This window comes from Pituophis catenifer, unplaced genomic scaffold (genome assembly GCF_029215685.1).
Source record: "Pituophis catenifer annectens isolate HBS135680 unplaced genomic scaffold, rPitCat1.0.hap2 SCAF_8, whole genome shotgun sequence".
Classification (NCBI taxonomy): Eukaryota; Metazoa; Chordata; class Lepidosauria; order Squamata; family Colubridae; genus Pituophis; species Pituophis catenifer.
Genome location: NW_027256888.1, coordinates 81,878,272 through 81,949,583, shown reverse-complemented (window position 1 = coordinate 81,949,583; position 71,312 = coordinate 81,878,272). Strand labels below are relative to the sequence as shown.

The window sequence follows — 71,312 nt, the reverse complement described above, 5'->3', positions numbered from 1 at the left end:
CAACGAGCGGTCCTCGACTTACAACCGTTCGTTTGGAGTTAACGACGGCACTTTTAACTAAAGTGACTTGCGACCGTTTTTCCCGACGACCGTTGCAGCCTTCCTCGTTATCCAAATTCAGACGCTCGCAGGCTGACTCATACTTACGACGGTTGCAGCGTCCCCGGGGTGACGTGTGATCCCTTTTTTTTTTTGCGACCTTCAGACGAGCAGTGGGGAAGCCAGATTCACTTAACAACCATGTTACTAGCTGAATAACTACCGTGATTCACTTAACAACCATGGCCAGAAAAGGCTGTAAGATGGGGACAGACGTCACCTAACAGGTGCCTTGGCGATGGAAAATGGGGGTGGGGGGGGCTCCATTGCGGTCGTAAGTCGAGGACTCTCTGTAAATGTTAGACCTTGGGGGATTCTGGGAGTTGAAGTCTTGGTTTCTGAGATTTCCTGACATGCTAAATCCCGCCAGCTAATTCCGACCCGACTCATCATCATCATCTTCCATTCTTAGTTGGCAGTGCCCAGTCCGGGCTGGCGCGAAGCCACATCGCTGCAAAGGGAAGCACGAGAGTGGCAGTAATGCCAGGCTTTAAAGAAAGCAACAAACTTGGTTTGCAATCCTGGGTTGAAGGGAGGGCGCTTTTAAACCACTCTTAAGAACCGGTCTCTGTTTGGATGGGCGTTGGGGCTTCGAAGATTCAGAGCGAATGTCGCCAAGGGAACAGCCACCCGCTTAAAAATCCTCTTTTTATCTGCCAGATTCCTTCCTTCTCTCCCTCCCTCTTTTTTTTCCCTTCCACCCACTTCTCTGGGGTGCTTTTAACACCTATCGCCCACTTCCTCTCCCACCTGCCTCCGTGCACACCTGGGCCCCCAATCCCTCTCCCAAAAGCTGCTCCTTCCTCCCAAGGTGACATGGAGTTCAGCCTCAAGACACAAACCGGCACAGGCACGGCCACCTCCAGAACTCGCAAGCTCCTAAACTACCAAGCAACCACCGCCCAGCGCCAGATGTTTGCCGAGGAACTGCGGTTTGGCAACCTGTGTCTTTGGCAACCCAGGCAGGTAAACAGTTGATCCAACAAAGGATTTAGGAGACTGGAGGCTAAAACAAGAATAGCTACAGGAGTTGGGTGTGTCCAACTTAACGAGGACGATTAGGGGGGAAAGTGATAGCAAGTACCAAGCAACTACCAAGAGCCTTGGTAGTACAGTGGTCTAAGGCACCCGGTTATTAAGCTGGTTATTAAGACCAGATGTCTGCAATTTCTGCTGGTTCGAATCTCTCCAAGGCTCAAGGTTGACTCAGCCTTCCATCCTTTCTAAGGTGGGTGAAATGAGGACCCAGTTTGTGGGGGCAATAAGCTGACTTTGTATAAATATACAAAAGGATGAAGGCTATTGCTTAACGCACTGTAAGCCGCCCTGAGTCTCCAGAGAAGGGCGGCATATAAATCAAATTTAAAAAATAAAAGATAGATAGATAGATAGATAGATAGATAGATAGATAGATAGATAGATAGATAGATGAGCGAAGATAGGCTCACCAGGCTCAAGGTTGACTCAGCCTTCCATCCTTTCTAAGGTAGGTAAATTGAGGACCCAGATTGTGGGTTTATTATTGCCCAATAAGCTGACTTTGTATATAAATATACAAAAGGATGAAGGCTATTGCTTAACGCATTGTAAGCCGCCCTGAGTCTCCGGAGAAGGGCGGCATATAAATCAAAAAAGAAAAAGTCTTCCAGTATTTGAGGGGCTGCCCCAAAGAAGATGGGGGGGGGGGTGTTCCACCTATTCTCCAAAGCACCTGAAGGCAGGAGAAGAAGCAACGGATGGAAACTGAGCAAGGAGAGAAGCAACCTGGGACTAAGGAAGAATTTCATGACAGTGAGCGGCACAATTGGCCAGCGGAACAACTTGCCACCAGAAGTTGTAGATGCTTCATCACTGGAGGTTTTTAAGAAGAGACTGGACAGCCTTTTGTCTGAAATGGTAGAGGGTTGGACTAGAAGGCCTCCAAGGTGCCTTCTGTTGGAAACATTCTTCTAAGGCAGGAGTGTCCAACCTTGGCCACTTTTAAAGATGTGTGGACTTCAACTCCCAGAATCCAGTGTGGCTGGCTGGAGAATTCTGGGAGTTGAAGTCCACAAGTCTTTAAAAGTGGTCCAGATTGGACATCTCTGATCCAAAGACCTTAAGTCTTTGGGGACTAAGGTCAACTTGAAGGGGATCATTTACACACACACACAAACACACAATCACATCCCTTCCAAAGAAGCCAACAAAGCCACACCTTGTTTGAAGAATTCTTTATTCAACACTGAATCATAAAATAGCTCTTATTCGTCGGTTGTGTTGTGTTGTGTTTTGTGTTTTTTTTTTTCTTCACTTCCTTTTGTGTCTTAAATTTTTTAAATACGCATGGTTTACATTCGGCAAAGTTCAAAGAGCAACAACATCAAAGTGCATTTTACAGACAAAAATTCTGCCCCCCACCACCCCGGCGTGTTTTTTTGTTGTTTTTTGTTTTAAAAAAAAAACCATGGTCTCCCAACGAATCCCCCTCCCCTTCTCCCTCCCGAGAGGGTCGCCAGGAAATGGGATGAAATGGAGGCGTTGGTTGCTTCCCTTCAACAGGTGGGGGGGGAATCGGAGACCTCCCCCACGTCTGCCTCTTCACCTCGTCCTTTGCCAATAATGCACCTCTGGAAACCAGCTGCTTCCCAACCGGGCACTATCCAGATGTTGGGGGATTCTGGGAGCGAGCCCAGCACATCTGGAAGGGGCCAGGTTGGATTAGACCAACCTTAGAGGGGTGGAAAAAAAGCCCACCTACTCAAATCTACAAGCGCGAAGATCTTCCTTCTGATCTTCGCAGGTTCATTTCCTTCCTTTCTCCCCTTCCCCAAAAATGGTTCTCACAACCCAGATCTTCCCTCCGAGCAAAAGCTGCACCCAGGTGTGAGTTTGGCACACAAAACGATTTGTCAACATTTTCTTTGGAGTCTTAAAACCGTCCCGAGTCGCTTCACGACGAGCCGGGCAAGAGATATTGAGAGCGATTATAATACAGGTAAAGTCCTTGACTTAACGACCGCCGTTGAGGCCAACATTTCTGTGCCTACGTGAGACGCTTGTTTCGGGGAGTTTCGCCTCCCCCCCTTCTGCAACCTTCCTTGCCGCCCTCCTTAAAATGAGTCGCCGCTGTTAAAAAGTTAAATCACACGGGCGTTAAGCGAATCTGGCCTTCCCCCTTTTGAGTTTGCTCGTCGGGAGGTCGCAAACAGGGATGGCGTGATTTCCCCTACTGCCCCACCTGGGACGCTGAGACCGTCATAAGTACGAGTCGGTTGTCGAGCATCTGGAATTTTGGTTACGTGCCCACGGGGGAGGCTGCGACAGTCGTGAGTGTGAAAAATGGTCCTAAGTCCCATTTTTCGGTGTAACTTGGAGCGGTCACTAAGTGAAGCGGTCGTAAGTCAAGGACTCCCTGTAAATGAAATGAATAAGAAATGAAATAAATAATGCAGGCGCCTGCTCTACGTGGAGGGATCTGAAATGGCAGTTTTTCCCTCTGACCACCTAAAATTCCTCCCCTGAATAACGGCAGCAGCAAAAGCAAATCTCCCTTCATCAAGGAGTAGCAGGCATGATATTTAGGGGTGCAAACCTGTTTGCTTTTGGGGGTTCAGTCAGGGCAAGGAGCTTTCCAAGGAGAGGGGGCTTGTGGGAGAAGAGAGAGGCACCAAAAATATCCAACTGCAGGGAAGGGCAGGCATTTCCTGATCATTATGGATGGCTGGCAAATCAATTTAATACATAAATATACCAAATCTATAAATTAAATAAACGTAGCAAAGAAATAAAGGTAATACATAGAAAAAAATAAATGAATTTAATAGGTAAGCAAGCACAGCAAAGAAGGAAAACTTAACGCATAGGGAAAATAAAAACATCAATTTAATAAATGTTAACAAACAAATATGGCAAATGAAGAAACGTAATAATTTATAAATGCAGCAAATACGAAAACGGAATCAATAGGTAAAATAAATAAATGTAATAAATAGAACAAATGCATTAAATATGGCCAACAAATGTAATCAATATGAAAAATAAATGTAATAAATATGAAAAATAAACAAATGAAATAAATGAAAAATAAATAAAATATAATCAATATGAAAAATAAACAAATGTAATCAATATGAAAAATAAATGTAATCAATATGAAAAATAAAATGAAATAAATGAAAAATAAATAAAATATAATCAATATGAAAAATAAACAAATGTAATCAATATGAAAAATAAATGTAATCAATATGAAAAATAAAGAAATGTAATATGAAAAATGTAATCAATATGAAAAATAAATGTAATCAATATGAAAAATAAAGAAATGTAATAAATGAAAAATAAATAAATGTAATCAATATGAAAAATAAATAAACAAATGTAATATGAAAAATAAATAGAATGAGGAAATAAATTTAATAAATACAGCAAATAAATAAATTTAATAAATATAACAAATCAATTTAATAAATATAGCAATAAGTAAATTTAATAAATGAATAAATAAAACAAATATATAAAGGAAAAGAAGGAAAAGTGCATTCCAAGCACTTTCTTGTAACACAGCTCAGTATTTCTCGGCAACTTTTAAGAGTTCTCGCTGGGGAATTCTGGGACTTGAAGTCCAGACCTCTTAAGAGTTGCTTGAGAAACACTGAAGAGTTAGTAAAAGCAGAACTGGATCCTGCATCACAGGTGTTTGGGCATCGTAGGCCTTACCTGCCTTTTCTCTTAACAGGGATTTCAAATTGGCTCATCACGACGGAGGAGGAAAAAAATATTTATTTATTTAGCTTATTCAACTTGCCACCGGTTGCGCTGCCAAATATAATTTTTAAAGTGTCTAGGGCAATGTGTTAAGCCGGCTCTGTAAACACCGTCTCTTTTGCAATCCTTTGTGGGTGATCAGAGGCTTCTTTTGCATGATATGAAAAATGACAAGTCTTATTAAAAGACCTGTAGCAGGGGGTTAGACTAGATGACCTCCAAGGTCCCTTCCATGCTCTTATTCTATTATTCTGTTATCCCTATGGTGAAAGGCTGTAACTAAATCTCAGTCTGCATGGGTGTCCACTCACTCAGGGGTGTTGTGATGCACACAAAAGGAATTACATAACTTCCTCAACTTATGACCAGTCCTCACACTTATGACCATCACAGCATTTCCCCCATGGTCACATGATCAAAAGTTGGGTGCTTGGCAATGATCATGTATTTACGACGGTTTCCTGGGGCCATGTGATTCCCCTTTTGCAACCTTCCCAGCTGGGTTCTGTTATGCTTGGATTCGCTTAATGACCGCATTCATTTAGCAACCATAGTGATTTGCTTAACAACCATGGCAAAAAAAGGCTCACCAAATTGGGCACGACTGACATAAAACAACCGTCTTGCTTAGCAACGGAAATTCTGGTCCCAAGGGTAGTCGTAAATCGAGGATTACCTTTACACCGGATGAATAGAGACAGTGCAGGCAGCCCTCAATTTATGACCACTGGAACTTGGCACTGGAACTTCCATCACTAAGGAAAGTGCTCATTGAGTCGTGCCCAATTGGAATCACATTGTAGGAGAGATGAAACGGCATAGAAATATAATAAATACATTTATTAAACGAATAAATAAATTTTACAAGCTTTTTTTTTTTTTTTTTGGCATCCCAGTTGCCTAGCGTCCAAATTTCTGATCGCGTGACAAATGGGAACACTGCAACAGTCAGAAGTGCGAGGATTGGTCGTCAGTAACTTTTTTCAGTGCCATTGTAACTTCCACTGGTCACTGAACAAGTCAAGGACTTCCTGTGGCAGGAAAAGCATCTTCAGTGCACGTAGACTAAATTCACCACTAGAGGGCAACCAAGAGACGCAAATATTCTCTCTTGCCCTATTCTGCTCTCTAGTGGCTGTATAGATTTCTGCAGCTGAAAAGTGGTACCCGATTACCTAACTTGCGGATGCTGCTTGAATGCCAGTGCTGCCATCCATCATCCCCAGGAGTGGCATCTGTTTGCCAGGTATCAAACTGGCTTGTAGCCCCTTTCTCTGACTAAGGTGAGGACTGGGGTCTCGCCAGCTTTATCTCTGGGCTTAGAAAGCGCCATTTGCAAGCCAGGAAAAGATGATTGATCTAAAAGATGGCTTCCCTGTTGTCATGGTGACAGCTGGGCCCCTGCTTCAGATATTCGTTTGAACCTTAGAATCAAATCCGAGAATTACCACACGTTCCTTTAATGTGTGTCACGTTGCTTGAATTTTTATTTTTTTTCGCACCAGTTTTCCCAGCGTGACAAATATAACATGGGGTACTGGAATAGAAGAATCTCCTGATCTTGAAATCTGGCATTCGGGGATCTCTAAGTTTGTGGCTGGGAAAAACACACACAAAAAAGAGAGAGATCTGCAACTGACATTTCCCACCTGGTTGCAAAAGAGGCATTTTGCGAGAATGAACCTTTCGCTGCGATGGAACGGCAGCGGTTAAATTAATCGGGAAAACTGATTTAAATTCAGCAGTGCCCCAGTGTTTTCCAGAGGGGCATTCACTTAGAGAAAGATCACCATTCCCTGAACTTCCCCTTCCTAGTTTCTGTCTTTGCTTTCTCTGGGTTTTACTTAAGATCCATTTCTGCGCCCAAAAAAGACACTTTTAAAAAACCACTGGCACATTTCCACTGAAGCCTAATAAAATATACTGATATTTATATAATTAAAAAAATAGCTTAAAAGCCAAACATCCATCCTTTTCTTTCTTTCTTTCTTTTCTCATTCATTCATTCTTCTTTCTTTTTTCTTCCTCCCTCCCTCCCTCCCTCTGACCCACCCACCCTCCCTTTCTTTCTTTCCTTCCTTTCTTTCTTTATCTCTCTCTCTTTTTCTTTCTTTCCTTCCTTTCTTTATCTCTCTCTCTACTTTTTCTTTCTTTCTCCTTCCCTTCTTTTTTTCTTTTTTTCTCTTTCTTTCTCTTTCTTTCTTCTTTCCCTTCCTTTGTTCATTCTTTCTTTATTTCTGGCACCCTTCAAACATTTTCAGTCATTTATGACGATTGATCTAGAAAGACTATAAGTGCTTTTCAGAAACCTTTTTTTTTGTTTTTCTATCTCCCAGGAGCCAAATCTGAAATGATTATCTAGCTGCAGGTTCTGGCTGCATCACTTCATCCTCACTTTGAGGCTGGCAATTAATTTTAGCCTGGCTCCCTTCCAATTTTGATGATCTCCTCCTGATCTTGGCCGGGAGCCCTCAGCAAAATTGCAGCTCAGAAATTCTGGGCGCATCACAATTGTATATGCTCAGCAAGATCTTTTCCAAGCACACGGAGGAACACATCCAGACAACCATCCTGAATAACAGGTAGTCCTCGACTTACAACCATTCGTTTAGTGACCAAACGTACGTCACTGAAAACAGTGACTTATGTCCCTCAACTTACAATTGCTCCAGCATCCTTACAGTCCCATGATCAAAATTCAAAGGCAGGGCAACTGGCATGTACTTGTGACGGTTGCAGCATCTCAGGATCATTTGATCACCATTTCTGATCTTCCTGGCCAGCATCCAACAAGCAAAACCAATAAGGGAAGCTGGACTTGTTTAACGACAGCATGATTCACTTAACAACCATGGCAAAAAAAAAAGGTCGTAACATCGGGCCAAACAACCTGCCTAGCGACAGAAATCCTGGCCTCAACTGTGATTGTAAATCAAGGACTACCTGTATATTATCTGTATATTAGACACCTTTGCAAAGGATTTTGGGGATTGTAGTTTTGTCAACCAAAATTCGGGGTCTCAAATATGGTCGTAAGTCGAGGACTAATTGTATTCGCACCAGCTTTCTCCTGGGAATTTGGCAAAGCTTTCCAGAAGCCCAACAATACACGAAACATGGACAAATCCCAAAATCAAATTTTCATTTTTTCCCCCCCGACCTCGAGCACAAAATCCAGAAATAGTTTCCAAGCAGAAACAAAACTTGTTGTGTTTTTGTCTTCAATCAAAGCAGTCTGTTTCCCGATTAGATAAGTTTGTTGTTATAGAAATGGCTAGTTTATACTATTATGTATAAAACAAAAAGTTGAGGTTTGATGTTACTATTTTACTGCACCAAAGAGAGTCGGAAGTCAATGCCTTTTCTTTCTTTTTTCCCCTTCCCTTTTCCCTCCCCTATCTTTCCTATTTTCTTTCTTTTTTTTTTTTTTTTTAATTTGATTTATATGCCGCCCTTCTCCGGAGACTCAGGGCGGCTTACAGTGCATTAAGCATTTTGTATTTTTGTACCTTAAAATATTAATAACTAAACTAAAAAAAAAAAGAAACATGGACAATTTTTTTGAGGTGTGCAAAAGTGAGCTGATCTCGAACTCAGAGCTACAGAGGCCAGAATATATGGAGCCTGGCATCTTATAGACCATTATAGCAATTTTAGACCATTATAGCAATTTTATGACTTCTGGACTTCACCTCCCTGAATTCAACTCAGGAATTCTGGGAGTTGTAACCCACAGGTTGTAAAGTCACCTGTCGCACACCTGTTATACAGGCAAATTCCGTATAAAATCTACCTTGTACTCCGCATCTCAATTTTAATCCCATCCCTCGGGGGATCTGAAGTTGGATTGATACAATAAAGTTGCTTTTTCTGGTTTAATCTGCTGGAACCTGGGAATTATTTGATGGCTTCGACTAGAGTTTAATCTCTTTAATAATAAAGAGATTATTCTCAACTCAGGTGTGCCTGTGAACAGTGGAAACAGTCAGTGGAAACAGTGGAAAAGTCAGAGGATGGAAAAAATGGAAGATTGGAAAGGAAATTCGTGGTCTTGCACCGTGAAAACGACTGTGCAGCTATGGAAATTCCCCGTCCCCCAAGTCACGGTTATAACAAAGGTGCTTTTCCAAAAGGCGACTGGGATTTTACAGGCGGTCCTCGAGTTACGACCACAACTGAGCCACACCTTGGTTGCTAAGCGAGACATTTGTAAAGTGCCCCATTTTCCTTGCCAGATTTATTAAGCAAATCACTCGCAGTTGTCGGTTGCTAAGTGAATTTGCCTTCCCCATGGATTTTGCTTGTCAGGAGGTCGCAAAAGGCGATCCTGTCACCCCCGGGGACATTCCAACTGTCATAAGTACATGCCAGTTGCCAAGCCTTTGAATTTTGATCATGTGATCATGGGGATGCTGGGGCAAATCCACCACCTTCCCCCTCTTTAGACACTGTTCCGAGATCCATCCTGAAGCCAAAAGCTTCGCATTGGAGGAGCTGAAAACCCCCAGCCTCTCTCTGGGTGTGGTCAATAACATCTCACACCGAGTGGTGCCCTTTCCTTTCCAGTTGAAAGCAATTAATCCTTCAGTCCCTTCTCCTCCATCCTTTGCAAAGCCTCTCACTCTGTGACATACGATACCGCTTAGATTAATAAAGAGTGAAGATGCTAAACTACCCTAATTTCCAGCTAACAACTACGTGTTGACGTATGTGTGTGTGTGTGTGTGTGTGTAAGGGGAGTATCAGGTTAGTAAACCAGGCCTAGAAGTAAACTGTGAGTAAAAACACAGGAAAAGAAAAACAATTACCAAATCCTGCTTTACAGTATCTTTCCCCAAGTCAGCAACATAGTTAGGTTTCCGTTTTTTTTTTCCTTGGCATCGCTGAAAACCAGTTTTTCTTAACCGTGGCAGCTTGAACTTCAACTCCCAGCATTCCCCATCCGGTATTCTTGATTGGGGAATTCTGGGAGTTTAATTCCTACGTGTTTGGCTGGAGAATTCTGGGTGTTGTAGTCCACACGTAGCTGCCAAGGTTGTGAAGCATTGAGTATACAGTAAGGGTGTCTAAACATGGCCACTTTAAGACCTGTGAACTTCAACTCCCAGAATTCCCCAGCTGGCTGGCTGGGGAATTCTGGGAGTTGAAGTCCAGAAGTCTTAAAGTGGCCAAGCAAGATTGGATACCGCTGGTGTAGAGACTTTTTTTTAAAAAAAAATGTTGAGATTTGGCATAAATATATGTTAAAGGACACAATTCTTCAACAGTTGAAAGTTGACTTCAGAGCAATGGATTCCTTAGTGACGATGCAGAAGAATGCAGAGGTAACCCCTTTTAAGCCAGATTGTTTTTTTGGGGGGGGGAGCAGTTATTCTCCTCAAACTTGCATTGACATTAATGAGTTTTGGGGAGGGGGCTCTAACTTTCCCTTCCTCCACCCCAAAAACCTTGGCACGGAAGGGAGATGCACCCCCTACCCCCAAATGGAAAGGATGGATCAAGTTTCCTTTCTAGCCCTTTTTTTTCTTGCACCCCCAAACAGCAAAGACGGGGTGCCCTAAGGCCAGAAACCAACAAATAGATGCCAACAGTAAAACAAACATTCACAACTGCATCTGACCACAAGCAGTTAAATGCCAGTGTTTTCAACTTTGGGAACGTGAGGATGGGTGGACTTCAACTCCCAGAATTCCCCAGACGGCATGCTTTCAGATGCTTGCTTGGCTTTCAATTCCCAGAATCCCACAGCCAGGATGTTTTACAATGCTTGAACTTCAACTCCCAGAATCCCCCAGCCGGCATGCTTTCAGATGCTTGGACTTCAACTCCCAGAATTCCCCAGCCAGCTTGGCTGGCTGGGGAATTCTGGGAGTTGAAGTCCAAACATCTGAAAGCATGCCGGCTGGGGGATTCTGGGAGTCGAAATCCACCCATTTTCATGTTACCGGGTTTGAAAAAACACTGCTCGTAAAGAGTGCCACAATTACGATTATATTTTAGAAAGAAAAAGAAAAAAAAAAACGGCAAGGACAGCTCATCCACCCACCCATCCAGAAATCCACTTGCTTTCTTCGATCCTCCAAACTTTGGAGCGGAGGATTTTATATCTTCAAAAATCCCTTTGGCCTCTCGATCAGCCCTACCCTGTTTCTCTTCAAGCTGGCCTCCCTTCTCCACATCTGGACGCCAGTGCAAAAACTTTCCCCCCCAACCCCCCCAATTTAATTAATAAATAAAATAAAAATAAACCCATTTTTCGTCTTCTCCCAAGGGCTTCTGTTTGGGAGCGAATGTCCCGTCTCGCCTGGGAGCCTTCCTCGTCCTCCCACCCGCTTCCCAATTTTTCCTGGGCTGAATCCCACCTCCTCCTGGCTGGGAGAAGAGGGGGTACACCATCCTGCTCGATTCACAGTTACATGGGGACACCCCTGGATTAATCAGGGGGTCCCCCACTCCCATTCTTTCCAATTTTTCAGAACCCTGGCGAGGTTCTCGGAAGAACCCTGGCAATAAAGGAACTCCTCAATCCCCTTCCCCAAATAAATAAATAGATAAATAAATAAATGAAGGTGCGATGCTCAAATCCTTATCCTTATTATTCTAAATTTTTTTTTCTTCCTTTCTTCCTAGTCTTCTGTGCATCCGACGGCCACCGGTCTTTTCTTTTCGGCTGAAAGACTCAAAGGAGAGCCAGGATGAATGACGGATGCTATTTGGTACCCGTGGCCTTTGATATCAACCTCTTCCAGCTCTGGAAAAGATGAATGAGGAAATGAACAGAATCTACCACCCGCCCCCCCCAAAAAAAACCCCCTCCCAAACGATCTTCTTCCCCTTTTAAAAGGAAACGCCTCACTCACTAAGGACAGAGCTTTTAGACACATGCTTGAATAAATAAGTTTTCGGAAAACCTCTCCTGGGTTTGGTCTGCTGCTTCGAAACGCCTTCGGGGGAAAAGGATGAAAACTCGCTTTCTCACGCGGAAAGTTTTGGTTTTGGAGTTTTCAGTCCTCCGGCTCCCAAAGTTCAGCTCGCGGTGATGGGCTTCGTTGGCAAATATCAAAAATGTGAAACTTCAGGAGGATGGCTTTCCCGTCTCCCTGCTCCTTGTTAATATCTATATATATCTATATATATATATCTTTTTGCACTCTGAATTTAACCCTTTTTTTTTTTTTTGCTGGTTTTGAGGCATCCTTGACTCTTCAGCCGTTGCAGCCTGCAGGATCGTTGGCTCAAGGTCACCAAAACTTTCTGTAGTCCGACAAAGTGGCTACCTCTTGTGCAAACCGGAAGGTGGCTTGTATTTTGAGTTCTCATTCCAGCACCGTTTTGCATCTCGGTCCACGGTGAATTCTGCAGCTGGCGTGTGGCCTCCTTTTTAATCCGTCTCCCACCCCAGAAGCTTCGGAGAACGTCGGCCGTTGTGCTCCCCACCCCCCACAACAGAAGAAAGTCGAAGCGTGTGCAAGTTTGCAAAAAGAAGGTACAAAAATATTTCTTTCCCGCAACTAATTTTAAAGAGTTTTGACGCCGATGAGGGCTGCGAAAAAAAAATAAAAATAAAAAATGAAAAAGGATTTTGGGCAGCTGTGCAACCAAAGTTTCACTTCGCCTCTGGAGCCGATTCTGCGAGTTTTCTGCTGATTTTCTGGTTCTGCAAAGAAAGCTGGCTTACACCCCCTCCGACCCCCATCTGGACTTCAACTCCCAGAATCCTCCAGGCAGCACGGTGAAAGGAGAGCTTGGGGATGATGGGAGGTGAAGCCCAAAAGGTTTGGGAGGCAGCCGATCGAGGACGGCTGAATAAATGCACTGAAAAAAAATCCAAGGGGAAATATTATTCATATTATTTGGCCACCAAAGTTGGTTTGCCATCAAGTACAGGTAGTTCTCGACTTACGACCGCAATTCAGTCCAAATGTTCTGTTGCTAAGTGAGACCGTTGTTCAGCGAATTTTGCCCCATTTTACGACCTTTGGACGGTCACTAAATGAACTGTCGTAAATCGAGGACTACCTGTATGGGCTCAACAGAGCAGTTTCAGCCAGATAAGTATCTCAAAAACCTCTGCTAGCACAATTCAGTGACTCCAAAATTGTGCCTCGAGTATGGAAATATGTATCCTGGCTTAGCTTTAGCGGACAAGCTATGGATACTTAACTTTATTCAAACCTGACATTCCAGAGATAAAAAAACCCTAGTCTCTTTTAAAAGCTTGCAATTAGAATTATGAAAGCAACTCAGAAAGGATTTAGAATAGTGTTTTTCAATTGTGGTCACTTTAAGATGGGTGGACTTCAACTCCCAGAATTCCCTAGCCAGCCAGCCTGGCTAGGGAATTCTGGGAGTTGAAGTCCACTCATTTTAAATGCTAATTATTACTCTATAAATCTGCAAAGTGCCGAATTCATTTGTGGAATCCTGGCTGGAAAACTTCAAACTTAGCAAATCAACACATTTTGATACAGGACAGGTTTTGGGGTTGGGTCCAGGGTTTCTCCCTAAAAACCTCAAATCCCCTCCATTGAGCCAGGCCTAAAATTAAAACAAACATCCAAAGCTTGCAATCCTTATTTCCAAAAGAAAAACCTGCCACAGGTTGAATAAATTATGCAATTGGGAATAGAAAGCCCAGCAACTTTTAAGATGCATGGACTTCAACTCCCAGAATTCCCCAGCCAACATGGCTGGCTGGGGAATTCTGGGAGTTGAAGTCCACTGATCTGAAGTCCGACTCTGGGAGTTGAAGTCCAACTGATCTTAAAATTGCCAAGCTTGGGAAATTATGAGCTAACCTATTCTTAATTTTTCTTTTGGGCAAAAATAAAAATAAAATAAAAAATCCCTCTAAAACAGGAGATCTTGATAACTTCCTCAGGCTGGTTTGACGGAGAGACTGATCTGGGTGCAAATCCTCCCGGGTTTTTTTCCCCCTCCTCTTCCAGATATACGAATTTTGCAATTGCCCCCTTTTTTTTTAAAAAAAAATAACAATCGAAAGGACTTCCTCCTGCAATCTGACATGGCCAGTTCCTCCTTGGCTATTTCTCCAACCTAAATTCTTTCCATCCCATTTCCAGGCGTGTAGTCAAGACTATGCCTATCCTAGGAGGCTGTACTCACTTTCAAAACCATACCGAACCCACCCAGTCCAGCTGTGGCCTATTGCAGGGCTGACCCACACCCCTCCTTGCAAGAGAAACCTCAGCAGCTATTACGCTGATGATCCAGGCTGTGAGATGTGTCAGCCTCCATGCGTACTGATGCGACTTACCACTAGAGGGCAGCAAAAACAAAACGGTGCAGAATAATTGCATTCTCTGCTGCCCTCCTTGTGGGCAGCTCAAGATTTGCAGCTCAAATCTGGACCTTTAATTCCACGCGGTATCATCTGACACAAACACTTGGAAGATTACTCAAGACATCTTGAGATGCCCTTCCTTCCCCTGGTTTTCTGAGTGTGTCTCGTGCATGCAAGAGCTGGGCATCTGGATTGGTCTGCTCCCTAGCACTTTAACTGATGACCAATTGGGCAGCCCGACCTGTCTTGGAGTCCAGAAAAGATGACCTGCATCTGGACTTAAAAACTCCCAACTCTTGATTTGCAGCCGGTGGTGGTGGTGATGGGGGGTGTCTCTCTTTCCTGTCTGAAGTTCCTCTTAAACCCTCAAAAATAGTGGGCCTGGGCCCTCACCGTTTCCCTTCCAGACGGACCTGAAGTTTTAGGCCAGTCATCGCTTCCTTGCAAAGACACCTGAGAAAATTTTTGTTTGGCCAGGATGCTGAGCTTCTGGTCCAAACCGACCCTGTATCCCACGGTCCTTTGAGAAGAGGGAATGACATTTCAACAACTTGAGGCCTGCGGTCCAAAGATGCCTGGACTTGAAGCTCTGTTGGCGTCAAACGTGTCTCCTACGACGTTTTTATCGTTTTGGATGCTAACTGGTCTCACCTGTTTAATGGAACAAGCAAAAAAAACCCACCATTTTTTTTCCCTTGAACGGGGAGATTATTTACAGGGCAACCAGTGAAAAGGAGATTTCTATACCAATTTAGAGCTGGCTCTTGAAAGTAGACCTTAGGAGGGGTATAAGAAAAGTCAAGATGGCAGCTGTACCAGCAAAGCCCTGCCTTTTTTGGGTGGGTGTGGTGCCCATGGAGAAGGCTTTGATGGGGCAATGACAATCATCATCTTTATTTTTTTTAAGGACCCTTTGTGGATGCCCTTGGCACAGGGCATCTCACCTTCAATTCTCTAATCTTGGTCTTGGGTAACTATCCAGATTCAAAGGGTCCAATGTGGCTCAGAGCATTTGTGGGCACAGCTGTGTCTTTTTTGTGTGTGTGTGTGTGTGTCACTCCCGAAAGACAAGATGCCACGAAGCTCTCCTATCAGCTCCCGGCCTTGAGAATCCAATTTTCTTGGCATCATTTATTCTGGTTGCAGAAAGTTTAGACGACACCAGCTCTGGCTTTGAAAAAGAGTTGGCACCAGTTGTTTCTTGGAAGTTGTGAGTTGTGCTCGAAGAGGGCAGCCCAACTCTCTTTTTGACAAGGCTCCGGGTGTAATGAGAAGATGTCCCACAGATCAGATGTTTTCCTTGGTCTTCAAAAGTCCTGAGATGTCTTGGCACAGCTGGACTTTTGGACCCAATTCTGGAGTTTGGTTGGGAAAGAGTTCTTCGAAGACCAGATTTTGATGCCTTTAAGCCTTCCCCCAAAAATGGCTCTTCATAAAAGGATAAATTTAGAGCCAAAGCTTCCGTACGAAACTTCTAAACCAAGCTCCACCAGGCAAGTTCTGCTACTCCCGAGTAGAAGCTACCACCTTCCAGAAGTCAGCTTCCCCATCCTTGACAGCTGATGGTTGGCTTTTGGCAAGCTTTTTCTTGTGAGATAAAACCAGCCTGTTGAGTTTCAAACTTGCTTTTCTTCAAGAAATCAAAGCGATGTTGTAAAAAATGAAACGGGAGGGAAGCGATTCCACCCTCCTTGAACGCCGATATCTCCCAAAGGTTGGACTAGAAGACCTCCAAGGTCCCTTCCAACTCCGTTACTCGGTTGGCAGAAACCAGCAGATCCAAGCTAAGGTTTGTCCAGGAGAAATTTACAGAGCTCTAAAAATAAAAATGGAAAGTTGGTGGATCTGGTGTCCCTTTTACAAAGCCAGCCTAACTCGAGAAAGATGCCTACATCCGAGCAGGCCATTTTTTTTTCTCACCCCCCTCCAGCCCCCATCTTAAATTTCAGGGGTTCCTTGCTGGAGCTGCCATCCAGGAGAGGAACCAATTTATTACAGTCTATCAGAAAAGATGAAGAGATTGATAGAAAAAACAAGGCCACCCAAACGCTGGCAAAATGCTTTTTTTACACCCCGGGCAAGATGAGGGGGTTAAGCATCCTGGCTCAGAAAAGAGTGGATGTGCATTTGCGAATGTTCACTTTGGAGACTGACAAAAATGTGGATTCTGTTAAGCTGTATTCCGTAACATTTCCACGCTGCGGAGAGCGATATTCGACCTGTCCAGGTGTTTTGAGCGGAGAAATTCTTGCTGAATGCTGCTTTATCCTTTCAAAATAAAACAATGACAAAGATCCGTGTTCCTTTACACCGTAGAAGCTCATCCATCCTTAAAAAATAGAAAAAAAAAAATCCAAAATAAATGCCGGTTGGTAAAAAAGAAAATAGAATAGCAAGCAAGAGGACAGAGGCCTGCCGTGTGGCTGAGTTTTGAATTTGGGGGCAGCAGGAAACTTACGGTTACCCGTCAGTGCAGGAGGGCCCAGCAAGGAACTGTAAAACCTCTTTTTCTGCACAATCCCGGCCTGGTGAGTGAGTTCTCGGCCTTCCTGCAGAAAATCACCCCAAATTTAGGCGAGAGAGGACAACGAAAACGATGCGGCGGTTGGAGGCAGATGGTTGCGCAGCTGCCTCTGCCAGAGGAGCGAGCGAGCGAGCGAGAAAAACGGGGGAGACGACGGCGGGAGGACGGATCTTCTTCGCAGTCTCGGGTGAGTTTTGGTAGCACCGTCACCTCTGATGTTCCTCGGGTCCTCCCGCCACGAGAAGGAGCCCGTCTCTTCCGGAACTCAAGACCTGCTCCAAAATGAGGAGGCATCAGCTGGGCTTGATGGCCTTCCAAGATTGCCAGTTCAGGAGCAACTGAAGCCGGCATGGCTGCTGGTGGGTATCCCAGACAGTCTTTCAAAACGGGCGGTCAGGAGATGCAAGCGACGGTCGGTCGGGCTTGTCCCTCGCCAAGGTTAGCAACCGGATTCCACCTTAATGTGTAAAATCTTTGAGAAGCCCGGCCTCTTCTTCAAAGCCTGGAGGGAGAGGAGGAAGAGGAGAGGGGAAGTAACCTGCAACCAGCATCGACTTCCCATCGCCCGGTGCGTTCCCACAGAGAGGGCCTACTCAGGGTGCCGTCGGCTAGACAATGTCGGCTGGCGACCCCCAGGAGTAGAGCCGTCTCTGTGGCCGCGCCCACCCTTTGGAATCAACTTCCCGTGGGTCTTCGGCTGGCCCCTGACCTTTGTACCTTCCGCCGTGAGCTTAAGACCTGGCTGTTTAAACGCCCTAGCTGGGACTGATGGGGTCTACTGTTTTAAACTGGTTTTCAGTCTGTTTTAGTCTGTTTTAATTTGTATTTATTGGGATTGTTTCGTTTGATGTAAGTTGCATTAATATATTTTTTTCCAATTTTCTCAGCAATTGACACTGTTATAAGTTGAGAACATTGAAAAATCAAACACAGGATTTTTTCAAACAAAACATGCAAACAAATCATGGTATAAATTAGGCCTGCAGCTGATCAACGTATTGATTTAACCCTTGTTTCTCTGAAGAGTTTTAATTTGCAGAAAGGCTCACTACGGGCATAAGCAACTCCACAGAGCCCTCTATTTAAATAATTTGTAATTTTTCTCTTCCTTTTTTTGGGGGGGGGATTTGCCTTGCTAGGGGATGCCTCGAAGCAGGACTGGAGTCCTTACTCAAAGCCTCCGGGAGTAACCTCTTGATCCTACGGGTTTCCCACTGCCCCAACATTTTGACGGATCGTTCTCTCTGGCTGGCCAGCTGCTACTGCCGAGCTCTCCAAGCCGTCACTTACCGGTAAGCGGCAGGGGTGGGTTTCAAAAATTTTAGCAAGGGGTTCTCTGCCCGGTTGCTGGGTGGGCGTGGCCATGGTGGGCGTGGCCTAGCCAGCCTCCTGTACCATGACCGCGGCGGGTGTGTGTGTGTTTTTGCCCTCTCTGGGCTGGAGGCCCCATTGCGAATCAATAGTAAAGGTAAGTAGAACCCACCGCTGGGCTGGAGACCTGTTATAAGGGGGACACCTGCCATTCCCATCAATAAGTCACAATGGGTTGGGGGAGGGGTATCCTTGTACCTGGAGTTTGTTGATCATTTCATCAAACATTTTCTTGGCCTCCGAACTATTTGGTTCCTTAAAGTAATCGACAATCCCAACTTGGACCACGATGGATTTCAGGTTCCGGCAAACACCTTGAAGGGGGAGAGAATTTGGTTTGATACTGGGAACGCCGAGGTTCACAAAAAACCAAGATGGCGTCCATGAAGGCAAGGCACTATCATCCATCCATCCCTCCATCCATTCATCCATCCCTCTATCTATCAGGGGTGAAATGCTCCCGGTTCGGACCGGATCGCCCAATCCGGTAGCAATGGCGGCGGGTGGTTCGGAGAACCGGTAGCAAAAATCCCTGTGCACTCCTCCCCCCCATGCCCGGCTGAGCCGCGCGATCATCAGAGGCTATTTTTTTTTACTTTTAAAAGCATTTTTTCTACAAAAATGCATTTAAAAGTAAAAAAAAAAAAAAAAGCCTCTGATGATCGTGCGGCTCAGCTGGGATCGTCAGAGGCTTTTCAAAGCATTTTTTTTTCTACAACCCCTTCAGCCGAAGAGGTTGTAGGGGAAAAAAAATGCCTTTAAAAGCCTCTGGTGATCCCAGCTGACTTGCCTGATCGTCAGAGGCTTTTAAAAGCATTTTTTTCTGCAACCTCTTAAGGTTGTAGAAAAAATACTTTTAAAAGTAAATATATATATATATATATATGTAGGTCTTTGGTTATTCGGGTTTTCTCCCGCGTAAAATTGGAAGTGTCTTGGCAACGTTTCGACGAAGTCTCATTCGTCATCTTCAGGCTGGTGTTCTCGGCTTCGTGCTTCTAGGAGCAATGTGTGATCGCAGCTGTTTCTTCCTTTTAACTGCCAGTGGGGATTGCTCCTAGAAGCACGAAGCTGAGAACACCAGCCTGAAGATGACGAATGAGACATCGTCGAAACGTTGCCAAGACACTTCCAATTTTACGTGGGAGAAGACCCGAATAACCAAAGACCTACATACAAACACCCGCGAAAACCTGAGAAAATATATATATATATATATATATATATATATATATATATATATATATATATATATATATATACACGTACCTTCCTCCTATTTTCCCACAACAACCCTGTGAGGTGGGTTGACGTAATCCTTGATTTATGACCATTGGTTTAACAAGCATTGAAAGTTGCGATGCCACTGAAAACTGTGACTTAGGACCGGTCCTTGCACTTACGACAGCTGTAGCATCTCCATGGTCACGCGGTCCAAATTTTGAGCCCTCCGAACCAATCGTGTATTTACTTACGATGGTTGCAGTGTTTTTGCGACTTCTCAGCCGGCTTCCGACCAGCCCAATTAAGGGGGGAAAGCCCAATTCACTGAAACACAGTGAGCCGCTAAAAGGACCACAGCCAAAAGGTTGCAAAATTGGGCACGACTCACTTAGTGACCGCATTGCTTAGCGACGGAATTTTCAGTCCCAATGGCGGTCATAAGTCAAGGACAACCGTTTGTCGTTCGTGCTGACAAGAATGGCTATTTCTGTTCACGGCTGCCTTGTTCCCAGCAGGCCCATTTCTCTTTGAGGTCTCCCAAAATGGAAAATAAAAGATGTGCTTTTTATTTTGATTAACGGGGCTGCCCGTTTTTAATTGCATCGTTAATCAAGAGTGTGCATCAATCCGTAGAACAAGACAATTTCATAGCAGATTTTATCAGCACCTGGGCTCTTTGGACTGAAGGACAGGCTTGTTCAGTTTTTAAGGAGGATGGGTTACCGGGCACTTTTACATGAGTAATTTAATTTAATTAGCTTTGTTACGGCCATTCTTTCCAGGGGATTTCAGCTGGCTTACAAAAGGCCCCCAAACAATGAAACCATTAAAAAAAAAACTCACATTAAACAGCCAGCCCGGATTTTAAAAAAAATACAGAACAATAAAAGGTAACCAAGCGGAACATACAAATAAGATTGCTGAAAGCACCAACTTCTTATACAAGTAGTCTTGTATAAGCTTGGAGAAGCCACAGGGCGGGGGGGGGGGAGGGGGAGGGGGGCTTAGGGAGGAGGGGGGGAAAAAAAGGGGGGAAAAATCTGTATTTGAAAAACTTTTTCAATAAAAAAAGAAGAAGTCGCAACGGCGCTGAAAAAAGTGACTAATGACCGTTTTTCACACTTACGACCGTTTGCAGTATCTCCATGGTCACGGGATCAAAATTCAGACGCTTGGCCCCTGACTCGTACTTATGACGGTCGCAGCGTCCCCGGGATCGCGTGATCCGTTTTTGCGACCTTCCGACAAGATTAATTTAACGGCCATGTGACTAAATTAACTGCAGGGATTGACTTAAAACTGCCGCGAGGAAGGTTGTAAAATCGGACAAAACTCACTTAGCAACCACTTGCTTAGCAAGAGAATTTTTGGATTCCGTTAATTTATTTATTTATTTATTTATTTATTTATCTATCTATCTATCTATCTATCTATCTATCTATCTATCTATCTATCTATCTATCTATCTATCTATCTATCTATCTATCAAATTTCTATACCGCCCTACTCCCGAAGGACTCAGGGTGGTAAACAGCTAAGATAAAATACAAATAATACAAATATTAAAAAATCCCTTAAAATTATTAAATATTTTGGCCGAAACACAGATTAAAACACCCAATTTATAAAATCACAAATTAAAAATTTAAAAAAGGAGAATTAGGCCACCGTTAAGGCGGTGTAAGTTAAGGATTAACTCTAGTCCCTGACATATGACTGTAACGGAGCCTGCCCTTTATAGTTATAGGTCGCGACGGTCATAAAATGAATCAGTCACATGACCAACTTTTTTTTTTTTTTTTTGCAGCAAACAATAAGCAAATATGGGGGCCGTAAGTGGGAATCCGTCCATCGCTATAGAATAGATGCCGTTTTGCCCGAAATGGAAATAATAAGTCTTGCTTTTCTGCAAAAAAAACCAGAGTTCCGTGACGGTGGCATGCTGCGAACGTCGGTTCATGTGGCCATGTAGTGAAGCGTCCACGGTGTGGCCATGTGAGCATGGATGGATGGGTGGAATGGAGGGCTGACTATCCTCATTTCAGCTCTAGGTCATAAGTCCCGTTTTGCAAATAGGTTGTGATTTTGAACGGTTTTGCTAAGCGACCGTCGTAAGTCAAGGAATGCCTGTATCTGGGCTGCAATATCCAGGTTGACCTGAAGAGGTCAGTCAAAGGACACACAAAACTCTTAGCACCGAGGTGTCCAACCTCGGCTGCTTTAAGACCTGCGGACTTCAACTCCCAGAATCCCCCAGCCAGCTTTGCTGGCTGGGGGATTCTGGGAGTTGTAGTCCGCAGGTCTTAAAGCAGCTGAGGTTGGGCATCTCTGGCCTAGCTCTTTGCTGCCACCTAGTGGCTGACCCAGATTTACACCCCCTACTTTTCACAGCCTGCAGAGACCCCCTCAATTCCTCCCAGTGTCCTCGATGAGGAGCGCCCCCACCTTCAAGGCCCACCTCCCCCTTCCTGAGCTTCTACTCACTGTTGAAATGCAGTAAGGCTTTCGGGGTGACTGGGGTAGACGTCAGAACCAGCATCTCCAGGCCTTTTAAGCCTTCCCGACACACCTCGGCCGCCACCTCTTGGTTGACCTCCGTCACGTGGTCCAGCTCCAGCACTTGAAGACGCATGCAGTTCCGGGCTGATAGGGAAGAAGAAACATTGGAGACTCAGGCCGGACTGGACGTTGCACCTGAGTGGTCAAGGGGTCACGGTCCTGATATAGTAAGCTGGTCAAAATTCTCCAGCCGGCAGGGTTTAAGATGGGTGGACTTCAACTCCCAGAATCCCCTAGCCAGCAGGGTATAATATGGATGGACTTCATCTCCCAGAATCCTCCAGCCAGCAGGGTTTAAGATGGAAGGACTTCAACTCCCAGAATCCCCCAGCCAGCATGCTTTAAGATGGGTGGACTTCAACTCCCAGAATCCCCCAGCCAGCAGGGTTTAAGATGGAAGGACTTCAACTCCCAGAATCCCCCAGCCAGCAAGCTTTAAGATGGATGGACTTTAACTCCCAGAATCCCCCAGCCAGCAGGGTTTAAGATGGAAGGACTTCAACTCCCAGAATCCCCCAGCCAGCAAGCTTTAAGATGGAAGGACTTCATCTCCCAGAATCCCCCAGCCAGCAGGGTTTAAGATGGATGGACTTTAACTCCCAGAATCCCGCAGCCAGCAGGGTTTAAGATGGATGGACTTCATCTCCCAGAATCCCTCAGGCAGCAGGGTTTAAGATGGGTGGACTTCAACTCCCAGAATCCCCCAGCCAGCAGGGTATAATATGGATAGACTTCATCTCCCAGAATCCCCCAGCCAGCAGGGTATAATATGGATGGACTTCATCTCCCAGAAACCTCCAGCCAGCAGGATTTAAGATGGAAGGACTTCAACTCCCAGAATCCCTCAGGCAGCAGGGTTTAAGATGGATGGACTTCAACTCCCAGAATCCCCCAGCCAGCAGGGTTTAAGATGGATGGACTTCAACTCCCAGAATCCCTTAGGCAGCAGGCTTTAATATGGATGGACTTCAACTCCCAGAATCCCCCAGCCAGCAAGCTTTAAGATGGATGGACTTCAACTCCCAGAATCCCCCAGCCAGCAGGGTTTAAGATGGAAGGACTTCAACTCCCAGAATTCTGGGAATTGAAGTCCACAAGTCTTAAAATACCCAGGTTTGGCCACCCCTGCCTTAAACCATGGTCAGCCTGAAGACATGATAAAACCACCTTCCGTGCCTCTTTTCCTTCCTTCTTCCTGGGCCAGAAAGGGTCCCAAATCTGGACTTACCTAAGGAAGCCAGTCCTTGCAGGCCGCAGCCGGCTCCTCCGACGCCCAGGGCTCTCAAGTGTGGCCAGCAACGCCCAATCATCTGCAGACAACGGTTACTAAACCTGGTGGGTTGCTGGCTGGAAAATGTTTTTAAAAGAAGAGAGACAAGAAACGAATCGTGAAGATCACGTCACGGAGATACAAATTAGGAAGAGAACATGTCAACGGAGCTGGTTGGAGCTTCTTCGTAGCTTGATCTCCAGAGAGCGGCGGGGGTGGGGGGGGTTTGCCAAAAAAGAGAAAAGAGACCTGTGAATATCCGGGGGTGCCTCTTACCAAGGATGGAGGGGTGCCACCTGCAGAGAGATGATATCTCGACAACCTGCTCCCAAGGCCCAGATGACTTCATGGCCCACAGGATCGGTGGAGCTCCTAGTCCGGGAAAATAGAAGAAGAAGAAGAAGAAGAAAAAGAGATTAATTCTTCTGGAAAATGGGCATAGATTAAGGAAAGAGACCCATAGATTAGGTCTGGCAAAGGACAGTGGTGAGATCCTCCCAGTTTAACTATTGGTTTGGTGATCGCGTGCTTCGCGGCAATCTGCTCTGCCGCGTGAATCAACTGAAAAGATAAAGGCAGGAAAATAGTACGGGTGGGCCCATCTGATCATCGGGGAGAACCGGTTTGCTCCCAGCTGATCGTTGGAGCTAACGGTTCACCCGAACCGGTCCAAACTGGTACAATCCCACCCCTGGTAGAAGAGCTGCATAGGAAAACAAATACTGATATTTGTCTGTGTTTTTTTTTTTTTTTAAAAAAATCACAGAATGAAGGCAGAGTTGGAGGAAATTGGTTTGCAATTTACCGTAATTTTTTGGGTCACCAGTTGCCTTATCTATACGCTCTCAGAGGTAGGCTGTACTTGTTTCTAAATAAACCAGACTGACTAGAAGTCAGAGGAATTAATTGCACGAGAGATTGGCAGACTTCACCTTAGTTTTCCATTAGGAAGGTGTGAGCATCCTTGACTAAGCTAAATCCCCCCAAAAATCCCTAGGGAATTCCTGGAAACCTGCAGGCAGTCAGACAAATCGGCCATCAACTGGCACATAAAGATAAACAACACTTACACACCTTTCAAAAGAGAGACAATGAAAAAGCTAAAAAGGAAACAAAAAGATGAAACCACCTTCTTGACGGCAATCAACAGGCAAATAGGACAGGCATTAACCCCAGGATTAAGACTACTAGACCAACAACCAAGACATAAACAACACCTCAATCAAGGAACTACCATCTCAGACCAACAATCCAGCAGTAAATAACTGCCTAATTAAGGAATCACCAAGAATTCTCCTACCAATATTGACTTCAAGGCAAGCCACTTGTATGTAAACAGAGAGCACACCCCAGCCCTTCTAGTACTGATGATGCTACCTAGTTGGGTAATGAAACATCTGCAAGAAAACTACCAACCTCAACACTAAGGACCTCACAGTCCTCCTCCTCCTCCTCCTCCTCCTCCTCCTCCCTCCACAAAGCCTACTACCTTCTAGCACTGATGATATTATCTAGTTGGGTCATGAAACGTCTGCAGGAAAACCACAGTTTACAATAGAGAGTACCAAGGACCCCATATTATTATTATTATTATTATTATTATTATTATTATTATTATTATTATTATTATTCCTCCTCCCTCCACAATCCCCACTCCCTTCTAACACTGATGATGCTACCTAGTTGGGTAATGAAATATCTGCAAGAAAACAACCAAGCTCAGAGACCACCAAGCAGGAGTGGGTTCTAATTTTTTTTACTACCGGTTCTGTGGGCGTGGCTTATTTTGTGGGCGTGGCTTGATGGTCATGTGACAGTGGGCGTGGCTTGATGGTCATGTGACTGGGTAGGCATGGTCAACTCAATGTCACTCAAGTCAAGGGGAATCATAGATTTTTGACCACGCCCCTTGTTCCTTCCTCTCAGGCCCAGTTTTGACTCAGTCGGCCTGAGAGAAACATCTCTAGCAGATTTGGCTTTCAGCCATTGTCTGTTCGATTATCTCAGAGTCACTGTGAGTTTTTTGACCAAACAATGCTTTAGGATTTAGCAGAGGTACTGGTCTACAAAGCTTTTAACTGCTTGCAGAGCCATACTGGTCTACCCATTTGTTTTTGGAGCGCACCAGTCTACCACCACACTGCCTCTTACCATTGATCAGCTGTAGGGCGGCCCTTTGAAGCGCCGCAGCAAGAGTTTAAACAGTTTTTTGCTGCTCTGCTATCACCGAGAGCATCGGAAACCACTTTCAGGCAGCTTGGCCTCAATTGCCAATCTACCACCACCAAGCGGTTTACAAGGAGCGGATCGGTTCTAGCCGATCAGTTGGGAGGCTTCTTGGCTTCTCAATTTAAAGCTACGGTGTCTTGTTTTTTTTCCCTCTTCTTTGTCAAGTAAGCCCTGATTTTTTTCTTTCTAGCCGATCAGCTGGGAGTCGGGAGGCAGCGAATAGATTGGGGGCGGGGCCAGGCAGAGATGGTATTTACCGGTTCTCTGAACTACTCAAAATTTCCACTACTGGTTCGCAAGAAGCGGGGAGAACCGGTAGCAACCCACCACTGCCACCAAGGACCCCACAGTCCTCCTCCTCTTCCTCCACTCTGCAAATTCCCCTCTCTTCTAGCACTGATGATGTTAGCTAGCTGGGCCATGAAACATCTGCAAGAAAAGCACCAAGCTCAAAGAGTACCCTATTTCCAGTTGACCGCCATCTCATGATAGGGCAGAACAAAAGGGTGGTCTCCATGATAGATTTGGGGGTACCCAAACCAGTACCCCCATCCAGTAGGAAGTGCCTTACATATTCCTGTAGGCAAAAGAGGCCACGTAGACGACAACAAGCCTAAATGAAAACTAAATTGAAACTTTTGCCAATGGGTGGATTTTTGTGGGAAGATGTCGGCTCCCTGTTATGAGATTAGGGCATCTCACCCATCTTCGGTCTCTTTCTCTCCATAAAACGGTAAGCATTGTAAATTCCTGCACATCCCTGTGAGTCTTAGAGGTGGCAAATCAATCGATTTAATAAAAAAAAATAACCTTTGTAAAACTAGCTTGGGCTTTTTTGTCATGTTGCATGACCCAGTTCCACGCTAGAGAGGAGCCTAAAAATAAGCAAGCATGAATTATCTGGAAAAATTCATCTGCCTCTCCAGCCAAGGCTCCTGAATGGTTTGGCGTCGGCTTAATTAAAAGGATGAGTCATCCTGACAGATTAGAAAACTGCCAAATTCTGCAGGTACATCTGACTATCCAGAGTGAAAAAGAGGGAGAAAGGGAGGGAGTGGAGGATGGGGACATTTGCACCCGGAAGGACTGCAGATATAATGTGATGCATTGCTCCCAGCCAGACCGTTAAACCCGAATTAAAGATAATCGTCGATTTATGACTACCATTGAGCCCAAGGTTTCCGTTGCTAAGCAAGTGTGGGAAGTACACCCCAAAAGGAAAGCACCGGAAATCTTGGAAAACTGTGCCAAGAGAAGAGACTCAAGCCAGCCCTTCCCCCTTTAAGAAAACCAAGAAGCACCAGCTGAAAGGAAAATAATAATAATAATAATAATAATAATTTTATTTCTATACCGCCCTTCTCCCGAAGGACTCAGGGCGGTGTACAGCCAATTTAAAAACACAAGACTCAGACACTGTTACAAAAGTAACAAAGCTGACCACAGAAACACTTAAGTAGAGCCATTAAGATAAGGGGAATCAGGCTAAAAATAAACTCTTCAAGGTAAAGGGAAACTCCCCCTTCCTGCCCCCTGACAGGATTAACCCTTAGGACAAGAAAACACAAAGGCCCAGGAACAGGATTAACCCCAAAAAACAGGAAAACAAAACTCAGGGCAATCAGAAACAAGCCAGGGTCGCTCCAGCTGTGTCACTTTTTGCTTCTTGCCTTCCTACATTAAAAGAATTCCACTTTCTGGCGGCTGGCTTCTGCATCCATTTCTTCTCAGCGTCTGTGGTGTATCCCAACTGGGAACGAATCGGGGAAATTTCTTCCAACAGCAAGAGAGTTGTTAAATGAGTTTCGTCCCACTTTACAACTGTTGTTCCCACCATGATTCAGTGAAAGGCTGCAGTTATTAAATTAGTCGCACGGTTGTTAAGTGAATCTGGCTTCCCCCATTGGCTTTGCTTTCAGAAGGTCACAAAAGGGGATCACAGCGTTTCTTGCCATGGTTGTTAAGTGAATCACTGTAGTTGTTGAGTTAGGAACATGGTTAAGTGAATCGGGCTGGCCTGAATTATTATTTTTAATGGGTTATTTTATGTTATTTTAAATCATGGGCCAAACTATTTAATAATTTTAAATTGTTTTTAACTATTATATTGTTGGTTTTTTATCCTGGCTGGACACCGCCCTGAGTCCTTCGGGAGAAGGGCGGTATATAATTTTAATAAAACTAAACTAAAACTAAACTAGATGAGACGAGAGATATGGGACGAGATGAGATGATAGGAACCAACTTTCTGTAGCACCTCACGACTCTCAGTCTTGGTGGTGCAGGAGGACCAAAACACCAAGAACACGGACAGATCCACCGGGGTAAGATTACAAAAACAGGAGACCTAAAGTCCTCCAGATGTTGGGAGATCCCTGCTTCTCCAGATGTTGCTCAACTACAATGGATGGCGTGGTATAATTCAGCAACATCTTCTGCAGATGTTCTAAAGTCCCAGAGATGACATTGAAAAAAAACCAGGTTTCTTCAGATCCCAACCTTAAAGTGGATTTGTTGTGCTTAGTTCTCCAACCTCATCTTTGGGGTTCTCCTAAACCTGCGGAGATGCTTTCTGACTGTTCTTGCAAGCCGGGATCACCACCGTTCCTCCTCAGAAGCCACCTACACCAAGTCAGCTCCTCCACTTTTAATTGGAGAGCTCCACAGAGGACCTGACCACAATCTGGACCACCTTCTACCTCACCAAGGCTCTGATGTGGGCAAGAAAGGAATCAGGAGAATGCTAGATGGTGTTGTGGCCCGTCAGCGGCCTGGGCAGCTAGTAGCTGATTCCGACAGCAAGGAGGCTGGTGTGGTGCTGCGCCAGCAGCCTGTGTAGCTGGCACTCGAGTCGGACAGTGAGGAGGCTGGAGAAGATGTGGTACCAGAGGCGGGAATTGAGCCAGGGCCTTCAGAACCTCCAAAAGCTTCCATGGGTGAAGAGGACAAAGAGGAGGAGTCTCTTCTTGATGCACGGGCGCGCAGAGTTGCCAAAAGGCAGGAGTGGCTCCTCAAGAGGAGGTTTCCTTGATAGTAAGGCTTGGGGCTAATTGGCCACTCCCTTAGCCTATTTAAGGAGGAATGCCGACTGAAGCAATTTGCAGGGAACAACTTCGTTCACATTACTTCGCGACCGGATCCTAGTTCTTTTATCAGTGTCCTGCAAATTGCTTCTGGGCTTTCTGCCAATCCTAGTAAGATTACGATCATTTATTCTTTGGATTCTTGTAGGCTGTTAAGAAAGTTAATTAACAGCCTTTGTTTGAAAAAGACTGATTTAATTTAGTCAACTAAGGTTTGCACAGACTTTGTGTGTGCTGCGTTCTTTGGGGTCCGTAGCTGGGGCAGAACAGATGGTCCCTAGAACAGGTTGTCCACACGATGCCCTCTTAGATACCAACAATGAATTAATCTCCAGGCTGGTTGGAGTATAAGAACGGCAGGGACGGAGATGCCAACTCAACAGATGCCAGGGGTGTTGTTGTGTTTCCTTTCACACAATCTGCTGTGGAAAATTCTGCAGTGGAGATCTTGTTCCGTGCTCCTCTCTCCTGCCAGCTATGTGTCCCCGGCACCCTCTATTCTTAGAAGCGGCGTCATGTCCGAATGCCACCTCGAGCCCGCGCCTCACCGCTGCCGCCTTTTGACAGGAGCCTCGTTGTCTATGCCGCTAATTTCCTTCGGCAGAAACACAATGGCACAGAAAATGAGTCAGAGAGGGTTGCAAACAGGCAACCATTGAAATAATCTCCCACGCCTGAATCCCGGAGGGAAAACGAATGTGATCAAACCTAAAGAGAACAACAGAGATGGAAGGGGCCTTGGAGGTCTTCTAGTCCAACCCCCCGCTCAGGAAACATTGAGAACCACTATAAGGACAGGTGCTCCTCGGTTTACGACCACAATTGAGCCCAAAGTTTCTGTTGCTAAGAGAGAGAGAGAGACAGTAAAGTGAATTTTGCCCCATTTTACAACCGGTTGTTAAGGGAATCTGGCTCCCCCCCCCCGCTCCCCACATTGACTTTGCTTGTGAGAAGGTCGCAAAAGGGGATCACATGATCCCAGGACGTTACAAGTGTCATAAATACAGGCCAGTTGCTAAGCATCCGAATTTCAAGAAGGGGTTGGACTAGATGACCTCTAGGGTGAATTCTCTGTTATTCCTTTATTTTCTATTTTGAGGGCTGCCCCCTCTTTTTTTTTTTTCCTTCCCCAGAGACCGTCTCATTGCCTGATTCCAGCTGGGCTAATTATAAGGTGTCTCCCTCCAAAGCTTGACACCACAATAACCCCGTCACAACCCACTGGAGAGCTTGTCTCCCTGGCAGTGCCAACTATGCCAAGAACGATGCCCTAGCGAGATGGGTGTCGCCACCCCCAATCTTTTGTTCTCTTGCTGCTTCTCCAGCCCCGACGGAGACAGTAAAGGCTGTGATTATTTCACACCGCCTCTCTCTTCTCCGTGCGGGTGCCAAGGATTGTCTGGTTGGCATCGCTGCCAGCTTTGCCGTTGTTCTCCCTGGGACTCTGAGATGCCTCTGGGGAGTATGGCTTCAGATTTGCAGCAGAGAAACCCTGAAAACAGAACTGATGGGCCGGGGGCTCCTCCTGTTTCCATTCTTATTGGTCCCAAAGGACAATATGGGTCGTCCTCGACTTACGACCACCACTGAGTCCAACCTTTCCGTTGCTAAGTGAAACAGTTACGTGAGTTTTGCTCCGGTTTACTTTTCTTGCCGCCGTTGTTTGAGCGAATCATTACAGTTGCTAAATTAGGAACCTGGTTGTGAAGTGAACCTGGCTTCCTCATGGATTTTGCTGGTCAAAAGGTCGCAAAAGGGGACTGCGTGACCTCCAGGATGCTATAACTGTCGCAGGGGTGAAATTCAGCAGGTTCTGGCGAACCGGTAGTGGAAATTTTGAGTAGTTTGGAGAACTGGCAAATACCACCTCTGGCTGGCCCCCGAGTGGGGAGGGAATGGGGATTTTGCAGTATCCTTCCCCTGCCACGCCCACCAAGCCATGCCCACCAGGCCACACCCACAGAACCGGTAGTAAAAAAAATTGAATTCCACCACTGAGTCAAAGGTACATGCCAATTACCAAGTGTCAGAATTTTGATTGGCCATAGTAATGTAGATAAAAGAAATAATGTGAATAAAAGAAAGGAATCATACAGAGTCAGATATATGGGCTCTGGGGGACCCTCTCTATTCACATTATTATAAGGGGAAGACGTGCTTGGATACATGAACTCTGAGAGAACCTCTCTATTCACATTATTATAAGAGAGGAAAGTGCTTGTTGGAGATTATATTAACAAACAGTTAAACCCCATTAAGTGGTAATATATCTTCTGAGACCTAGATGTCACGAAAGGACAGCCATATGGAAAACATCTGAATGACCTCACTGTGAATGACACAAAGACCTATATGTTACAAAGAGTTACTTAATCCAATAAATTTACCCAAGGACAGTAGTAAATCTCCCATTAGCAACTCTGGGCACTTAAGGAAAAGTTGTGTGGCTAAGATAATTTTATAAACTAAAATTAATGGTTTAAGTAATTAGATGAACGTATTATCCAATGTATGTAACCATATAGGGAAAATCGGATGTATGATCTCATGTTAACCATATATGGAAAATGTATGATCTCACTGAATCCTTTGTCTTAGAAATGTATAAAACCAGTTGTATCAGAGTTCTCTCTTTGTTCAAAGCTTCAGGTACAAAACTGGCTCTGAACCTTGCGCAATAAAACTGTCTCTGGCTGACCCAGGAATGTTGTTTGGTCTCATCATTCCACAACAATAGGGATGCTGCAATAGTTGTTAAGTGTGACAGTCATAAGTCACTTTTTAAAATGCCATTGTAACTTCAAACGGCCACTAAACGAGGGCTTGTTAAATGGAGAACTGCTTCTAAGTTGGGGGAACGTAAGGAGTCTAGGCTAATTCCTCTCTTGACTCCGCCACCAGCTCTGCCTCTCTTTTTCCTACAGCAGCTCAATCTTGCTAGAAGGACCTTCTTGGTCAAACTGGACCGACCTTGGCCTGAGGTTGGCCAGCCAAACAGGGTCAGTCCTTCTTCTTGAGATTGAGAAACTCTGATTTGCTTGGAAGCCCCCAGTGGCCCCCGCTTATTGGGGATGGGCTGCTGGGGGTTCGCAGGGGTTCAGAAGAACCTCTAGGTAAGAGTCTGTGCAGTTCGGAGAACCCCCAAATCCCACTCCTGACTGGCCCCATCCACCCCACCCCGCCCTTCCCAGGTTTCCCCATGTGATCCTTTTTGGATGCAGGTAAATGCAGGGCAGTGTGGAGGCTCAGGGAGGGCAATAAACGGTCCTACTGGAAGTTCGGGAAGGGCCTCAAGAGGGCCTCCAGAGCCTGGGGAGGCCGTTTTCGTCCTCCCGGAGGCTTGAGAAAAGCCTCCGGAGCCCGGGGAGGGCAAAAACACCCCTCCACCATGGTGCAGGAGGCCGACTAGGCCACGCCCACCATGGCCACGCCCACCCAGCAACCGGGCAGAGAACCCCTTGCTAAAATTTTTGAAGCCCACTCCTGCCACTTACCGATAGGTGACGGCTTGGAGAGCTCGGCAGTAGCAGCTGGCCAGCCAGAGAGAACGATCCGTCAAAATGTTGGGGCAGTGGGAAACCCGTAGGATCAAGAGGTTACTCCCGGAGGCTTTGAGTAAGGACTCCAGTCCTGCTTCGAGGCATCCCCTAGCAAGGCAAATCCCGCCCAAAAAGGAAGAGAAAAATTACAAATTATTTAAATAGAGGGCTCTGTGGAGTTGCTTATGCTCGTAGTGAGCCTTTCTGCAAATTAAAACTCTTCAGAGAAACAAGGGTTAAATCAATATGAAACTATGTTGATTATGTCACCGTTTCCCCCGCTTTTGGCACATGATGGCAAAAGGGTTACCGGTGGACTCAGTAGGCCCATTTTTCGCCTTCCCCAGGCTCCAGAAACTTTCTTGGAGCCTGGGGAGGGCTAAAACAACCTTCCCCACCCCCTTGAGGCTCTGGGGAGGCCGGAAACGGCCAATTTCCCAATTTTTGAAGGCCCGAAAATCAGCTGGCTGACGCGCGGATGTGCGCTGGAGCTGAGCTCGGGCAACACTCGCGTGCCCACAGATATGTCTCCATGTGCCACCTGTGGCACGCGTGCCATAGGTTCGCCATCACAGTTCTAACTGTTAGGAGATTTCTCCTTAATTCCAGGTTGCTTCTCTCCTTGATCACTTTCCATCCGTTGCTTCTCGTCCTGCTTTCAGGTGGTTTGGAGAATAGGTGGACCCCCTCCTCTTCTTTGGGGCAGCCCCTCAGATATTGGAAGTCTGCTCTCTTCCTCACCGTGTGCTTTTCATGTAATCCTCCTTCGTCTCCTTCTTCCCCCTTTGCCTGGGCTTGAGATTTTGGAGGGTGAGAGAGTGGGTCTGGGTGCACCATTGTGACAACATGACCAGGAACTGTGCAAGAAAAACAAACATGGAGTCAGAGACCGCCGGCACGAAGTTGTAGTTTTCTCTAAATAAATATATTTCACATTTAGAGGTAGTCCTCGATTTAATGATCATAATTGAGCCGAAAATTTCTGTTGCTAAGCGAGACCTATGCTAAGTGAGTTATGCCCCAACTTTCTTGCCACCATTGTTAAGTGAATCACTGCAGTGGTTAAGTTAGTAACTCGGTTGTTAAGGGAATCTGGCTGCCCCCTTGACTTTGCTTGACAGAAAGTCGCCAAAGGGGATCGCGTGATCCCAGGGACACTGCGACCGTCATAAATAGGAGTCAGTGGCCAAGCGGCTGAATTTTGATCTCGGGGAAGCTTAACGGTTGTTAAGTGTGAAACACGGTCACAAGTCACTTTTTTCAATGATGGGGTAACTTCGAATGGGCACTAAATGAAGTGTTGTAAGTCGAGGACTTATCAGTATATATGCAACAAACAAACGAGAGCCGGGCACATCTCTACATTGTGAGGTAAATCGTGAGGTAAACAGCATAGAGAGCACACAAAAGGGAAAAAAAAGCGGGAAAAAAGGGAAACTCCCCTTTTACACCCAACAACCAATCATAACGAAGGTTGCCTCATGCAGCAGCTCGCACTCTCCAATCAATCAACTACAATGGTGTGTTGTGGCTCATTATACTGTACACTTTACAGTAATATTTAATCTTTAATAAGATTAAATATCTTATAGAGGCGCTATTATGCAAAGACACTGGAGAAAAAAAAAGAGAAATGGGCTCCATTTCTCCACTACACTCCAAATGGGAGTCTGCTTTGCAACCACAATAAACTGATACAAGTAGTCCTCGATTTACAACACGCCGTTTAGTGACTGTTCAAAGTTACAACATCACTGAAAAAAAGTGATGCATGACCTTTTTCTCACACTTACGACCATTTTGGTCACGTGAACAAAATTCAGACGCTTGGCAAACTGACTCATATTTATGACTGTATCCCAGATTCCCTTAGCAACCATGTTGCTAACTGAACAGCTCCAAGGATTCATTTAACAACCGTGGCAAGGAAGGTCGTAAAGCAGGGCAAAGCTCACTGAACCACTGCCTCACAGAGATTTGGGGCTCAGTTGTGAGCTTAGGTTGAGAACTCCCTGTACTTTATGGAATGGAGTAGGACCCAGAATCAGATTAGCATCCCCGCTTGACTACTGCAGGAGTCAAACGAGGAGCTACCCTTGAACACTATCCACCAGCATCCAAAGGCACAAAAAAAGGCCGCCACGTTATATCTCGAGGCACCGTATCGCAGCACATCACATCCATGTTGTGCATGTTGTTTGCTGGACACAATTCAAGGCCTTGGTTTTGGTGGGCGTGGCCAACTTTTTTTTTTTAACTTTTCAAAGCATTTTTTCTAATGCTTTGAAAAGCCTCTGCCGATCAGGCAACTCAGCTGGGATTGTCAGAGAGGCTTTTTAAAAAAATACTTTGAAAAGCCTTTCCGACAATCAGGCAAGTCAGCTGGGATCACCAGAGGCTTTTAAAGGCATTTTTTTTACCACCTCTTCGGCCAAGAGGTTGCAGAAAAAAATTCTTTGAAAGCCTCTGACGATTCCAGCTCAGCCGCGCGATCATCAGAGACTTTTTTTTTTTTACTTTTAAAAGCATTTTTTCATCGGAAGAGGTTGTAGAAAAAATGCTTTTAAAAGTTAAAAAAAAGCCTCTGATGATCGTGCGGCTCAGCTGGGTATGGTGGGGAGGGGGGCGCAGGGATTTTTGCTGCCGGTTCTCCGAACCATCCACCGCCATCACTACCGAATCAGGCGATCCGGTCCGAACCGGGAGCATTTCACCCCTGATGTATAGTTAATTTTAACTTGTTTTTTTTTAATGGCATGTTAAGTTTTGTTCTTTATGGCGAGCTGGCCTGCCTTCAACGAGCAGGAAGTTGGGACAGAACGAGTAAATAAAGAAATTGGCAATCAACAAAGGGCAAATATTGAATCGAGAAAAAAAAAAGTATAAGCATGTATCAAATCCAGACTCCACCAGGAAAATAAATATTCCATGCAAGTCCACTCAAATGAAAGTCCACTCAGTGGACATTCTGCAAGTCCACTGCAGAATGAAAAATGGCAGCTGGAATGACAGCCCAGGACGAGGAGAAAAGGGAACATCAGTTCACACAACATCCAGAAAACCCTCAGAGACTCTGAGACGCTTGTGACAAATATCGGTACAGGTAGTCCTTGACTTACAACCATTCGTTTAGTGACCGTTCAAAGTTACAACGGCACTGAAACACGATGATTTACAACGACGGTCGCCACCTCCCCATGTTCACATGATCAAAATGGAGATATTTGGCAACTGGCATATACAGTTAGGCCTCGACTTTTAACTACGACGGAGCCCAAAATTTTATGTTGTGAAGTGAGACAATTATTGAATTTTTGCCCCATTTACGACCTTTCCTGCCACAGTTGTTAAGTGAATCACTGCCGTTGCTAAGTTGGTAACACGGTTGTTAAGCGAATCTGGCTTCCCCATTCATTTTGCTTATCAGAAAGTCCGGGGACACTGCAACTGTCATAAATATGAGTCAGTTGCCAAGCGTCTGAATTTTGATTACCTGGCCATGAGGATGCTGCAATGGTCATAAATATGAAAAACCGCCATAAGACATTTTTTTCTGTGCCGTTGTAACTTTGGTCACTAAATGAACGGTTGAGGAGTACCTGTAATAAGAGAAGAACCTCCAACCTCAGGAGCAGAAAGCTCTGTTTTACCTTTGAGGAGACTCTGGCATTTTCCAGCAATACCCTAGTCCACACTGCGGGGTGTCGTGCCACAAATTTCCAGTCCTTGCAGACTTCCGCGGCCCTGAGCAAGGTCTTGGTGTCGAGGTACGTGAAGATGCAGAAGAGGGCAGCCCGCATCTTCAGGATCTCCGGGCTGATGACCTCGTTGGAACGGGAGGCGCTTCCCCTCTCCGGCCGGGCCGCTTTTCCAGCATCGGACCTGGCTGGGGCGTAAAAAATTATTAATTATGTTTATATGCCGCTCAGCTCACTTTCAAGCCACTGGGCGGTTTACAAGCATCACCAAAACAGAGGTGCAAACTTTGAGAGATTAAATACAGGTAGTCCTCGACTTACAATTATTATTAATTGTGTTAAAGGTAAAAGTTCCCCTCACACATATGTGCTAGTCGTTCCCAACTCTAGGGGGCGGTGCTCATCTCCATTTCAAAGCTGAAGAGCCAGTGCTGTCTGAAGACGTCTCTGTGGTCATGTGGCCAACATGACTCAACGCCAAAGGCGCATGGAACGCTGTTACCTTCCCACCAAAGCTGGTCCCTATTTTTCCACTTGCATTTTTTACCTGCTTTTGAACTGCTAGGTTGGGACAAGTAATGGGAGCTCACCCCGTTACGCAGCACTAGGGATTCGAACCGCTGAACTGCCAACCTTTCGATCGACAAGCTCAGCGTCTTAGCCACTAAGCCACCGCGTCCCATTAATTGTGTTATTCTGTCATTATACAATTATTATTAATTCTGTTATTCTGTTACAGTTAACCGATGCTTAACCCACTACTCCTACTGGACACTGGTCTACCTGGTGGACATACCCTACCTGCCATCCTGGAATTGTGTCCTGGCCTGGAGAAATTCACCTGCTGGACCTCAGTGGGCACCCTGGGTTCCAGCTCCCACATTTCCGCCTCTGACTCAGTGGTCCGGGATCCGATATCGGAGATGTCTCCTTCTTCGCCCTCGGTGCTGTTCCGGTACGGCCGGCGGTGCCAATTTTGAATGGCCTGTCTGCGCAAAGCCGAGCTGCGCACACCGGCGGGCCGGTCGAAGCCGCTCTCTGAGCCTCGAGACTGGTAGGATGGCCCATTGCTGTTCTCGCCCCCATGATAGGCTTCAGGACTGTCACTGTCATAGCACCCCGAACTCTGGGAGACCGCCTTGGCGCAGCTGGAGGCCCTGAAGTGAGAGAGCCAAAAATCTAATAAAGTATCAAGTCTTCTAGGTCTGCTTTCGAGTTGCCATAAGCAGGAGGGGGGAAAACTGACGGAGCTGCTTAGCTGTCTCGACTAAAAGCACATTCCGCGCATGCCTTTCTCCAGATTGTATCCCAGGTTATTGAGGTCAGCAGGAGGGGTGTGCTTTCTACAGCCTGAAGAATGTGATTTATGACACACATAAATGTGTGTGAGTGGGTAGACAGGGTCATAGGGAGCCGTAAATTACGTGGAGGCAGAGCTGACTCCGCTTGGGTAATTACCGAAATGTTGCTCCTAATAAATAACTGAATTTCTTTTGAAAATTGGAGATTATTTGTAGCTCAGGGATAGCATGAGGGGTCCTTGGTGCTCTCTGAGAATTTGGAAGGGTCAAAGGATCAACTCAGCATCATCTACAGGGATCCCCAAAACCCTGTGCTGTGGCATGACAAAAACTGGGCCGCGCAAACCAGCCTCATCCGAGGGATGCAGTCAGCATGAGAAACCTGGTCCCCTCCGGTCCACAGAAAAAAACTTTCTCTCCACGGAACCGGTCCCTGGTGCCCCAAAGATTGAGGGGCCTCTGATCTAGACAAGACCCACAGAGAAAAGCCAACTTCGGGGTCTCTGGTCTCTGAGCTGTGCAGTGGCAGAGCTAGTATTTTGGTGGTGGGGCCTCATGAGAAGACCCTACTCACTTGACAATAGAAATATCAAGATACAAGGCTGGCCAATGGTCAAACTGAACGGACAACTCGCCGCTAACTCGCTGTGGGACAACTCAACGGAAGAAAACGACAATATTATCGTTCATAATGATTGTCAAGCGTCGAATTTCGCTTTTTGCTGTTTCAGCCACTTTCGATTCTCGATAATATTAAGAGAGGAATGGGTCTACAGTGAGTTTTCCCATGGCAAGTTAAGGAGCAGAAAGTTGGCCATGGCGACTTTTCCTAGACCTGATTGTATAAGAGGCAGCCTTTTTCTTTCCCTGTTTCCAAAAATTTACAGGTTAAGCCCAGGTAGAAGCGCACCCTCAATCCAAAGCTTGCCAGTTTCATCCCAGCTGTGTTTTAACTGTGTTCCTTACAACAGGGGTCTCCAACCTTGGCAAGTTTAAGACTTGTGGACTTCAACTTCCAGAATTCCGCAGCCAGCTTTGCTGGCTGCGGAATTCTGGAAGTTGAAGTCCACAAGTCTTAAATTTGTCAAGGTTGGAGACCCCTGCCTTAGAAGATGCACGTCAGCTGATTTTCAATCGCCTTTTACAAGTTGGGATTTAGGCTGGAATAAAAATGAACCAAGCCTGGTTTCCAGAAACTTTTTGTCTGGCACAATTGTGCCGTGCTTTTCAGAGAGCGAATTCAGCCCGCCACTTGTGCCAATGGAGCTGTGCATGTGCAAATGGAGTCACGCGGAATCATCCTATCTCCCTGCCACCGGTGGTTCCCCAAAACTGGAAAGGTTGGGGGGGCCTGCTGTTTTAACGCTTTCGATAAAAATAAAAAAAGAAAAGAAAAAGAAAATAAATTGAAAAAGCAAAAAAGGAAACAACCAGACATGCAAAAGTGCACGTCTACGAGTTGATTTCATACCCGGTGCTGGACGATGACCTCTGATTGGAAACGGCGTAAGAGCTGTGCGGCGTTGTGTCAGCCATCGAATGCTTGTCTCTCTGAAAGGAGAGACAACAGGGAGGTCACCCCAGTTCACCCCACGTCCAGGAAACCACTAGTTCCCACTCAGAGGTGGGTTTCAGCAGGTTCTGACCAGTTCTGGAAAACCGGTAGTGGAAATTTTGAGTAGTTCGGAGAACCGGTAGTAAAAATTCTGACTGGCCCCGCCCCCATCTATTCTCTGCCTCCCGAGTCCCAGCTGATCAAGAGGAAATGGGGATTTTGCAGTAACCTTCCCCTGGAATGGGGTGGGAATGGAGATTTTACAGTATGTATGCGGAAAATGATTGCAACACTTCAGGATGCATCTGAATTTTGATCTCGTGACCATGGGAACGCCGCAATGGTCGTAAATGTGAAAAATGTCACAAGTCACTTTTTTCGGTGCCGTTCTAATTTTGAAAGGTTACTAAATGAATTGTTGTAAGTGGAGGACTACCAGTAACGATTTAAAGGGGAGTTTCTTTCATAGATCTGTATTTTACAATATTGATTTCATTGCATAATGCCAGACACCCTGCCTCCAGATGATTCAAATACCTCTGAATTGTTCCAATATTTGAGGGGCTGCCCCAAAGAACAGGGAGGGGCAACTGATTCCCAAAAGCACCTGAAAATAAGACAAGAAACCAGCGATGGAAACTCATCAAGGAGGGAAGCAACCTGGAATTAAGGAGAAATTCCCTAACAGTGAGGACAATTACGGTAATCAGTGGAACCAGAAGTTTTGGGTTCTCCATCACTGAAAGTTTTCAAGAGGAGTCCCTTGTCTGAGATGATATAGGTCAGTGATGGCTAACCTTTTTGCTGTCGCGTGCCAAAAGTGGGAGCCGCGAGGGGGGGATTCATGCGTGTGCATGCCCACACCCATAATCCAATGCCCCCTGCACCCTGCGCATGTGCGTGCAACCCCCCATTTCCCCTGCTTTTGGCACACGACGGCAAAAAGGTTACCGGTGGGCCCGGTAGGCCCATTTTTCGCCCTCCGAAGGCTCCAGAGGCTTTCTTGGAGCCTGGGGAGGGCAAAAACAGCCTTCCCTACGTCCCCGGAGGCCCTCTGGAGGCCGGAAACTTCCCGTTTCCTGACTTCCAGTGGGCCCGGAAGGCCTGAAAATTAGCTGGCCAGCATGCACATGCGCGTTGGAGCTGAGCTACGACAACGCTCGCGTGCCCACCGATATGGCTCTGGGTGCCATCTGTGGCACTCGCGCCATTGATTCTCCATCACGTGTATAGGTTCTTCTGCTTGAGCAGGAGGTTGGACTAGAAGACCTCTAAGGTCCCTTCCAGCTCAATTCTGAATTGGAATGTTTGAATTCCTAAGAAAACTGGAGAAGATCCGTCTAATCGGTTCTCTTTCCCCCTACGGAGATCCTGGCTGCTTCATCATCTGCTTTTAACTTGGATGAAATCTGACCGCGGCAGAGGACTTAAAACAAAAGGTCCAGATGTGGGAGGGCCTGTATTTCAGCAGGAACCATTTTGTTCCGAAAAGCCAACATCTCCTTCCAACATGGATGCTGAACTACACTCTAGGTGGTGCGACACATCGCTCAGTAACTATGTGTAACTATGCAACTCGTTGTATAACTCCGACAGTCTCCAAGGATACAGGTTAAAGTCTGCCAATCCACCTTATCAGAGCCGAGGCTGAGAAGAATGATGTTCTCGCACGATTGCTTAAGAAGCAAAAAAAAAACCCACCGTAGGATTTTTCACAGATTGAAACGTAGATTTTTAAGGAGCTTAGAGCAAAAACAGATGTTTACCGCGCGATATAAATATAAGCCGAATGTTCCCCTTGGTGCATCTTTTTAAGAACATCTTGACATCTATCAATAAGCTGAATAAGCTCCATTCATCCGCTTGTCCTCATAGTTTTCTTTTAGAATAGGGGTCTCCAACCTTGGCAACTTTAAGACCTAATGGACTTCAACTCCCAGAATTCCTCAGCTTGGTATGAAGGAATTGAGCCAGAATAAGGAGCCTGAGTGGCGTAGGAGGCTAATGCCTCCTACTAAGGCAGCATTTAACATCCAGATGCCTGCAATTACTGCGAGTTCAATTCTCACCAGGCTCAAGGTCGACTCAGCCTTCCATCCTTTCTAAGGTAGGTTAAATGAGGACCCAGTTTGTGGGGGCAATAAGCTGACTTTGTATAAAATATACAAAAGTATGAAGGCTATGGCTTAACGCATTGTAAGCCGCCCTGAGTCTCCGGAGAAGGGCGGCATATAAAAATAAATAAAAATAAAAATAAATAAATAAAATAAAATTCCTAAATAAAAAAACAGCCTCACTATGAGTTTCATCCATTCAAAGCCTGGTGATCTGGTTTGGAATCAAGACAAGACAGGAGAAGAAGCAAAGGACGGAAGCTAATCAAAGCAGAGAAGCAACCTGGGATTAGGGAGAAATTTCCTGACAGTGAGAACAATTAACCAGTGGAACAGCCTGCCTCCAGAAGTTGTGAGTGCTCCAACACTGGAGGTTTTTAAGGGATTGGACAACTATTCGTCTTGAATGGTCTAGGGTCTCCTGCTTGAGCAGGGGGTTGGACTAGAAGACCTCCAAGGTCCCTTCCAACTCTGTTGTTCTGTTACTGACAAGCATCATACTCTTGAACATGGAGTTTCTATTTACCCACGCTGACCCCGCTTGCATCGACAGACTCCGTGTAAACCTTGCTGAAGGACTTTTATGCATTTAACACTGGAGGTTGCCCTGAATGAGCAGAGAGTTTCCCGGAGTTGAAGAAGGAACCCAGAGGAGTTGAGAGTAGAGTAGAGTAGAGTAGAGTAGAGTAGAGTAGAGTAGAGTAGAGTAGAGTAGAGTAGAGTAGAGTAGAGTAGACTAAACTAAACTAGACTAGAGGAATAGAAATAGGATGGGATAGGATAGGATAGGATAGGGTAGAGTAGGGTAGAGTAGAGTAGAGTAGAGGAATAGACTAGACTAGACTAGACTAGACTAGACTAGACTAGACTGGAGGAATAGAAATAGGATAGGATAGGATAGGGTAGGGTAGGGTAGGGTAGGGTAGAGTAGAGTAGAGTAGAGTAGAGTAGAGTAGAGTAGAGTAGAGTAGAGTAGAGTAGAGGAATAGAGTAGACTATACTATACTAGAGGAATAGAAATAAGGTAGGGTAGGGTAGGGTAGGGTAGGGTAGAGTAGAGTAGACTAGAGTAGACTAGAGGAATAGAAATAGGATAGGATAGGATAGGAATAGGGTAGGGTAGGGTAGAATAGAATAGAACAGAACGGAACGGAACAGAACAGAACAGAACAGAACAGAACAGAACAGAACAGAACAGAATAGTTGGAAGGGGCATTGGAGGTCCTTCTAGTCAAAACCCTCTGCTCAAGCAGGAGATCCTATACCATCTCGGACAAGTGATTATCCGGTCTCTTCTTAAAAATCTCCAGTGATGAAGCACCCACGATTTCTGGTGACAAGCTGTTCCGCTGGTTAATTGTCCTGATGGTTAGGAAGTTGAGGTCCTGCCTTGACCACAGACTCCGTCTCTTCCGGGAAGACCCACCTCACTCTTGGCTTCATTGGCTACGCCTCGGTTGGTGTTTTTGGATCCCGGCATACTACATCTTCCCAAACTACAGTTCGGAGTAGTTCCACAACTGCTGCTGATGATCTGAAGCTGCTTCTCGGCTCGGTCTGCTCGGTCCAGGAGCTCCTCAATGAACTGCTGAAGGCGCACTTTGGCATTGGCTTCGCGGACGGCCGTCTCCTTCAAGAACTGGTCAATCTGGATGACCTCCCTGCGGGCAAGAAGCGGAGAATTAGAGCCACACACCTGGATTAAGAGAGGTAGGTACGGATTACAGGCAATCCCCGATTTACGACTACAATTGAGCCCAACCTTTCTGCGGCTCAGTGAGACCGTTGTTCGGTGAGTTTTGCCCCGTTTTACGACCTGTCTCGCCACCGTCGTTAAGTGAATCTCTGCCGTTGTTAAGTCAGTAACACCGTTGTTCAGAGAATCGGGCTTCCCCATTGTCAAAAGGTCGCAAAAAGGAGATCGCATGACCCCCCCACCCCACCCCCGGGACGCTGCGGACATCATAAATATGAATCAGTTGCCAAGGGTCTGAATTTTGATACAACATAAGGATGATGCAATGGTCATTAAGTGTGAAAAATGTCACGATGCTCTTTTCATGGCCTTTGTAACTTTGAAATGGTCACTAAATGAAAAGTTGTATGTCAGAAGTCTTCAAACTTGACAGCTTTAAGACTTGTGGACTTCAACTCCCAGAATTCTCCAGCCGGGCATAGCTGGAGAATTCTGGGAGTTGAAGTCCACAAGTCTTAAAGCTGTCAAGTTTGAAGACCTCTGTTGTAAGTCGAGGATTACCTATAGTCCTCGGCTAACAACCACAGCGGAGCCTGCATCGTTTTGGATGAAAGTTGCGACGGCGATGAGGTGGTTCATCACGAGTCAGACCTGATTGTGCAACCTTTTTTGCAGTTGTTGTTAAACGAATCCTCATGGTTGCTGAACGAATCTAGAGTCATTAAGCGAAAACATCGTTCATTACGGGGTGTTTTTGCTAAAAACCAGGTTTTTTGGCAAAAACATGATAAATCAAGCATGGGACTCGCTCAGCCATTTCAGAATTTCAGAACCGAATCACAAGTTCCTTTGGGGAGAGGGGTGTATTCTATTATAACTTTGGTTGTAAATTGAGGACTACCTGCCAGTGAATTCAGGTCGTGCTCAACTCACAACGGTTGATTTAATGACCGTTCAGATTTACGACGGAACTGAAAACAGCGGCTGATTCTGTTGTTTGCACTTATGACTGTTGCAGCATCCCCCGTGGCAAAGTGAATAAAATTCAGACGCTTGGCAAGTGGCTCATATTTATTTATTTTTTTTGCAAAAAGTTTTTTATTTTTTTTAACCAAACATACCAATTACATCTTTTTGGAACAGAGCTTTGATCCGGTCATCAATTTATACAATTTTTGTCATCTTTAACAAAATTTCACATATTCTATTTTGCCATAACACTTATTTCTCAATCTTAAATCACTTATTCAACTAATACCATCTTAAAAAGACTTTACTCTTATTTACTTAATCAAAACAATTACCCTTCTATTAACCCACCTAAAATCTTAAATCAGTTAATAACTCATAGTTCATTTATCAAATTTAAACCTTATCTCTAATCTTAAAAATATAGCAATTTAACATTTGACATTTAAACTTAGTTCTTAATTCAAATAATGCTATTTCAATTTCCTTTTCTTTTTTGCTTAAATAAAAAATGTTCAGATTATTACAATCGCTAGACATATTTAAACAATATCCCAATTATTATAGCTATCAATTTTCTCAAACAATGCCTCCCAATATCTTATTTATTTATTTATTTATTAGTCATATTTCTATGCTGACCACTCTCCGAGGACTCTGGGCGGCTTACACCAAAGACAGTATACTAATCTTAATAAAAATAATCTTAACCTTAATAAAAATTAATTCATGATTTCCATTTATATATTTTCTTTTTACATAATCTAGTGGCTCATATTTTGGGCTCCATTGTGGCGAGGGCAACTTGTACAGGAATAACCCAGAGGCCCTGCAATATTTCCGACGACGTGTGTCAGCCTGCTAAACTCCCGTGCCTGAATACCTGAAAATGACATCCATTATTTGTTTTTAAAAATCAACCTTGATTTTTTTTTAAAAAAAATGTAAAAATGTCTCCGCAGATCTTCTCCATCGGAGCTCGGAAAAGTGAAAAAGCAACCACACTGGAGGGAAGAACGCCGCAATGTTATAAAATCCGGGGAAAAGGAAAGGCGAGGGAGAAGCATTAAACCGCTAGCAAGCAGCAGGGAAACGCTGGGGATGTTAATTAAAAGCTTAGGTGAATAAACGGGTGGCAGCACCAGGCGCTAATTGGCCACAATAAACTCAGGCGGAGTGGCATCCCAGGGAGACGGTGGGTGGCAGGGAAACGGCTCACGGGGCTTCTTCAGAGGAGCTGAGCCAAATGCCCTCGGCCGGCTGGCTTCAGGGGAGGGGGATGGAGGAGGGCCCCCTCTATGGAAGGAAGGGAGGGAAGGAGGCCTGGAATTTAGGATGGATGGATGGATGGACTGGAGGGAAGAGGGAGGAAGAAAGGAAGAGAAGGAAGGAAGGAAGGAAGGAAGGAAGGAAGGAAGGAGAGGGAAGAGCGAGGGAAGGAGACCTGGAAGAAGGAGAGGGAGGGAGGGAGGAAGAGGAAGGAAGGGAGGGAAGGAGGAGGGAGGGAAGGAGGCCTGGAATTTAGGATGGATGGATGGATGGACTGGAGGGAAGAGGGAGGAAAGAAGATGAAGAAAGGAAGAGAAAGAAGGAAGGAAGGAAGGAAGGAAGGAAGGAAGGAAGGAAGGAAGGAAGGAGAGGGAAGAGCGAAGGAAGGAGATCTGGTAGAAGGAGAGGGAGGGAGGGAGGGAGAGAGAAAGAGGAAAGAAAGGAGGGAGGGAGAAGCGAGGGAAGGAGGCCTGGAATTTAGGATGGATGGACTGGAGGGAAGAGAGAGGAAGGAAGATGAAGGAAGGAAGAGAAGGAAGGAAGGAAGGAGAGGGAAGAGCGAGGGAAGGAGACCTGGTAGAAGGAGAGGGAGGGAGGGAGGGAGAGAGAAAGAGGAAGGAAAGGAGGGAGGGAGAAGCGAGGGAAGGAGGCCTGGAATTTAGGATACTGTAGATGGATGGACTGGAGGGAGGAGGGAGGAAGGAAGGAAGGAAGGAAGGAAGGAAGGAAGGAAGGAAGGAAGGAAAGAGGCCTGGAGGAAGGAGAGGGAGGGAGGGAGGGAGGGAGGGAGGGAGGAAGAGGAAGGAAAGGAGGGAGGGAGGAGCGAGGGAAGGAGGCCTGGAATTTAGGATGGATGGATGGCCTGGAGGGAGGAGGGAGGAAGGAAGATGAAGAAATGGAGGGAGGGAGGGAGGGAGGGAGGGAGGAGGAAGAGGATGGAAAGAAGGAAGAGGAAGGAAAGGAAGGAAGGAAGGAAGGGTAGGAGGGAGGGAGGGAGGGAGGTGAGAGGGAGGATGGGAGGGGGAGGGAGGGAATGCAATGTAGTATCCGGGGTGGGGGGGGTTGTCACGTGATCCCCTTTTGCGACCTTCTGACAAGCCAAGTCAATGAGAAAGGCAGGCTCACTTAACGACTGAGTTACTAACTGCAGCGATTTCTTGCAACAGTTTCAAGAAATGCCGTAAAAAGGGGACGAAACTCACTGCAACAAACTTCTTACTTAGCCACATAAACGTTGGGCTCAGTTATGGTCTTAAGTCGAGGACTACCGGTCATTGGAATCCTGCCCCATGCAAAACCAAAAAAAAACCAAATGAGACCCATGATGTACGATATTCGGACTCAGTCTGCTCACAAACAACCCAGTTTGCAGATGGGAAAGAAATGCATTCTATACGGAATGGTCTTCCTGTGAGCCATGAAGGTTATTCCTTGTTAAAATTCAATTCCGTTTAAAACGCGGGAGGTTCTCACACATCAACTGTTTATTCCTGCTCGGTCTGCACTTCAAACTGAGGTTGACAGTTCGAGTCAGGGAGAGCAAGCCTCCGTTGCCCGAAATAAAAATAAAAATTGAATTATTTGCTGTACTTTCAGACATGCATCAGTTTAATTGGCACCGAGCAGACAAGGAAATAGCGAAAAGTTGCTGATGGAAATTCCAGCAAACAGAATATTTAATGTGGTTGGAATTTATATAATCTCAGGGATGGATCTTCTTAAAGAGGTGAGGATATAGGTCACTCCTAGTCCTTCTTTTCCCTAGATTAGCCCTACCGCATTCCTGCAACTATTCTTGTTCATACAAGAACTAACATATTTCGGATATGTTCCATTCAGGCTTGCAACCCATAGATTATGGCTGAATGAGACGTTAGAGCCTAATTCAATAAATTGCAATTAAGCGATCAATTTTCTGATCTCACTCAGAACTTAAGGTCCAATTCTTCGAGATTGTCTGGACAAGTCCCTGCAGTTTCTCGGCAAAGTTTTTTTTCCTACCAAGAAGTGGGTTATCATTGCCTCCTTCCTTGGGCTGAGAAGAAAGTGACTGGCCCAAGATCAGCTGGCTTCGTGCTTAAGGCGGGACTAGAACTCACTGTCTCCTGGTGATTGGCCCAAGTTCACCCAGTCAGCTTTCATGACTAAGTGGGACTAGAACTCACAGTCTCCTGGCGATTGGCTCAAAGTCATCTAGTCAGCTTTAATAGCTAGAACTCACAGTCTCCTGGTAATTGGCATCAACCTACTGATGTCTAAGGTGAGACTAGAACTCACAACCTCCTAGTGGTTGGTCCAAAGTCACCTAACTGGCTTTCATGCCTAAGGTGAGACTAGAACTCATTGTTTCCTGGTGACCGGCCCAAAGTCACTTAGTTAGCTTTAATGACTAAGACAGGACTAGAACTCACAATCTCCTGGTGATCGGCTCCAGGTCATTCAACCAACTTTCACGTCTGAGACTAGAACTCACAACTTCCTCATGATTGGATCAAAGTCACCCAGATGGCTTTTATACCTAAGGTGGAACTAGAACTCACAACTTCCTGGGGAATGGCCCAAAGTCACCTAGCCTGCTTTAATAGCTAAGGCAGGACTAGAACTCACCGTCTCCTGGTGATTGGCCCAAGTTCACCCAGTCAGCTTTCATGACTAAGTGGGACTAGAACTCACAGTCTCCTGGCGATTGGCCCAAAGTCATCTAGTCAGCTTTAATAGCTAGAACTCACAGTCTCCTGGTAATTGGCTCAAAGTCACTCAACCTATTGATGTCTAAGGTGAGACTAGAACTCACAACCTCCTAGTGATTGGCCCAAAGTCACCTAACTGGCTTTCATGCCTAAGGTGAGACTAGAACTCATTGTTTCCTGGTGACCGGCCCAAAGTCACTTAGTTAGCTTTAATGACTAAGACAGGACTAGAACTCACAATCTCCTGGTGATCGGCTCCAGGTCATTCAACCAACTTTCACGTCTGAGACTAGAACTCACAACTTCCTCATGATTGGACCAAAGTCACCCAGATGGCTTTCATACCTAAGGTGGAACTAGAACTCACAACCTCCTAGGGATTGGCCCAAAGTCACCTGGCCTGCTTTAATAGCTAAGGCAGGACTAGAACTCACAGCCTCCTGGCGATTGGCCCAAAGTCACCCAGCTGGATTTCCTGACCATTCCACTAGTAATACTGACTGGAAGTTGTTATGTGAACAGCCACCCTGAGTTGTGATGGCTCCATCGCTGGAGGTTTTCAAGGTCTCCTGCATTGGTAGGGGGCTGGACTAGATGACCTCCAAGGTCCCTCCCAGCCCTAGAATTCTACGATTTTCAAAGATGAAGACGGCACAACCTCACCGGCGTCTTCTCCTGCACTTAAAATAAAGCCGGCTGATCTGCTGCAGGGACTTAATTGGAAACGAAGCGAAGATTCTCATCTCTATGCAAATGCCGATGTTAAATAAAGATCAGGGAAGGGAGACTTACTACAGGGAGCAGCTTCTGCTCTCAAGAATAGCTTTCCTCCTGAAGGCCTTACTCCAACCGTTGAGCCATCAAGGCAGCCACACGGCAAAAAGGAAAAGTCAGCCTTTGCAAGCAAGCAAAAATTCAACAGTTTCGCTTTGAAACACTCTGGTCAATTCCAAATTTAGGGCATTTCAAATTTTCTTCCGTTCCTCTGGAAAAGGGGCTCCAAAAACCCCCTGAAGCATTTTCCCCTCAGCAGCTTTCCTGTTTGAAACCTGATGTACAAGAGTTCATTTAGTGACCGTTGGACATTAGAAAGGCACTGAAAAAAAAAGTGAACTTAGGACCATTTTCCCGCTTGCAGATCAGAATTTGTAGGCCGAGTCTACCTTGAACCGGTCAGGATCGAACTGCTGGCAGTGGCATGCAGAGTCAGCCTGCAATACTGCGTTCTAACCACTGCACCACCACGGTGCTGTAGAGCAGAGCTGCCACCTTCCAAGGACCCTTTGGTTGCCCTGACTAATGCCTCCTCCTCTGGAGGTGCTCTTTGGCATGGTCACTAACTGCATTCTCAATTATAACACAATTTTTAACGGTTTTATTTAACTCAGATTTCTCCAACTTGTCGACCTTCCCAAGTATGTGGAATTTTGGGTGCTTTTTTCCACCCCCACAAATAGGCAATTGAATTTTCTTGGTTTTTTTCCTTTGAAAACATTTCGCTTCTCGTCCAAGAAGCTTCTTCAATTCTTCAGAATTGAAGAAGCTTCTTCAGTGAGAAGCGAAATATTTTCAAAGGAAAAAAGACGAAGAAACTCCAGGCGCCTTTTGGGGGGAAAAAGGACCTTTGAGACAACCATGATTAGATGATTGAGAATCTCCATATTTTTTGTCGAGGAATTGCACAGCAGGCGTCCAAATGAAGTCAGGGATGCTGACATGTAGTTTTATATAAATAAATATATTTAACGTCTATATTTATATCAGTCGATAGGCAAACAGGAGCATCCTGAGGTAAAATCCACACAGGAACATTATCATGAGGTAAATTACAGAGCACACAGAAGAAAAAGGCGGGAAACAAGGAAATGCCCCCTTTTACCCACAGCAACCAATCACAGAGCAGATTGCCTCATATAGGAGCCAGCTCTCTCCAGCCAATCAGCTATAACTATGTGTTCTGACTCATTGTGCGGCTAGTCCTCAATGTACGACCACAATTGAGCCCAACATTTCTGTAGTTAAGAGAGACATTTAAGTGAATTTTGCCCATTTTATGACCTTTCTTGCCTCAGTTGTTAAGTGAATCACTGCCGTTGTTAAGTTAATAACCCGTTTGTTAAGGGAATGTGGCTTCCCCATTGAGATTTTGCTTGTCAGAAGGTCACAAAAGGGGATCACTACAACCGTCATAAATATGAATCAGTTGCCAATTTGAATTTTGATCACATGACCATGGGGATGCTAGAAAGGTCGAAATTGTGAAAAACGGTCCCAGGTCACTTTTTTCAGTGCCGTTATAACAACGGTCAGTAAACAAACCATTGACATCGAGGACTTCCTGTACAACCTCACTGTTTCAGCTACTAAATTTAAATACCTTAACACTTTTTGATAACTCTTACCTCAGAGGTTGAAACTTCTTGTACAACGCAACGGACGGTACAACCATCGGACACAATGGTTGCCAACACAGCCCCCCATTTGGAGAATCAACCCAAGAACTCAAAAATGAGGACTTACTGTTGCTTGCGGGTTAACTCCTGCTCCTTCAGGACAAGGTCTTGCTTGAGGGACGCCAACATCTCCACGCTGACGTCCACCTGGCGGGACAGCTCTACCGCCCGGTCTTCCAGTTCTTGTTTCTCGCGGCTGAGTTTGAGGCTCTCTTGCTTGGCTTTCTCCAGTTCAGTGGTCTTGCGGTCCAATTCCACCTGCAGACGCCCCACTTGGGAGGCGATCTTCTGCTCCACTTCTTCGGTGAACTTCTCCAAACGTTTGTCTACTTCCAGCTTCTCAAAAGCCCGGATCTTCAAACGGGTCAAACCTTCTTCATAAGCTGCGTCCACCGCCGCGACAGTCGCCGCGGCGGTGGCAGCGGCTGCCGGAGGCGTAGCGGAGGAAGTCATGGCTTTGCGGGTGAAGATCTCCGACAGCGGGATCTCGATCTCGTGGAAGTAGCGGGATGACGCGGTAGACGAGGACGACTCCAGCTCTTCGGCCGTTAGGAGGTCGCAAGTGAGGTGCTGCTCTTTACCCTGGAAGGAAGTGCTTTCAAAGATGTCCCGGCGGGTTGCTGGACTCAAGAGGCTGGCATCGGTCGGCAGGGGGAAGATGGTGGCATCGCAGATGCTGTTTGTCTTAGACAAGACGTAGAGAGTTTCATAGGTGTGATTGTACTCCAAGTGAGCCCTTAGAGAAGACAGGCTCCGGAAACGCTTGTGTTCCCCGCAGCGCGGACAGCGGTAGGGCAGGTCCAGAGAGGCCATCCTTCAACCCAAGCCACACAACCTCTCGTGCAGCCCTCCTCCGCCGGGAACCAGCTGCCGGGACCCTGTCATGGTGTAGATCGATTGGCCAACAGAGATGCGGGATTCGGGCAGCAGGAAAGTCGGAAGCGTGGTAGGACAGAAGGCCAGTTCCACAAAGTCATTGCTGGCTAAGGGAGAGGAGAGGAAGGCCTGGAGATGGCACACCCTGGCAGCCAAGGCAGAGAGACAGCCGGAGGATGGGCTGGCATCAGGCACAGCTGGTAACCCTGCAAAGAAAGGAGATGGTCAGTATTTTCTCCTATGTCGTCTGAGGCACCCCTTCCCCATCAGTGATCTCCTGATTTAGGGAAGATGCTGAGAAGCAGCCCCAAACAACTCAGTGTCAGGTTTCGATGCTATCTCAAAATGAATGAATTTCCAAACTGCCGATCTTTGAGGAAATTTTCTCTTTATTGAGCATAGTGATCCGACCCTGGCTCTTTCGCGGTCAGCACTGACCTTTACCCCCCCAAGCCCTCCCTTTCCGATCCCCAATTCTCTGCGTCTCATTGGCTACCTTCCAAGCCACTCTCCTCATCCCATCTCCGTCAGATCACAGGAATGTCCCCCCCTCCTCCCATCTCCGAGGAAAAAGAATCTTCAAAGGAATTAAGTAGGCAAAAGTTCAAGCTTCTCCTCTCCTTTCATATGTCAGCGCTGGAACGCTGACATCCAGAACAACAGAATGACAGAGTTGGGAGGGACCTGGGAGGTCTTCTAGTCCAACCCCCTACTCCATCGGGAAACCCTATACCATTTCAGACAAATGGTTGTGCAGTGTCTTCTTAAAAACCTCCAGTGATGGTTGCTTCTCTCCTTGATTGGTTGCCATCCATTGCTTCTTGTCCTGCCTCCTGGTGCTTTGGAGAAGAGGTTGAGAATAGGTTCTTTGGGGGCAACCCCTCAAAATACTGGAAGACTGCAAACCTAGTCTATGGAGATTCTCAGTCCTCCAGGTCAGGGTTGTCCCGAAGGTGCTTTTTCAAGAGGCAACTGGTTTTTCTTTGAAGATGTTTCGCTTCTTCTCATCCAAGAAGCTTCATTAGCTCGTCTCATCAAGAAGAAGCTGAAGAAGCTTCTTGGATGAGAAGCAAAACTTCTTCAAAGAAAAACCAGAAAGTCCAGTTGCCTCTTGGAAAAGCATATTTGGGTGCTACCTAGTCTTTCTTTTCACTGGAGTAGACCTATCCAGTTCCTGCAACCGTTCTTCATATGTTTTAGCCTCCAGCTCCCTAATCCTCTTTGTTGCTCTTCTCTAAACTCTTTCCAGAGTCTCCACATCTTTTTTACATCGTGGCAACCAAAACCGGATGCAGGATTCCAAGTGTGGCCTTACCAAGGCCTTGTAAAGTGGTATTAACCCTTCACATGATTCTATCCTTCTGTTGATGCAGCCTAGAACTGTGTTGGCTTTTTTGGCAGCTGCTGCACACGGCTGGCTCATATCTAAATGGTTGTCCACTAGGACTCCAACATCCCTCTCATTCCAGCCGTCTTCAAACTTAGCAGCTTTAAGGTTTGTCCTCAAAACTTTGTTGTCAACTGAGGGCCCTTCAGGTAATCACTCACGGCTTGACTACTACAATGTGCTGCACATGGGACTGCCCTTGAAGATTATCCTGAAGCTTCAACTGGTCCAGAATGCAGCAGAAGAAGCAATAATGGTTATTCCCTGGGTATGTCCCTCTTAACTCCTCTGTTTAGTGATTTTGTACTGGTTGAATTGCTTCTGGCTGCAATAGGGGGTTACTTATAAAGCCCTACATAGCATGAGGCCTGATTACAGGCAGTCCTCGTCTTACAACAGTTCATTTAATGACCGTCCAAAGTTACAATGGCATTGAAAAAAGCGATTTACGACATTTTTCACACCTACGACCGTTGCAGCACCCCCATGATCAAAATTCAGACGTTTGGCAACTGACTCATACTTATGACAATCACAGTGTCCAGGGGTCATGGGATCCCCTTTTGAGACCTCCTGACAAGTAATGGAGAAACCAGATTCACTTAGCAACTGTGGCCAAAAAAAAGGTTGTAAAATGGGGCAAATATTTCACTTAGCAACAGAAATTCTGGGCTCAAAATTGTGGTCGTAAATCGAGGACTACCTGCATTGGAGGGGCCACTTGCCTCCCGTAACATTTTCCCAGCTGATTTGACGCTGTAAACTTGTCACACTCCAAAATTCTTCAGCTAAGTTCTGACATCTGTCAGTAACCTTCCCTCTTGCAATGACTGTCCTCTGGAAAGGGGCACCCCCTGTAATCCAAACAGCCCTCCCCCAGGTGGCTTTGAAGGCACCTGAAGAGCTGCTCCTCCCTTCTTTTAACTTAGATTCTTTTCTTTTCTTCCTATCACCCAGTTTATTCCGTCCCCTCCTATCCATCCATTTCTTGGTTGCTTCTCTTCGTTTTTATTGTCATGCCTTTCATCTTTTAAACAGTTTGAAAATCATCCCGAGCTACAGGCCGTCTGGCAGCCTATAAATTTAAATAAGAATAATTAATAATTGCTTGATCTATCCATGTTTGTTTACTTTGCTGTCTGGAGTTTAAAACTATATCTGTCCCATCTCATCTCTTTTTTTTTTTTTTGGTTGTTGTTGTTGCATAAAAGGGATGGGTGATTTGAATTTCCTGCATATCATTCAAGGCTTTTCAAAAACTTTGATCGTGAGAACAGAGAAGGGGGAGAAAAAACCCCAACAAAACACAAATTAACGATTTAAATAAGAGTAATTCAATGGTAGAATCAACCATCCGCTGAGATCCTGACCTCCACTTCAGTATTAAGTGTTCAGATGGAAGCTAAATCACTGTTTGCTGGGAATGTTTTGATCTGGAATTTCTGGGTGGCTGGCTGGGGAATTCTGGGAGTTGAAGTCCATATATATCTTAAAGCTGGGCAAGATTGACAAATACCACTAGTATATTTTGTTTTCTTTCTTCCCTCGACTTACGATCACAATTGTGCCCTGAATTTCTGTTGCTAAGTAAGACAATTGGTGAATTTTGCCTCCTTTTATGACATTAAAGTGAGTCACTTTATTTATTATTTATTTATTATTTATTTATTTCATCAAGCATGTATTAGATAACATATATAAGTATAGACTTATAGACTTATATACCTATATAGTTATATGCTTATATACCCATCTCCTCACACTTATGACTGTATGACTGTAATTTTGTTACTTGTATCCTTACTATTTATATTGATATTGTTTCCTGATTGCTTATTTGTTCCCTATGACTATCATTAAGTGTTGTACCTTATGATTCATATGCTCTCAGTGATTCACTGAGAGCATATGCACCAAAGACAAATTCCTTGTGTGTCCAATCACACTTGGCCAATAAAGAATTCTATTCTATTCTATTCTATTCTATTCTATTCTATTCTATTCTATTCTATTCTATTCTATTCTATTCTATTCTATTCTATTCTATTCTATTCTACTCTACTCTATTCTATTCTATTCTATTCTATTCTATTCTATTCCATTCCATTCCATTCCATTCCATTCCATTCCATATTTTCTATTCTATTCCATTCCATTCCATTCCATTCCATTCCATTCCATTCCATTCCATTCCATTCCATTCCATATTTTCTATTCTATTCTATTCCATTCCATTCCATTCCATTCCATATTTTCTATTCTATTCTATTCTATTCCATTCCATTCCATTCCATTGCATTCCATTCCATATTTTCTATACTATTCTATTCCATTCCATTCCATTCCATTCCATTCTATTCTATTCTATCCATTTTTAAGTCCATTTTTTTCAGTGCCGTTGTAACATTGAACTGTCACTAAATGAACTGTTGTACGTTGAGGACTACCTAAGCTTCAAAATTCTTCCCCCTTTGTTGACATTTGCAGGATCCTGGAGAAGATCCAAAGGGAAATACAGATAGTCCTTGACTTACAATCATTTGTTTAGCGACCACTCAAACTTACTGGAAAAAGTGACTTATGACCGTTTTTCACACTTACGACCATTGCAGCATCCCCAGGGTCACGTGATCAAAATTCAGACCCTTGGCAACTGACTCATATTTATGACGGTTGCAGTGTCCCAAGGGGTTACGTGATCCCCTTTTGCGACCTTCTGACAAGCAAAACCAGATTCACTTAACAACCGTGTCCCTACCTTAACACCTGCAGAGACTCACTTAACAACTGCAGCAAGAAAGGTTATAAAAGGGGGCAAAACTAACAGTGGCTGTCTCGTTTAGCAACAGCAATGTTGGGCTCAATTGTGGTCGTAATTCAAGGACTACCTTTAATAAAGACCAGAGACCGGGTGAAGTGGATTATGAGAACAAGTCAGGAAAATTTCAGGACCTTGGACAGCAGCTTCCCAACTAATCTATTGGCTTTCATACCTCCATACCAGGGGTGGGTTCTAAATTTTTTTACTACCGGTTCTGTGGGCGTGGCTTATTTTGTGGGTGTGGCTTGGAGGTCATGTGACTAGGTGGGCGTGGCTAGCTTGTCAGAGTCATTTCTGGAAGGTCCTCGCACGTACGACCAGTTCTCGCACTTACGACCTGACTCATTTGTTTGCTTTTAACACTGATCAGCTGTAGGACGGCCCTTTGAAGCTCCACTGCAAGAGTTTAAACAGTTTTTTTCCCTCTAGTCATCAGCTGGGACTCAGGAGGCAGCAATAGATTAGGAGTGGGACCAAATAAAAGGTAAGAATAATGTGGGTGGGTGGGGGGGTGGGAAGGCGGGGGGGGGGGAGAACCGGTTTGGTGACATCATATTGTCACCCCACCAGCTCCACCGAACTGGACCCAACCGGAAGGAACCCACCACTGCTACATATCCATCATGCCCTTCCCATTTTGAGACTTGTAGTACCATGAAAAGCACAGAAAAGGAGTAAGAAATAGTAAGAAAAAAAGAAAAGAAATACAAGCCAGGGACCCCATCAACTTTATCCAACAGTAGGTTGTTGTGTGTAATTCTACATACCACTCAAGGGAGACCATCAGAAAGACTCAAAAGGAATTAATTAATTAATTAATTAAGGGATTAATACTAGACCAACAATCAGGAAAGAAGGAAAGAAGGAAAGAAGGAAAGAAGGAAAGAAGGAAGGGCTGAATTTAAGGTGGTGGGTGGGAGGAAGAAAGGAAGGAAGGAAGGAAGGAAGGAAGGAAGGAAGGAAGGAAAGAAGGAAGGAAGGAAAGAAGGAAGGACTGAATTTAGGGTGGTGGGTGGGAGGGAGGAAGGAAGGAGGGAGGGAGGGAGGGAAGGAAGAGCTAGAATTTAGGATGGATGGATGGATGGTGGAAGAAAGGAAGGAGGGAAGGAAGGAAGAAAGGAAGGGCTAGAATTTAGGATGGATGGATGGATGGTGGAAGGAAGGAAGGAAAGAAGGACTGAATTTAGGGTGGTGGGTGGGAGGAAGGAGGGAGGGAGGGAGGAATGAATGAATGAAGGAAAGAAGGAAGAAAAGAAGGAAGGAAGAAAAGAAGGAAGGACTGAATTTAAGGTGTTGGGTGGGAGGGAGGGAGGGAGGGAAGGCCTAGAATTTAGGATGGATGGATGGATGGTGGGAGGAAAGAAGGAAAGAAAGAAGGAAGGAAGGAAAGAAGGAAGGAAGGAAGGAAGGAAGGACTGAATTTAGGGTGGTGGGTGGGAGGGAGGAAGGAAGGAGGGAGGGAGGGAGGGAAGGCCTAGAATTTAGGATGGATGGATGGGTGGTGGGAGGAAGGAAGGAAGGAAGGAAGGAAGGAAGGAAGGAAGGAAAAGACAGAGAAAAGAAAGATGTTTCAATTTAGTGTATTAATTTCCCCCCAAAGCTGTATCATATATCAGTGCTGACTATTCACAAATATGCAAACCTGCTCAGCCATGGGTTCTATCCCCCGCATGTCATGCACCATTTTTAGATTTCATTACCCCCATTCATATTTCACCAGCTCGGTCCAGAAAGCTGCTCCCGGGCTCACCGTCCTGAACTACTTGGCAAAGTCCATCATTGATTCGCGCTAGAGATTCTTATCGCATTTATGCATCTTTATATTCGTTAGAGGGACGCTCCTTTGGCTCCCTCCTTCCCTCTCCTGTCGTTAAATCACTTGTAAACTGGAACCAAGAGGCTCTTTTGATTTCACGGCTGCCGCATTGATTCGGAGGCTTTTCAAGAAGGAAAATTTAGTCCTCCTGTGCAAGAAAGCTCTGTCCAAAAATGGTGGGCGTGCAAAAATAAGAGACACCGAAATGCCATCTAAACTACAGTCTCCAACCTTGGAAACTTTAAGACTTGTGGACTTCAACTCTCAGAATTCCCCAGCCAGCATGGCTGGCTGGGGAATTCTGGGAGTTAAAGTCCACAAGTCTTAAAGTTGCATGATTAACTCTCAGAAACAGGGCTTTTTACCTTCCAAATGAGACCCTTTCAATTTGCAATAGCCTCCTTGGAGAAGGAAGGAAGGAAGGAAGGCCAGGAATTTTGGCTGGCTAGCTGGTGGGAGGGGGGAGGGAGGGAGGAAGGGAGGGAGAGAGGAAGGAAGGAAGGAAGACAAGCCAGCCTGGAATTTTGGCCAGCTGGCTGGTGGGAGGGAGGGAGGAAGGAAGGAAGGAAGGAAGAAAGGAAGGAAAAAGAGGGAGGGAGGGAGGGAGGGAGGAAGGAAGGAAAGAAGGAAGGAAGGAAGGAAGGAAAAAGAGAGAGGGAGTGTGGAAGGGAGGGAAGGAGGAAGGAAGGAAGGAAGGAAGGAAAAAGAGGGAGGGAGGGTGGAAGGGAGGGAGGGAGGAAGGGAAGGAAGGAAAGAAAGAAGGAAGGAAGGAAGGAAGGAAGGAAGGAAGGAAGGAAAAAGAGGGAGGAAGGGTGGAAGGGAGGGAAGGAGGAAGGAAGGAAGGAAGGAAGGAAAAAGAGGGAGGGAGGGTGGAAGGGAGGGAAGGAGGAAGGAAGGAAGGAAGGAAGGAAGGGAGGAAGGAAGGAAGGCCTGGAATTTTGGCTGGCTGTGTCTGGCTGGTGGAAGGAAGGAAGGAAGGAAGGAAGGAAGGAAGGAAGGAAGGAAGGAAGGAAGGAAGGAAGGAAGGAAGGAAGGCCTGGAATTTTGGCTGGCAGGCTGGCTGGTTGGTTGGCTGGGGAGAGGGAGGGAGGGAGGAAGGAAGGAATGAAAAAGAGGGAGGGAGGGAGGGAGGAAAGAAGGAAGGAAGGACTGGCATTTTGGCTGGCTGGCTGGCTGGTGGGAGGGGGGAGGAAGGAAGGGAGGGAGGAAGGAAGGGAGGGAGGGAGGGAGGGAGGGAGGAAGGAAGGAAGGAAGGAAGGAAGGAAGGAAGGAAGGAAGGAAGGAAGAATCAAAGCCGATGGGGAAGCCAGATTCATTTAACTACCATGTTCCTAACTTAACAACAGCAGCGATTCGCCTAATAACCGTGGCAAGAAAGGTCGTAAAATGAGGCAAAATTCACTTAGCCCCCGTCTCGCTTAGCAACAGGAATGTTGGGCTCGGTCGTGGTTGCAAGTGAGAACAATTCAACCCATGGAACAGAAGTTGCCTTCAGAAGTTGTGGGAGCTTCATCCCGGGAGGCTTTCAAGAAGAGAGCCTGGGCTGCCCTCTGTCGGACACGGTGTAGGGTCTCCTGCTTGGGCAGGGGGTTGGACTAGATGACCTCCAAGGTCCCTTCCAACTCTGCTCATCTGTGATGAGTCAAGGGCTGCCTGCATTATTACCCAGTGGGTTTTTCTCTGGTTGTCTTCCACCCGTGCGAACTTTAATTTTTTTCATTTTCAGGAGTCGAGGGGGAAGGCCGTGGCCGGCTGCCATCTTCCGCTAGAGACGAATATCAATCCCACCCCGAGCTCCAAGGACAAACCCTTTTCGGCTCTCCAGACTGAAATCGATGGTTTGCATCGAACTCTCCAGAGCTGCAGGCAAGCGGTCAGCCTACGGTTGCACAACTGAATGACTCCGCTGACGCGCAACTCAACCCTCCCCTCCACCGGCTGTCAAGTCGACAGCCTGTAAATCAGAGGCCTTCAAATTTGGCAGCTTTAAGACTTGTGGACTTCAACTCCCAGAATTCTCCAGCCAGCTATGCTGGCTGGAGAATTCTGGGAGTTGAAGTCCACAAGTCTTAAAGCTGCCAACTCTTCAAACTTGGCAGACCTCTGCTATAAATCATCAGCTGTTGTGTCTGAAACTGCGACACTAGCGCAGGGGTCGCTCACGTTAACGTAGTATTCCTGTACCCATCATCCCCAACGGGGTGTCAAATCAGCCGCCGTGGACTCTCTCGGCATCCGTAGCGGCCTTGAATTCACCCAATATAATTTCAATCCTGAATCTATTCTGCGACTGACAGCCACAATTGAGCTCCAAATTTTTACGACATCGGTTCAGGGGAGCATTTTTGCCACTGTTTTACCACCTTTCTTGCCACAGTGGCTAAGCGGATCGTTGCAGTTCTTACGTTCGTCACCCGGTCGTTAAGCGACTCTTGGCTGGTCCGAAGGTCGTAAATGGGGTTCACGCGACCCCGGGACACTGCGACCGTCATAACTATGAGTCAGATAAGTTGCCAAGCGTCTGAATTTTGATCGCGTGACTGCAGGGATGCAGCCACGGTCGTAAGTGTGAAAAATGTTCAGAAGTCACGTTTTTCAGCACCGTTGTAACTTTGAATGGTCGCTAAATGAACTGTTGTAAGTGGAGGACTACCTGTATTGAGATTGCTTTGACTCTCTCCCTCTCTCCATCCATCCATCCATCTTTCCTATCAATCTATCTATCTCTATCTCATCTATCAATCTCTATCGATCTCATCTATCTGCTATCTATCATCTATCTATCTGTCTGTCTGTCTATCTATTTGCTATCTATTATCTATCTATCAATCTATCTATCTGCTACCTACCTACCTACCTATCTATCTATCTATCTATCTATCTATCATCTATCAATCTCTATCGATCTCATCTATCTGCTATCTATCATCTATCATCTATCTATCTATCTATCTATCTATCTATCTATCTATCTATCTATCTATCTATCTATCTATCTATCTAATTTATCTATCTATCTATCTGCTATCTATCTCTATCTATCTATCATCTATTTATCTATGTATCTATATATCTATCTATCAATCTATCTATCTCATCTATCAATATCTATTTATCTATCTATCTATCTACTGTATCTATCAATCTCTATCTCTATCTTTCTATCTCTATCTGCTATTTATCTACCTACCTACCTACCTATCTACCTACCTACCTACCTACCTACCTACCTACCTATTTATCTATCTGATCTGGCTTTCAACCAAAGTCAATAAAGGTGGTCCCTGATTTACGCCCATTCATTTTGCGACCGTTCAAAGTTACAACGGAACTGAAAATGTGACTTTGACCTCTTTTCACACTTACAACAGTGGCAGCCCCTCCCCATGGTTGGCCACGTGATCAAAATTTGGGCGCTTGTCAACTGACTCTTATTTATGACGGTTGCAACGTCCTGGGGTTGTGTGATCCCCTTTTGTGACTGACGCTTCAAGATGACTGGGGAAGGCAGATTCACTGAAGGGCAGTGATTTGCTTAAAAAGCTATGGCAAAAAAAAAAAAAAAAAAGGTTACAAAATGCTCCACAACTGCCTTGCTTAGCGCAATTAGCGGTCGTAAGTTGACGACACCCTGTACTCCCAGCTTGCCCTGTCAGCGTTGGTGGGAATATTGTTGCGGTTCCTTGATTCAGCGGTTGTGTGTTGTGGACACAGTTTCTCTTTTTCTCCTTCGGGGATATTTTTCCCTATGTCCATGATGGGGAACCTATCGCAGGCGTGCCGGAAGTGGCACGTGGAGCCATCTTTCCCGGCTTGCAATCCGTCGCCCGTTGCTCTTCCAGATTCCGGCACGCCAGCCAGCTGATCTTCATGCATGTGGGAGCACCAGATACCGGAAGACAGGTGGCCAATGCGCATGTGTGTACCGGAAACTGGAAAATCATCTTCCTGGCACGCGCAGACTCAACGGGCGGCTGCTGTTCCAGTTTCCGGCATGCGTACGTGTCCTCGTTTTGGCATATGGTGCCAAAAAGTTTCACCAACACTGCCCTATGTTTTTAATGTTTGGAGAATGGAACCTGGTCTGGCCTGCGTGTAAAGCAGCTGCCACGGTGGCTTTCTTTCTTTCTTTCCCTGCCTGGATGAACGCGGCAGGTAAACAGAGGTTGTCATGGAAATTGCGGTAGTGTGACGGATCGAGATAAAAGAGGGTTGGGGAATAAACCAGCTTTCTCCAACGGGGGGGGGGGGTGGCCTCCATGTTGATCTTCCCTGGCTTGCTGGGCAGACCTGCCATGGAAGGTCACCTGCTGGGCGCTCGGGGTTCAGAGGCCGCCCTTGCCACGTGGGAAGGTCTCACGTTGTTGACCCAACAACCACGAAGACAGAAGGATGGGTCAATCTCAGAGTTGTGCCTGTACAGTTCCTCTATACCAGTGAGGGCGAACCTTTTCGGCACCGAGTGCCAAAACGGTTGCATGGAAACGTCACACGTGCGCGCGCTTGTCAGCTATGCTCCGGAAAAGCCAAACGTCCGGGTTCTAGCATGCATGCACACCTGTTGTGGCCCATCAGCAGCCTGTGCAGCTAGTAGCTGATTCCGACAGCGAGGAGGCTGGTGTGGTGATGCGCCAGCAGCCTGTGCAGCTGGCACTCGAGTCAGACAATGAGGAGGCTGGAGAAGATGTGGTGCCAGAGGCAGGGATTCAGCCAGGGCCTTCAGAACCTCCAGAAGCTCCTATAAGTGAAGACGAAGAAAAGGAGAAGCCTCTTCTCGATGCACAGGCGTGCAGAGCTGCCAAAAGGCAGGAGTGGCTCCTCAGGAGGAGGTCTCCTCGAGAGTAAGGCTTGGGGCTACTTGGCCACTCCCTTAGCCTATTTAAGGAGGAATGCCGACTGAAGCAATTTGCAGGGAACAACTTAGTTCACATACCTTCCTGTCTTGTCTTGCTTATCTTATCAGCTTCCTGCAATTTGCTTCTGGGCATTCTGCCAACCACAGTAAGCTTTCATTTATTATGCTATGAATTCTTGGCGGCTGTTAATGCAATTAATTAACAACAGTCTGTTGTAAAAGACTGGTTTATTCAGTAAATTAAGGTTTGAACGGACTTTGTGTGTGCTGCGTTTTTTGGGGTCCGTAGCTGGGGCAGAACAGCGCCCGACAATCAGCTGGCCTGCCCGCCTGTGCACTCTGGTTTTCAGCACTGCTGCGTGCACAAAGGACAGCTGATTGTCCCGTTCACATGCGCACCAGAAACCCGGAAGACAAACAGGCAAGGCCACACATGTGCCAGGCGACATGGCTTTGTGTGCCACTTTGGGCACGTGTGCCATAGGTTCGCCATCCCGGCTCTATACACTTATTCCTATTTCTTTTTTTTTAAACAGCTTATTTATATATTTTCACATTACATACATAGCAGTGATGGGTTGCTACTGGTTCATCCCAGTTTGGGCAAACTGGTAGCGGCGGTGGTGGGAGGCTCCGCCTACCCATCTGGACGTCGTCAAAAACTCTCTGCACATGCGCAGAAGCACTGCACGTTCTTAAATAGGACGGCATAGAGCCGGGGCGGGTGGATGGCTCCACCCATGTTCTCTGCTAGCGGTTCGCCCGAACCGATACGAACCGGCTGAATACCAGTTCTAATACCTAATTTCTAGGACCAGAAATACCTCTGGTCCTAAATCACTTTTTTCACTGGCGTTGCAACTTCTTACAGTCACTAAGCGAGTGGTTATAAATCAAGGACGATCTCTAATTTAGACACTGGCTATGTTGCCCTATGTTCTTTTTCACCCGTGTATGAAGTTCAACTTCCTTTTGCTGCAAAAGGACAGAGGCTGGACAGTCACTTGTCTGAAACAGTACAGGATCTCTTGCTTGAGCAGGGGGCTGGACTAGATGACCTCCGAAGTCCCATCCAATTCTACTAATTAATCACTGTGGGACCTCTTGCCACCAGACATTGTGGGTGCTCCATTAATGGAATAGAATAGAATAGAATAGAATAGAAATAGAAATAGAAATAGAAATAGAAATAGAAATAGAAATAGAAATAGAAATAGAAATAGAAATGGAACGGAACGGAACGGAACGGAACGGAACGGAACGGAACGGAACGGAACGGAACAGAACAGAACGAAATAGAAATAGAAATAGAAATAGAAATAGAAATAGAAATAGAAATAGAAATAGAAATAGAAATAGAAATAGAAGGGAACGGAACGGAACGAAATAGAAGTAGAAATAGAAATTGGAATGGAATGGAATGGAATGGAATAGAATAGAATAGAATAGAATAGAATAGAATAGAATAGAATAGAATAGAATAGAATAGAAATAGAAATAGAAATAGAAATAGAAATAGAACGGAATGAAATAGAAATAGAAATAGAAATAGAAATAGGAATGGAATGGAATGGAATGGAATGGAATGGAATGGAATGGAATGGAATAGAATAGAATAAAATAATAGAATAGAATAGAATAGAATAGAATAGAATAGAATAGAATAGAATAGAATAGAATAGAATAGAATAGAATAGAATTCTTTATTGGCCAAGTGTGATTGGACACATAAGGAATTTGTCTTGGTGCAAACACTCTCAGTGTACATAAAAGAAAAGATACGTCCATCAAGAAGGTTTTAAAGAAGAGGCTGGTCAGTCACTTGTCTGAAATGGCACAGGGTCTCCTGCTTGAGCAATGGGGTTGGGCTAGAAGACCTCCGAGGTCCCTTCCCAACTCTGTCATTCTATTAAATAGATGGATCCACCAATCTGCAGTTCTCAGATGTCCCATTGAAATCAACCAAAAGGTGCAAAGATTAGCACTGACCTTTAAACGCCAACGAGGCCCGCAGGCCAAAGGACCTTGTGCCCCACCCACTCCCGGTAATGGAGGAAGGAAGCAAATCCCCAAAATTAACCATGGATATGATGGAGAAACAGGCGGGGCCCTGGCATGACACCCGCAGAGGTGCAAAGTATATGAAAAGAGCGAGAAAAATTTGTCAGAGGCTAAATATACACAGCTTAACACACAAGTGAGCTACCAAAGGCTGCAGGGCTGGGAGAAGCGGCAGAGACCCAGCTAGTCCTCGCCTTACGACCACAAGTCAGCCTCACATTTCCATTGCTAAGGAAGACCGTTCAGAGTGTTGCATGCGCTCCATTTTACGACTCTTTTGCCGCGGTTCTTAAGTGAACCGCTGCAGTTGTTAAGCGAACCAAGCGGTCGTTAAAACGAATCTGGCTTCCCTCCCCGTTGACTTTGCTTGTCGGAAGCCAGCTGGGAAGGGTGCTCACACGACCCCGGGGACAACGGAACCGTCATAAATACGAGTCACTTGGTCCAAATTTTAACCGCACGACACCAATGGGGACCCTGCCACGGTCGGAAGTGTGAAAAGGGGTTATAAGACAGTGCTGTTGTAACTTCGGGTGGTCACTAAATGGGTGGTTGTAAGTCGAGGACTACCTGTGATGCTTATTCAGAACGGGCCAAAAATAATCCAACAAACTGGACATCTCCAGAGATGGCAGGAGGAACAAAAAATAAAAAACAAATCTCATTTTTGTACGTCATCAACAAGAAAGTTTACTCAGCAAAATTGTCTCACGTCTTCTCAGGAAAGAAAAGAGGTCAGATGTATTAATAAGGAGGGAGGAAAAAACCAGGTATAGAAAGAAACAAGAGATGCTTGCAAAAAGGCAGGATCAAATAGAAGAAGTAGAAACAGCTCTTGAAAATGTCTATTTCCATGTTTGTCAGTCTTGGCCATGTGAAGATGGATGGACTCCAACTCCCAGAATCCCCAAGCCAGCATGCTTTAAGATAGGTGGACTCCAGAAGTGGGTTTCAGCAGGTTCTGACCAGTTCTGGAGAACCGGTAGTAGAAATTTTGAGTAGTTCGGAGAACCGGTAGTAAAAATTCTGACTGGCCCCGCCCCCATCTATTCTCTGCCTCCCGAGTCCCAGCTGATCAGGAGGAAATGGGGATTTTGCAGTATCCTTCCCCTGGAGTGGGATGGGAATGGAGATTTTACAGTATCCTTCCCCTGCCACACCCACCAAGCCACGCCCACCAAGCCACGCCCACAGAACCGGTAGTAAAAAATTCTGAAACCCACCACTGGTGGACTCCAACTCCCAGAATCCCCCAGCCTGCATGCTTTAAGATGTGTGGACTCCAACTCCCAGAATCCTCCAGCCAGCATGCTTTAAGATAGGTGGACTCCAACTCCCAGAATTCTGAAAGTTTACATCCACACATATTAACATTGCCAAGATTGAAAAATATTGCTCTATATCTTGTTTCTAGCTTCTGTACTTTTAAGAATTTGGGCTGGGTGGGGAATGGCACCTATTAATTGTTTTTTTTTTTAATAACCTGCAGATTAAACCCACTTAATCTTAAAGGTAATCCTTGATTTATCGACCACAATTGAGCCCCAAATTTCCTTTGCTAAGCGAGACAATTGTTAAGTGAGTTTTGCCCCCTTTTTTTACGACCTTTCTTGCCACGGTTGCTAAGTGAATCACTGGAGTTATTAAATTAGTCCCACTAATTTAATGTGGATAAAAGAAAGGAAGCATACAGAGTCAGATATATGGGCTCTGGAGGACCCTCTCTATTCACATTATTATAAGGGGAAGACGTGCTTGGATACATGAACTCTGAGAGAACCTCTCTATTCACATTATTATAAGAGAGGAAAGTGCTTTTTGGAGATTATATTAACAAACAGTTAAACCTCATTAAATGGTAATATATCTTCTGATGAAACCTAGATGTCATGAAAGGACAGCCATATGGAAAACATCTGAGTGACCTCACTATGAATGACACAAAGACCTATATGTTACAAAGAGTTACTTAATCCAATAAATTTACCCAAGGACAGCAGTAACTCTCCCATTAACAACTACAAGCACTTAAGAAAAGTTGTGTGGCTAAGATAATTTTATAAACTAAAATTAATGGTTTAAGTAATTAGATGAACATATTATCCAATGTATGTAACCATATAGGGAAAATCGGATGTATGATCTCATGTTAACCATATATGGAAAATGTATGATCTCACTGAATCCTTTGTCTTAGAAATGTATAAAACCAGTTGTATCAGAGTTCTCTCTTTGTTCAAAGCTTCAGGTACAAAACTGGCTCTGAACCTTGCGCAATAAAACTGTCTCTGGCTGACCCAGGAATGTTGTTTGGTCTCATCATTCCACAACACGGTTGTTAAGCGAATCTGGCTTCCCCATTCACTTTGCTTGCCAGAAAGTCACAACAGGGGATCTCGTGACCCCAGCACGCTGCAACAGTCATAAATACGAGTCAGTTGCCCAATATCCAAATTTTTATCACATGAACATGGGAAAACTGCAACAGTCGCTTTTACGAAAACCCACCATAAGTCACTTTTGTCAGTGCCCTAACTTCGACAGTAAATGATCCGTTGCAAAACGAGGACTGCCTGCATTGGCCAGTGGCCAGGTTAACACCTGTCATTCTTTCCACTTTCAACAAACCAGGTTCCTTAGCCATAACGTCTCTTGTACAAGTGAATAATTCAAGTGTCTTTTTGTTAAGAAAAAAGCCGATCTTAATTCGGGCTTAATTCCAAACTCCGGTGTGAAATTATTATTAAGTGCGAAATTATAATTGCACTCCAGGGTGACATTATTATTACTGCTATTATTGTCGCTCTTCGGATTGTCATTTTTATAGGAGCTGCGGCTTTGCTAGCCTCCCACGTATCAAGACATTCCAAGTGGCAGAATAAGCGTACGATTCAATAACCTCGGACTGGCCTCCCCCAGCCTTCCTTTTCTATCTGTTTGAGCATCTAATAAAACCAGGATCATCTGCCTTCTAAAACCTTTGGAAGCTTATAAACCAAACCAAGATGGTTTGTGCGCAAACAGGTAACCCTTCAAGCTCAGGATGGCAGCGCCCGACCAACTACCCCAAACAAACCCGGTTACCCCAGCAAGTTTTTTTTCCTTTCCAAAATAAAACTTTTTAAGTTCTTTTCCCTGAAATGAAGACACACAAAAAGAACTCCCTGGAATTTGGAAGAGGCCAGCTGCTTGGCCACACGGAGCAAGGAATGAAACAGCCAGAAATGAATCTTCCCACGAATAATAGAATCACGGAGTTGGAAGGGGCCTTGGAGGTCATCTAGTCTGACCCCACCCTGCTTGAGCAGGAGATCCTTATACCCTTTCAGACAAATGGCCGTTCAGTCTCTCCTTGAAAACCTCCAGTGTTGGAGCATCTACAACTTCTAGTGGCAAGCTGTTCCACTGGATTAATTGTTCGCTGTTGGGAAATTTCTCCGTAATTCTTGGTTGCTTCTCTCCTTGATTAGTTTCCATCCATTGCTTCTTTTTCTGCCTTGAGAGGCTTTGGAGCAGGGGTCCCCAAACTTTTGGACCTCGGGAACCACTAAATTCATAATTTTAAATCCCGCGGACCGCTAATATGATCTGCCTAATGACTGGCTGGGTGGGCGTGGCTAGGTGGTCATGTGACTGGGTGGGCGTGGCCAACTCAATGTTATTCACATCGAGGGGTGCCCGCCCTTCCCCTCCCAGCCCCTCCTCCCCTCCCTGCCCAGGGTCCTTAGGGCCCAAAGAGGAAGCAGCTGTTGGAGCTAAGCAGTCACCAGGAGAAAGAGTTGGCAAAACAGCTGGCTCAGTTCAAATCGGATCTGGCCGAGAAGGAGGCTCAGCGGAAGCACCTCACTGAGGACTAGGAGCATAGGCTTTCCAAGCAGAGGGAAGACCTGCGGGAGTGCAAGGCCAGGTATCGGCGCCTGGAGGCTCAGCAGGATGAGATGGTCAGCCAGTTCCAGGCCATGATGGAACGAGGTCCAATCCCATTGGAACGAGGTCTTCTGGTTCTTCGCCACCAGCGGTGCTTCCCTCCAGCCTTCGCCCAAAGCCCCACACCGGGAGGCCGAAGCAGACCCCGAGTCTGAATTCCTGCCCCCCTCCGACCCACACAAGAAGACCCCGAAGGGGGAGACTCTCTGCAGCAACACAAACGTTCATTGCACTTATTCAGCCCAGGGGTCGTAGTTTGAGGAGCCCTGATTTAGTGCAATGCGAAAAATGCAAATAGTTTTTCTGCGAACCACCAACATTTTCTCGCGGACCACCAGTGATCCACAGACCACCAGTAGGTGACCGCTGCTTTGGAGAATAGGGGACCCCTTCTGCTTCTTTGGGGCAGCCCCTCAAATAATGGAGGATGCTATCAGTCCTTCTTTTCATTATACCCAATTCCTGCAACCGTTCTTCGTATGTTTCATCTCTCCAGTCCCCTAATCATCTTTGTTGCTCTTCTCGGCATGTTTTCTAGAGTCTCAACATCTTTCTTTTTTTTTTTTAACATCGTGGAGACCAAAAACCGGATGCTGAATTCCAAGCGTGGTCCTTTGCCCCTTTGCAAGGGATTTGTGTGCACCTTTGCACCTGCTCAAACCGAAATTCCTAAGGCCCCGCATCCCACCACCCGCTCCGCGCTCTTAGCCCACTGGGTGCAAACTAAGCCGTAGCGCCACCAGCCATTTATAAAAAGCAAGCAGATCCGTGAGAAAAATCTCACCGCCCCTTTCCACCAAACCCACTCTTCCTCTCATGCGCAAATAATCCAGAAGGCAAACATGCCAGGCATCCTGTTTTTTTAATGAAATTTTCACCCAAGTTAAGCGAAGGGGAGGGAGAAGGCGTCTGGAGTTTTCAACACGCGGCCCACAATATTTGCAAAGGCGGGTCCCTCTTGCACAGATTTAAACCACGTCCTGGCCTCGCAAATAACACCATCTTTTCAAGACCCTCGCTGGACCGACAACCCCCAAATTGGTTTTAATTCTTTTTTTTTTTTAAATAAAAGGTTGGTCTTTTAACTCGATGAGCCACGCCAATTTTTTTCTTTGTAAGCCCGTAGGGTACTTCACTGGTCCTCTATTCCAACTGGAAAGTTTTCCGTTTGAGAAGTCAGCCCCAGGGGAGAGCTGCAGTCTACTTTCTTTCTTTCAAATAGATATGTGTGTGTGTGTGTGTGTGTGTGTGTGTGTATTTTTTTAAAAAAAGGAATGAAGAGGCATTTATGGTTGTGCTTGTGGCTTAGCATTTCTACAAACCAGGAAAGAAAGAAAAAAAATATGGGGGTGGGGGGAAATGGAAAGGAGTAATTGATTGGTGGGATGAAATGGCAGAAGTCAAAACTGATAAGACACACAGTCATAGTCACAATCTCTCTCTCTCATCTCTCTCTCTCTTTCTCTCTCTCATCTCTCTCTCTCACCTCTCTCTCTTTCTTTCTGTCTCCATCATTCTCTCTCTCTCTCTTTCTCTCTCATTTCTCTCTCTTTCTCCCTCATCTCTCTCTTTCATTTCTTTCTCTCTCTCTCTCACCTCTCTCTCTTTCTTTCTGTCTCCATCATTCTCTCTCTCTCTCTTTCTCTCTCATCTCTCTCTCTTTCTCTCTTTCTCCCTCATCTCTCTCTTTCATTTCTTTCTCTCTCTCTCTCACCTCTCTCTCTTTCTTTCTGTCTCCATCATTCTCTCTCTCTCTCTTTCTCTCTCATTTCTCTCTCTTTCTCTCTCTCTCATCTCTCTCTCTTTCTCTCTCATCTCTCTCTCTTTCTCTTTTTCTCCCTCATTTCTCTCTCTTTCATTTCTCTCTCCCTCTCTCTTTCTATCTCCATCCTTCTCTCTCTCTCTCTCTCACTCTCTCTTTTTTTTTTTACAATAGTCCACATGTCTGTCCGCCTCTCCAGCATGGATAAGCGCGCTGCCTGCCAGGCTACCATAGCAAATTCGCCCCGATCTACGAGCGGGAGGGGGGCGGGAGTCTGTTTTCTTCCCAGCTCTTTCAGCCAGGGGAAGGGATGGAGGCGGGGGTGGGGTCGGAGGCGTTTCCCCCCTCCCCCAAATCCCGAGCAGGGTCCCAGCCAGGCACCCCTGGCTAATAAATCCAGAGAGGGGGGCACGAGGAAGGAAGGGATGGGGTGGGGGAGGCGGAGAGAGAGAGACCTGGCCAAGAAGCCAGAATTCATGGCCGGGAAGGAAGGGTGGGAGAAAGAGAGAGATGGGGGGGGGAGGGTTGGGAAGAAGCCTCGGCCTTGCCACGAATAGCAAGACGACCCCTCCCCAATTTCTGCTGCCCTTTGGACTCAGCCGAGCCTTTCCCGCCCCCCTCCCGGTGCCGAGGCTTAACCCTTCCCGGGCTGCAAAGGGAAAAGGATGGAAAGGCTCCGAGAAGGAGACCCCCACCCACAAATAGAGACCCTCCTCGGCTCAACCCCTCCACCAGGTTGCCTCCCCCCTTTCTCCCCTCCCCTGGCCGCACCTGCGGGGTCCCCGGCGCCTTACCTGCAGCGGCCACCTCTCCTGGTCCAGCAAGCGAAGATGCAGGGATGCGCAGGGGCTGCTTCGGGGGGGGGGGGCGCGGCTCAGGAGCTGCCCGGGCCCGCGGAGGGGCTGGCGGGCGAGGCGCCGCCCGGCCTGAGAAGGGGAGGCGGCCAGCTCCCGACCCGCTGGCCGGCTGGGCAGAGACGCGGCGGTGAGGAGGAGGAGGAGGAGAGGAGGAGGAGGAGGAGGAGGAAGGGCGCTTCCTCTCCTCTCCCACAGGGGGCGCCCGCCCCCTCTCCGCGCGCGCTCAGCAGCTGTGCCCGGGGAGCGCAGCTGGCGCGGCGCGCAAAGGCTGGGGAGGGGGCGCAAAAAAAGCCCTTTGTTGCCTTTGCAGCGGCCCCCCTAGCTCGGCTTGCAGAGGAAGAAGAGGAAGATGCTGCAGAGGCTTCAGCACCCGGGAGATGAGAGGGGTGGGGTGGTGGTGGGGGGTGCTGGGTTGGCAGCCCCCACCTCTCTGCGCCCCCCCCACCCACTTACCCACTCCAAGCCGGCAGCGCAGCGGGCCACCCAGCTGCCTGCAAACGCAGCGCTTTTTTTTTGTGCCTGGCGGTGGGTGGGTGGGTGGGTGGGTGGGCTGCCTGTCTGGCTTAAAAAAACCCTTTCTGGGGGGAGAGACTCCGCCAGGCTGGATGCCACGCGTGACTGCCCCTTGCACGCCCCCCGGCTTTTCTTCTCTTCCCTCCCTCCGTCCTCACCCACCCACCCACCCAAGGTCACCCCAAGCTGTGGAGGCTGGGAGGGAGCGACGAGGGGGGGGCGTGTTCGCGCGTGTAGTGGCCGGGCCGGGGTGTGGGGGAGTGGGGAGGTCCCCGCAAATTTTGGACTATGCGGCCCACAAGCCCCAAAACTCTGGCCTGCCCCCTCCTCTCAGCCCCACCCTCAAAGACTTCCCTGGGCAAACAGCCCCGTGGGAAGCCCTGGCTCAGCCTCCCACCCCCCCCACGCACCCCCCTCCTTGTCTGGAAGGAGGTTTGATGAAAATCCAGAAAGTCGGAATTGCAACCTCGGGCTCCCTCCCCCAACACACACACAGGTGTGTAACCCAGTCTGTCTGAACTCCGGATAACTTTTAAGACGCTGGCAGGGGGATTCTGGGAGTTGGGAGTCTGTCCCTCCCACCCACCCCCACCTTCCAGGACTTAAAGTTACCTGAATTCTCTCCTGAAGAAGAGATTGGACAACCCATTCATCTGAAATGGTATATAGAGGGCAGTGATGGCCAACCTTTTTGCCATTGTGTGCTAAAAGTGGGGGGGAGGGGAAGTGCGGGGGGGTGTC

General features: G+C 46.1%; 1 protein-coding gene across 1 annotated transcript; it reads right to left on the bottom strand.

Moving 5' to 3' along the window:
- Window positions 1-17,115: 17,115 nt before the first annotated feature.
- Window positions 17,116-50,509, bottom strand: FBXO41 (F-box protein 41). The gene is made up of 12 exons (XM_070948933.1): window positions 49,764-50,509; window positions 42,046-42,280; window positions 38,422-38,501; window positions 36,451-36,806; window positions 35,602-35,837; window positions 32,693-32,808; window positions 31,907-32,059; window positions 23,377-23,472; window positions 23,059-23,177; window positions 21,756-21,914; window positions 18,246-18,361; window positions 17,116-17,178 (listed from the first exon to the last, which is right to left on the bottom strand). The coding sequence occupies exons 1-12, from the start codon at window positions 50,507-50,509 to the stop codon at window positions 17,116-17,118; spliced, it is 2,475 nt and encodes an 824-aa protein (XP_070805034.1).
- Between the last annotated feature and the right edge of the window lie 20,803 nt (window positions 50,510-71,312).

Coding starts and splice junctions, on each gene's coding strand:
- FBXO41 (XM_070948933.1), bottom strand. CDS start 50,509: ATGGCCTCTCTGGACCTGCCCTACCGCTGTCCGCGCTGCGGGGAACAC. Junction 42,281..49,763: donor GAGTTAACCCGCAAGCAACA/GTAAGTCCTCAT, acceptor TCTTGCCCGCAG/GGAGGTCATCCAGATTGACC. Junction 18,362..21,755: donor AGCCTTACTGCATTTCAACA/GTGAGTAGAAGC, acceptor TCCCCCTTCAAG/GTGTTTGCCGGAACCTGAAA.